The sequence below is a fragment of the Camelus bactrianus genome, chromosome 3, assembly GCF_048773025.1.
Source record: "Camelus bactrianus isolate YW-2024 breed Bactrian camel chromosome 3, ASM4877302v1, whole genome shotgun sequence".
NCBI classification, from domain to species: Eukaryota; Metazoa; Chordata; class Mammalia; order Artiodactyla; family Camelidae; genus Camelus; species Camelus bactrianus.
In genome coordinates this window covers 141,653,443-141,714,390 of record NC_133541.1, presented here as the reverse complement: position 1 = coordinate 141,714,390, position 60,948 = coordinate 141,653,443, and the positions used below count along the sequence as shown (strand labels likewise).

The 60,948-nt window shown below is 39.1% G+C and overlaps 1 long non-coding RNA gene across 1 annotated transcript; it reads right to left on the bottom strand.

Annotated features, from left to right (window-relative positions):
- Window positions 1-730: 730 nt before the first annotated feature.
- LOC141577179 (uncharacterized) lies at window positions 731-29,008 on the bottom strand. The gene is made up of 5 exons (XR_012505879.1): window positions 28,500-29,008; window positions 19,453-19,548; window positions 14,423-14,563; window positions 11,329-11,502; window positions 731-4,528 (listed from the first exon to the last, which is right to left on the bottom strand). It is a non-coding gene; the product is annotated as an uncharacterized LOC141577179 (long non-coding RNA).
- Window positions 29,009-60,948: the final 31,940 nt, after the last annotated feature.

Below are 60,948 nucleotides of genomic sequence, written 5' to 3'. Positions count from 1 at the left end.
TTTTCTATGAACAGAATAATAAATATATATAGGAAATTTATAAAATATAGATGGGAAATAAAATACAGCAGCATCTTTCAGAGACACAGCTTCTCTTTCCTTTCTCTTTCCAGATCCATGCAGGTGACAGATATTTCTCTGTCCACCTCTGATGGAGACTACATTCTTTACTGTCCAGTAGCATATTCCCTTTGATTGTCTCTTAGGTATGCAGAATTGCGAGCATATTCGAACTTTCCTTCTTTCCTTCTGTCAAATTCTTGTCAGCAGTTTTACACACACACACACTCTTACCCCACCACCAATCTTTTGCAGATTATAAGCAGGAGTTCTTCAGGCGTCTGCCTAAGAGTGTGGATTTTGCAGACTGGTGGGCCTGGGTTTGAACTTTACATGATCACTTTGGATAAGTTTCTGGATTAGTTAAAATTAGCTGCCAGTTACAGAGACTGCAAAGAACAGTGTCATAAACAAAGTGATGTTTGTTTCTCTTTCACATTAAAAAAATTTCTAGAGAGACAATCCAGAACTGGTATTATGATTTCACAAATCTCCTGAGGCTTAGGCTGGTTCCACCTTTTAGGTTTGCTAAACATCAGATGAGGCCCTCAATCTCATGGCCCTAGATGGAGCTTTATCCATCACATGCAATGTAGAAAGGAGGAAGGAATGAAAGGAAGGAGACAGAGGAAGGCAAGCATCTATGGTCTCTTAAGGAAATTTCCCAGAGGCTGTCATACACTTCCTGTTACATTTCATTGACCAGAATTTAGTATTGTGACCTCACTAACCTGGAATAGAGACTGGGGAATGTTGTCCTTATTCCAGACAATACTCAGCTGAAATGTGGGCGGTTCACATCCTTAGAAAGAAAGGGGGAAAGGAGCATCGGAGTAGCCAAATACCAGTTATTCTATACCACTTTTTTCTTGACTGTTATTACCCATCTCACAGGAGTCTTAGGATTAAAATAAATGTTACTATGAAAGCATCTAATACAGTATATAGCATAAAACAAGCTTTCGGTTAATGTTAGTTAATATCCCTCCTTATTCCTTTTTTGTGAATTTTCTCATTTCCCTTATACCCCATCATTGGCATCCAAATTCTATTTTAAATACTTGCCCCAGTTGATGGTACTAAGCTGTAGTCTTGTACCTTTTCATAAGAGGGAGCAACAAATACATTATTATTCAATGTCAGCATTTATTTTTTAGCTTAAAGTTTGGCTTAGATTTAAGACATAGCTCTTGGAATCAAATAGACCTAGATGTGAATCCTGGCTCTGCCTCTTAGTCAGTGTCTAACCCCAGCCTCTTGCTCCCTCCATTTCTTCATCTGTGACCTGGGGTAAGATTCAGATATGAGGATTAAATGAAAATAATAGAGAGAGAGCGCCTGACAAAGTAAGTGGTAGTTTTTCTTATCTTTTTAAATTTGGCCTAATCTGGGTGAACTTTCTTGAAAATGAACTCTTATTCCATTAAAAAAAAAAGTTTTAAAATTGGTCATCGCCATACATATCCAAATGAGTGTTGTTAAATTGTTAGTCAAACCTTTTGATAATTGTCTCCAAAATCAGTTTAAACCCAAATAGCAGCAAAGTCTTTCTTGTATTTTTTTAAAGAAAAAAAACAGCATAGCTGAGCCTTAACCTTATTTAGCTTTGATTTGAATGATTTTTGGCAGATCCACTCTTAGAAGCAGAAACATTTCCACCAATGAGTATATTCCATAGCATCTTTCCCCCAGTGGCTAGTTGTTAAGCCCCTACTGTGTCCCAGAAGCTATGCTAGTTTCTGGGGACATATTGGTAAGCAGAAATGCACATGGTCCCTGCTGCTGTGGAAGTCGCAGTTACTGAGGGAGACAGGTGAATCAATCACTGAAAATAAATGAAAAATTGCCATTATTAAAGTTGTTAGGAAGGAGACATACCGGTGCTGTGAAAGTATGTGCGAACATCTTATGATCCAAGGTTGAATGGTGATTTTAGGAACAAAAAATTGACCAGTCAGTTGAAGTAAAGAGATGTTAAGAGCATATGGTTTGAAATGAGCTCAGACACAAGGTGAGCCTGCCCTTGGCATGGACCAAAACATGCCACAGTCTCCAGCACCACTCCAAAGAATGCATTTCATGGTTTGGGGCTGTCTTTAAAATAAGTGCCCGTGATATATAACTTCTCAATGTGATACTCTGAAAGGGGCTACATAACTTAGGAATAATCTAATTATTTCATAATTTATTCATGCTATATTGATAAATATTAAATTCACATATTTTTTTTTGATACACCAAGCAGAGATATCTGAGAAAATTGGCTGTAAAGTAGGATCTTTTCAGAGAGGGTCAGAGTGTTGATCTGCATTACCTGTAGTGAGAATTTGAATTTGAAGCCATTTGGCTGAATGGGGTGGCATAAGAAACACTGTTGGCAGAAGGATAGGTAGCCCACAAAGTAGCAGTGGAGGATGACCACAGGATGAGAGGTGTGAGCAGTGTGTTCCAGAGAGCAGGCAGGACTGTGCTTGGGATGGCCCATCTCAGAGCCAGCAGGCAGCCCCAATGTCCCATCTCTCCAAGGCATTCCAGGTTCACATAGACAAGAACCCAGCTTGGCACCTTGGCAGTGGGGGACCATTTCTCCTTGTCCTGTCCAGCTGAGCTAACGGGGCATCCTTTGGGGAAAATGTTGCCTCTCTGGTCTCTTTTAGGGGTTTGGAAGTTGGCTGGGAGGCTCTGTTCCCATGTAACATGTTAGGGCATGACTGAGCCTCGGGGGAAGAGCTGCCTGCCATTGGACTGTAGGTGGTTTCTTGTTCTGAGCTGATAAATTTAAGATGAATTCCATTCATCTAAAGATTTTTAAGTTCATCTCTGTAGGCAAACCTAAATGAGTTTTAGTTAAATGAGGTACCAAAATAGGCAACTGAGCAAGGGCTTGTCTTCCAAAAGCATTTGTGAGTCATGATGCAGTTTCTAGAGGCATAGTGTTGTGCACGGTGGGCAGGTTCCCAGCCCTCCCCAAGAGTATTTGTACTAGGTATTTACCCTAAGGCGTCACAAGCCTTTCACTTTCACCTTCCCAGGAATGCCATTGGAACTAGGAATTTCCCCAGCTCTTCAATTGCTCTGTAATTGGAATTCCTCCCTCAGGGTGCAGCAAACTTGTTTCGACCTCAGGGACTTCTCAATTGCTGTTCTCTGCCTAGAACATTCTTCCCCTAAGAATCTGAATGACTGCTTCCTTCTCAATGGAAGGTCAGCTCCAGTGTGACCTCAGGGATACTTTCCCTAATATCTAGATAAAGTACCACTGCCTGCTACCATCATAGTCCTTCAGACCTGGGTTCATTGCTTGCTGACTTGTTCATATTCTGTTCCCCCCAACACAAACACAAGAATATAAGTTCTGTGAAAGCATGGTTCTTGTCTCCCTTGTTTACCTGTTCTTAAGCCTGGTAGAGAGTAAACTTCCCAACCTGCTGCATGTGATAGTAGGCAAAAAGTTTACCCCTTTGGACATAAAATAGGGATAACATCACCTGTGCTTCCTGCCTCATAGAAAAACTGAGGACCTGGAGTTAGGGTGCCGAAGATAATTTTTCTCCCAGAAACTTGTGACTAAATTTTTGATTCCATATATATATATGGATATATTGCAAATATCAATACCATTTACCCAATTACATAACCCCAAAAGACTTAGAACACATTTTGTGCTTGTCTTTGCTTTGCTCCCCACTAAATTATTCCTTAAACAATAGTAATCAGTTTGTCCAGAGGCCATATCCTTAAGGTCCCTCCCTTCAGCACCCTTCCTTCACAGCTTCTTGATTGCCTTGAGTCTTTCCAGGACCACTGATAATTGTCTTCCAACCAGCAGTTCAGTTTGTATTCTTTCCCCTCTTCCACCTCCCAAATTTGTCATCCACACTGCAGGAAAATAATTGTTGTGGAAGGCAAATTCCACACCAATACTGCTTAGTTTAATAATCATGTAATGACTTGCTTTGCCACAGGATCATGTCCAAATACCTTGAAGAACCATGTAAGGCAGTCTTCCTCTGTGTGCTTCTGCAACTCTCCAGCTTCACCACTTGCCCTTCTGTCATTTCTAAATCATCAGTGCACACAACATGGACAGAATGTGCACAGTCACGTGCCATATGCACCAACCATCCCAAACTGTTTGCAGTGCAGAGAGGAAGGATTCCAGGTGGCTTCACTCCCCTCTATCTGTGGTGTTCACATTGCCTTGTCAAACACCTGCCCATCTTTTAAGAGTCAGTTCAAGTGTACCTATTCTTAAAGAACATTCCAAACACTTGCCCTCTCCCCACCACTTCCAAGAGCTCCTCATTTCTTCCTCTGCACTGCCTCTGAGCCTTGTAGTACGCCTATTATAATACCCATGCCAGAGATCATCTCTGCCTCCTCCTCAATGCTCCTTCATGGTCAAGTTATTTGATTCATCTCCTGAGCTTCCTGGGCCAGGCATTATGCTTGGCATGTTAATCAGTATCTGGAAAAGAACAAAACAACCAAATTCAGTGTACTTATTATCTAGTAGAGGGCTTCATTCAATAACATACTTTTGACTGATATTTGAAAAATTGAAAGATCTCCTTGAAGGTTAGTGTTAGGAAGAAGGGATATTGTATTTATGCTGTTAATAGATATCAGTTGAATGGCCAAAATATTTTGTCAATGAGCTAGTGTTAACTGAACATTTACTGTGTTCAGAGTTCTGGATGTGGCCAATTGCAGGGGATGCTTGAAATAGCTTTTGGACATTTCTGAAATGACTCTGGCTTTATCATTTCACTGGGTCAAAATGTTAAATGGTCAGCACAGGTTCTCAGCTTCCAGGCAGTTTAGAACATAGTGCCTGAATGTTTTTTCACCCACTACCCTCTTAAAGGATTTTGAAACACTGTGTCCTTTCCTCATCCATTTAAAAAGATAATATGTAAATATTTTATCTTGACTTTAAATCATTATAAAAGATGGTGCTTCTTACATTATAAATATTGATTTACAAAAACCACTCTTTTTAATGTACAGAATGGAAGCTAAATTAAATACCAAAGTGATTTTGTATCTACCGTGTCATCCATATAAAAAAAAAAAACACATTATAAACAAACTCTTCTAGAAAAGCCAGGAATTTTACATAGTTGTTTCCCTTGCAGAACTCATTTCATTCCTCTTCTCCTATAAAACTTAATCCCCATATAACATTCTTGTGTTTGATATATTTTCTTGATTACAAGTGCATTCTTAGCTCACTCTCATCCATGTACATCCACCTCTTGGCTCAGGACACCTGCTGGACATTGGTTGAACATCAATTTCACCTTTTCTGTCTCTTACTTCAAGAGACAGAAAAGGTCCTCACAAAATTGGGAAGGAGGAAAAAGAAAAGTAGAAAAGGAAATCAGTGCAGGACCTGAGTTTTGGTGAGGGAGCTAAAAAGGGGAAAACACTGTTTTACTGGGACACACACAGGGAGATCAGTTGGGATTGAAGGAGATCCAATGAGGGTGAGAGGAGTGCACAGCAGATGCCTGGCTGACAGAACTGAAAGAAACCAGCACAAAATCTCCCTGTAATCAATCCCCAGACCTTGACTTGAGCTGCTGATGCTGAGCTAGGAATGTCTGCTGAAGCTGAGGGAGAGGGCTGAGGCTGATGGCACAGACTGAGTCTCATGGGGTTGGAGTGTGTTGTTTTCTGTGATTGGTAGTGTCTACAGAACAGAGCTGCCTGGGACCTGAATTCAAAAAGCAACATTGCTGATGCACATGGTGTGGATTATCTAGGTATCTCATGGACATATTCACTATCTCTGCAGGTCCAGGACCAAATTTGGCATTTTTGCAATAGAAGAGAAGCACGGCTCTATCAGAACCATCATAATTTTGGTCTGAGGGACCCAGGGGAAGTTCGGGTTGAAATCAGAATCCATGGCCAAAGAACCTGCATATTTCATAGGCACAACTGTGATTTTTATTGGGTCCAAGGCAGAGGGTGTGGATATGCTCTGTGGTTGTCTTGGCGGTCCCATGCCACAAGGAAGAGAGAGCCAAGAGCAGAGATCTGGGTGCACAGAAGTGGAAGTTGAAGCCTTTCCATCAGCCTTGTCTACCACATGCAAATGTAACAATAGGGATGGCACTGACCTGGTACTTCACTGAGGACCCAGCTGGGGGACTGAAGGATCATTACAGCAGGCCCTAGTGCATGACATCTTTAGATTTGTTTCCACTGGTGTTTCTGTGTAGAATTTGGACATTCCCATGGCAATAGAAAGGACAAAGGAACTGTTATGAGTGTGTATTGGAAACATTCCAACACCACATACCACAGCCTGCACCCCAGAAATGGTTTGGAAGTCTCAATTCCTATAAAAGGAGAAGCCCTAGCCACTCTCCAATCTGTGATAAACACCTAATCAAAATGAGGCTCTGTTAAACAACAAAAGTAGATTGTGTTCACCACAACAAAAACCACATTGGCAATCATAGAAATAACAGGCAATGCACTCACAAGAATGACATGGCACCACACCATACCAAAAACAGATCTCACAGCAATATCATGGAAATGTGCGCAGCCAACATAGGAAATCTTCCACTTAAAAAAAGCCCTTCAAGTCTACAACAGATAACTGACAATCTTTAACCCATAAAGATAGAGAGCTATAATAAAATGAAAAAGAAGAACCATTCCCAGACCCAACCTCCAACACACTTGGAAACTGAACAAAAAATAAATTAAAAAAAGGAAGCATGTGAACACCCTTATCTACAGAACAGACTGAAATAAAAATTAGATTATGACTACTTCTTAAAAAAAAAGTTTTAGTTTTCTAAAATGTCTGAATTTTCAAAGCCACATTTTATATTCTCCACCACCTTTTTCTTGTCAATGAGCCTGAGTAAGGTGTTCACTCAGTGACCAAGAAGATCTCAGGTGTTGTCAGTAGGACCTAAAGCAAGCCTCCTCCTACTTGCTTCATCAAAAGAAAATCGACCTATAGTTCCTGCCACTGAGCCAAGAAAACAGGCAGTGAAAAGACATTCAGTGTTGTTAATCATCAGAGAAATGCAAATTAAAACCACAGTGAGATATTACCTCGTGTCTACCAGGATGGCTATCATCAAAAAGACCACAAAACCACAAACATTCAGCAACAATGTGGAGAAAATTGAACCCATATATACTGTTGGTGTATAGTTTATACAGAGACTAGTGTGTGAGAGCTGAGTCCTGGAGGCCTGTGATTTATCCAGGAGGTCAAGTCATTGCAGGCAGCATGTGCTGCTTGAAGCCAGTTTTCAGCCCTGGCTGTCCATGCGCATCAGTCTCCTCAGGAGCTGAGTCCCCCAAAATCACACACCCCCACCCAGAGATTCTGATATAATTGGCCCAGGCATCCAGATTTGAAAAGCTTCCCACTTGATTCAATGTGTAGTCACATTGAGAGACACTGTGAGCAACTAGTTCACTCTGGGCTTAGTCAGTATAGTTTATACACCCAAACTAGGAAAAGAAGGAACAATAGAAATGCAAACTATTACAACCACTATGGAAAACAGGACGGTGGCTTCTCAAAAAACTAAAAATAGAACTAATATATGATCTAGCAATTCCACTTCTGGGTATTCATCCAAAGAAAATGAAAACATTAACCTAAAAATATATATGAACCCCAATGTTCATGGTAACCTTATTTACAATTGCCAAGATACGGAAGCAAACTAAGTGTCCATCAACAGATGACTGGATAAAGAAGTTGTGGTATATGTAAAATGGAATATTACTGAGCCATAAAAAAGAATGAAATGTTGCCATCTGCAACAATATAGAGGACTTGGGGAGTATTATGCTGAGTGAAATAAGTCAGACAGAAAAAACAAATACTGTAGAATATCACTTATATATGAACTCTGAAAAAGAAAACTAGTGAACATAACAAAAACAACAACAACAACAACAACAAACAGACTCACAGGTATGGAGAACAAACTAATGGGTTTCCATGGAGACAGGGAAGAGGGGAGGGCAAGACTGGGATAGGGAATTAAGAGGTACAAACTACTACTTATACAATAAATAAGCTACAAGGATATGTTATACAGCACAGGGAATATAGCTGATATCTTATAATAACTATAAATGGAGTATAACCTTTAAAAACTGCAACCTGGAACTTATATAATATTGTACATCAACCCTACCTCAATTAGAAAAACGTCGAAGACCAGTTTGCCCCATGTGACCCAGGTCCCTCCAGTTTTGCCTCCTTTTCCTATCTGTAGGGCTCAGTGTCATCATCTGTTAAATAAGATACTCAGGCTAGAAGGCCAGCTCTACTTCAAGAATCCTGTAAATCTATTGAAAGCAAACTAAATGATCAAATGAGAAAACTCAACTCCAGCATGAGCAATCCTTACTGCTGGCAGAAGTTCCATCTCCACCATGATGAAATGAGGACTAGATAGTGCACACTTGTTCCTTGCTTTCATGGACAGGAAGACACAGCTGATGTTATGTGAGATTTAAGAAGTAGGGAGAACAAGCCACATACTGCACTAAACTTAATACTCTCATCTGCCTTTGCTTTCCCTTCCTTGCACATTTATTGGAAGTGAGATGTGTTTAATTAAGGTTATATACCAATAAAAACCAAATTATTATTTGCTTTTACCCATCAAATTTGTCTATATAGAAAATGTTTTCCAATAATAAAAATAGCATTTATTAATCATAAAATTTCAAATAATTTTAAAACACAAAGAGTAGAAAGTAAGAGTTATCCATCTCTTGCCCAGATATATTTTATTTCCTTTAAGGAGTTTAACACATATCATACAATACCTTTTCTTATATATATATACATAAAGTATATTTTAAATAAAATGAAATAATACAATGTGTAAACTTTACAACTTGCTTTTTCATTTGACAATTTATACTGTAGACATCTTTTCATTTGAATTTACATTGCTTTACCTCATTCTTTTTAAAGGCTGAATAGTATTCTACTGTCCAGATGAAATAAGCTGTATTAAGCCCTCCCTACTGAGCCTGGTCCTCTCCTCCCTACGGTGCAGGCCCCTGCATCTGTGAAGGGGAGATGTGGTCTTGGGGGAAGAGCAGGATGTGCAGACAGAGGTGAGCAGGCAGGGAAGCAGGGCCAGCTGACTGCCACTTTCTGCCCCTCCCCTCTGGCTTTCAGCAACACTTCCTTCATCCTACAGTTACATGAACTGCCTTTTTCTCCTTTCAAGTTTCAAAATTCCCTGCACTCAAAGAATTTTGGAGAAACATTACATGAGCATTTTCTGATTGTTCATTTCAGATTCCTCCTTCTCTCTGACAACAACACATCTGTCACTAATCTAAATACTCATGAAGCAAGACCAGTGAACTCACAGAAAGCAAGAGGGGAAGGACCCCCTTGATCTTTCAGTCAACATGGAGGGTTAAAATTGTCCAACTTAAAAATACAGCTGGGCAGATAAGAATAAGAGATACTAGAATATTTAAATCAAATACTTCTGGCTAACTGAGTTATATTGCCAAGCATTTAAGTCACCCTCACTCCAAGAAAAATATTTTACAGGAATCTGGCCCTTAACAAATCCTATAAAACAGAAGTCAAATAGGACTATCTGCAGACTGGTGGTAAGGGTCTATTATTCTCAGAATGCTGGGCCTTTAATTTCAGAATGAAATCCAAGCATGTTACCCAAGCAGCTTATACCTTATATAGCAGATGGTGGACATCAATGGGACAGTTCTGTGTTACTTTGTCAACAACATCTGAGATGGATTGCATAAAATCCGGGTTGGTGAACAGAATTTTGTACAGATATAAAAGAAACAATACACATTTCTCTCAACAACTTTTTTAAAATGTAACTTTAACAAATACAGAATTCACTATGCCTTTTAAACCATCACATTGGAATGAATGTGTCAAATTAATCCAAGTGACTCTGTGCATGGAGTGATGGTGACATGTCCCTTCAAGAGATGAAATGTGTGGGTTTAGAGAGGGAAAATAAATCAAACAGTAACAAAGACAGACCAGCCCTGCCTTAGAATACACAGTGACTCAAACTTTATATGAGATTGTAAAAAGCAAGTGCTCAGTGTATGTGACATGTAATGAAAAATATTGTAGATAATGAGCATGTGATGTATAGACACTAATGTCATGAAAAAGTTAGCCAGGTTATAAGAAAAAACCTAGTCAGTGACTCACACTGTAAATCTGAACTAGAAGACTGGGAATGGGGAATGGTGGTGGCTTCTAGGTGAAACAATCAATATGGTAATAACCATGTTATTAACTAAAAAATCTTACATTCAATTCCATAAGTGAAATAAGCTAAAGTATAAGTAATTCAATTACAAAATTCTTAAAAATGCTTTAAAAATCATGAAAAGTGTCAATGTGCTCTAGGGAAGAAGAAGGCGCCATGCAGCTGTTCACTGGACTTTGCTGGTTTATGTGTATTTTAACTGAAGACTATCACGAGCGAATGAGTGCCGTGATATCAGGTACTGTCAGACATACATTGTGTGCCATTTCCCTGAACAGTCATACACATCGAAGAACAGGCAGTGGTTTGTATTTACCTATTAAATGTAAACTGAATGAGGCAGAAAAATATACCAAAATACAAATAAAGTCCATTTTACTTAAACCTTAAAATATTGCCTCTTAGTTACTGCTTTTACAAACGCAGTAATAATTCTTTGTGACTACTTGCTAAACTGATGATATCTTTAATTCTTCTTTCCAAGGCTGTCCTCAGACAGAAGTTTTATCTAACTTGCAGCAGGGAACACAGCAGGACCAGCTGTACTGGGTTAAATGTTGGACTGAGGACGGATCGTCATGTGTGATGGGAAGGTTATATGTACGCTATCGTACTCTTATACAGAGGCAAATTCCAATCAGTCCTCGAGATAAACTAGTTTTCATATCAGTAGGAGATGAATTTCAAATCCATTCTCTTCTATTGCTCTTAAAGCTTCTTCCTAACTGCTCTTGGTTTAACCAACCATTAACTGTTTAACAGATAGCCAGACACAAAGAGAAGCACGATGAAACACCCAGTCAAGTGCGTGGACCATGCAGGAGCCAGAGCAGCCACTGAAGCTGTAGCCTACACTCCCAAGGTCCTCCCTGAAAGGTGGCCACCTCACTCGGGAGCCCCACGGGTAGCCACTCTTGCACACACGAGGTGACAGCATTGCTCCACACACGTCATTCTCTGCACACTCAGAAAACAAATGTCTTACCGCTGGGTGAAAGAAAATTTCAGGGCCTGGGAAACTTTCCTAGCCAACATCGATAATGATTTTCTTCTGGCTTATGGCATTGTTCCCTGTTTGCTGTTTGATCCACTTCCGCTGATCCACGTCATACTTGGCAAACTTCTTGACTATATTGGGACAAATGTGACAGTACTTCTCCTGCAGATGCACACACAGAGATGTCACCAGGCATTAGCGACCACCCAGTCTGCCCTCCAGCAAACACCCAGTAACTCCAGCACCACAAACCCCCGACATCAGTCCTGCCCAAGGCCACAACTCCAAGGGATACTTACTGGGCTCAGTGATGTCTAACAGCTATGCTCTGGCCATGTACTCTGCTTTCTTTCCAGCTCTGCTATTAGTCCCAGCCTCACTGTGTCACATGTTGCTGCCTACTATCTGAGATGATGTCTGACGGTGCCTATCAAGTCCCTAGTCTCCATCTCCTCTCTTCTTACTCCTTGTATGCCCCCACGTGGCACCTGCCCAGGCACTCGCTGCCACCCACTGGGACAAGCAGACCCGCATCGCAGCCCAACCCAGATCTGAAGGCAGCAGATCTGGCCCTGTGGTCACCACATCCGATTGGCAGGTGGTTAACCTGCTCTGCGGTCTGACACAGCACACTCAGTGGCTCCATGACAGAGAGTTAGTGAGTGCCTAGGCACGTGGGATGCACAAGTGAATAAAACACACACAGACCCCTGCCCACTGGCCCATACACTAGCTGAGAGTCAGAGTAACAAGTGACAGTGATAAATAAGTAAATGGCACAGCACTTTATAAGGTGCTGGGACCATGAACCAAAGGAAAGCCCGACTTTGACAGGATGGATCTGCCACACATTGGGGCATGAGAACCCACTCAGTGCCAGCCCCAGCCTGTGCTGTGCAAAGTGTTTCCTCAGCTGGTGATGCCTGACTGGGGGTCTCTGGGTTGATCATCTGTCCTTAGAGCTAACCTCACAAGAACAGCAGTTGGCCCCTGGGTACCGGATTCTGAAAGTCAGCTTCCTGTGGGCCAGGTGGGCTTTGTTCAATGCCTGCACTTTGTCAGGCCCAAAGCTGGTGCTCAGGAGGACCTCTGAAGGCATTTTCATGATACTAAGTTCAAAATTTCTTAGAATCCCTGAAATGAAACCTAATACCATCCTTGGTATACTCTGCACAACTGTAAGACTGATGGGCCAGTCTTGCTACACACCCCTGTGCTCACTGATAACTGAGTGAGTGGGTCAGTCCATACAACTTCAAATCTACCAGGCTGAGGGCAGAAACAGTAAGTTGTCCTAAGACACCAGGTCAATGTCTCGCAGCAACTCAGAGGCTTAACTGAAGGCAGGAAGTGCCTCCACAGAGTTGATGGTGTGCAGTGTGTCAGCCCCAAGACCTGGACCACCACTGCCCCCACCAACAGAATCCACACATCCACAGGCCCACTCCTGCCCACAGGGGCAACAAGACACAGGGTAACTCTGACCCACTCCCACAGAGGGAAGTGGGGCAAGAACTAACTGACAGCAGGGTTGGGGTGGCTGACCTGCAGGGAACACAAGGAGCTCTTCCACTGCCTACCTTCATGGCTGAGTGATACATTGTCACTGCCCAAATGGGCCAAACCTGGTTCAGGGTCAGAGATGGACCCCAGAGAGCCAGTGAGGAAGGTAAAGCCCACCATGAGGACTAGGAGAGCAGCCTCTGTCACAGTCAGCATACTCAGGGCCCTGCTCACCTGCATGGCCACCCCGACAGTCAGGAGCCAGAGGCTGTGAGATATATTGGTAACAGGAATGGGGAGGTGAGGGAACTTGGGTCAACTATCCAAATTTATTTCCTTGAAGAAACACAAGGAAAGGACTAGGGGAAGTTCTAGGAAATATTTTAACATAAAAAGAAAGTCTTATGCTACTTCTGTAAACCTTCCCCCAGGGGGAAAGTATTGACTCCCATGGGCTGCCCAGGACCACACACCCAAGCTGTGAAGTGACCCATCCCTGGAAACTCTAGTCCTGGGCACCCCCGGGCACCCAGCCACCCTACTCACAGGGGCCCTGACTCGCACCTGTGCACCCTGTCCTAAAAATACCTCTCCATCCACCAAGAGTGTCATGCAAAATGTGGGACTCCCCCCAGGCACTAGCTTTCCTTCAACCATCTTGTTACTGGGTGCAAAAGTGGGAGGGAAGGGGGGAGGCTAACCTCCCTTAAACTCCCCTGCAGCTCAGAAACTATGTGTTCAAGGTCACATGTCACTTCCATGCTTAAATTTTTCTCCAAAAACAAAATCTTTGATCTTTATATAATAATTATCCTTGTATTACTAAGAATCTCTTCATTTTGACTAAAACAAAACAAAAACAAAACAGTAATTTGTCCTGATTTTGCAACCTGAAGAGAAAATTGCTTTGAAAGGGGTCTGTCAACTGCTACCTTCATAGTGACACAAAGACCAAACCGATGGATCAGTCAAGTGGGCATTTTAAATAAGGACCAATGAGCCATTTTCCTCCAAATCTTACTGATTTAATTTTAGAGCTTCCTGTAACTCCTCCAGCATGGTAACAGAGTCTAGAAAACACAGGTGGACTCTGTTCAATGATTCACCCTAGAACAGCATCACTCTGAATGGTAATTCTCAGGGTACAGAACCACACACAGCAAGAGCTGGAAATGAGTTTGAATTCTGGCTGACTGCACAGGATTCCTCACAGTCACTGCTGCTGCTGTCTGCTCCTTACTCGGGAAATGAAGCCTGGAGGGAGAGGTGCAAGACACATTGGCTAATTGAAGGTTCTGTCTAATCAGGCTCCAATTAAATGACATCGTACTAGGCAGGATGCTCAATACCAGTTATCAAGCTGCTCTCATTTACAGCTGGAGAACTCCACAAGCATCCATGTTCAGAGAAGAGGCTAAGCTTTCAGCCCCTTATTTCAAGTGGTAAACAGATGGAGACCCACATTCATGGGGAGGGGAGGGAAGGCACAGTGGGAGCAGGGGTGGTGGCCACAAGGGGAAGTGTGCAAACACTATTTCTCTCTCACCACCAAACTGGCCCATTTCCCATCTGTTTTTACCTTAATGGCCTTTGCGGTCTCCAGTGGTTGCTCAGGAGGGATTCCCACCTCCCTCTCCCTTGGCAGCTGTTGAATTAAATTCATATCTCTACCTGCAATAGGGATGTGTTTGATGCAGCTTCCAATTACCTAACCTTCCACCTGGGGAGACAGAGAGGCAAAACACCATGTGAGTAACTCCAGGAGGAAAGCCCTCCCTGGACTCTAAGTTAGATTCCTGCCCCCACCTGCCCTGGCAATGCAAGCATTTACTGAATCTCCGCTCTGTGCAAAGCTCAGGACTGGGGGAGGGGGAATAAAATGACCATGCATGCAATTCCATTAGGAGAACCTGAGATGCTCTGTAAGCAAACAAAGTGGCCTTTCCATTAGGAATGTGAAGAGAAAACCACAGAAGGCAGTTAATTTCCAAAATGCTGCTGTCTGTCCGAATAATGGGTCATTTTATTGTTCCTCTAACAAAAAGGAAAAAGTTTTAACTATTAATTTTATAAACATTTTTATTGAGTTATAGGCATTTTACAATGTTTTGTCAAATTCCAGTGTAGAGCACAATTTTTCAGTTATACATGAACATATATATATTCATTGTCACTTTTTTTTTGCTGTTTAACTATTAATTTTTAAACCAACTACAAATTGGCTTGCATTTAAAAATCAACCACCTGGTTAGCATGCAGGACTTAGGGTGTGACAACCTGGACTCAGATCCTGGTTCCACATCTGTGGGCAGAGTAACCATGGCCACATCTGTTAACACATATGTTTCAACCTTGGCACCTTCACCCATCATATGCGGTGAGTGGGTGCATAGAAGAGACCCAGTGACAGGCAGCAGGTCAAGTACACAGCATGGTTTAGGCATGCATTAAAGACTCAATAACCGATCTGCTCACTCTAGTAAGAGCTGCACTTGGTAGGAAGGAACAGTCTGGCAGGTTCCCCTCAACCCTATGCTATGTGAGATCCATGCTGGGGGGAGTTTGGATCCGCTCACCCAGCTGCCCTCCCGGACCAGTGACCAGGCTGTCAGCCGTCACCAGCAGGAGAAGGCCAGGAGCTGTTGTGTGGTCCCAGGTCCTCACCAGCCCCCTGGGGTGCCACTCAACATGCAGGCCACAGGCTGGGAAGGTCCAGCTCATGCTGGTGGGAGTAGCTGTGCAGAGTGGACAATGTCCCCACCTGCACCAGGTAGAGGAGGCACTCTGAGCTCCCTGATGGCACTGGTTGCTTGTCACACACTCATGGAGACAGAAGGCTGGAGCAAATCCTCATCCATCTGACAGATGGATCAGTTCCACTATGTACAAGCACAGTTACCACTGAAGTTACAAGAACAGGTGACTGAATTCCTCTTATGTCTTCTGAGGTGCCCAACTTCTAGAAGTGAGAGAGTGTGTAGCCTTTCTCAGGAGCCCAAGCCAATTGTAAAATATTTAAGATCAAGATAAAAGATATGTACACATTATTAAAATAAAAAGTCATAAGAACAGTAGCTCTCGCAAACAGAAACTATTCACAATTTCTATACTCAATACATTACATATAACATTTTCTCAAATTAATTCAACCCATGTTGAGTATCAGCTTCATCACAGATTAAATATATTAAAACAACCCACAGCCAATGGTAGGAAAACAAGTAAGTGAGTTGTGCTACACCCACATGATGGGCTGTCAGGTAGTTACTAAATATCTTTCCACAGAGTATTTAACCATAAAGATACATCAGGGATAAGTCAATATGCAAAATACAACCTCAGGAGCACATTGTACAATTAGAACATGAAATCAGATGGAGGGTATCCCAACTGTGCTTAAAATGTGTATCGTGTGTCTAAGAAAAAGAGCTCAGTAGACTATACCAAAAAAGTGTGGCACAGTCCTCTGGGCAGGTTTGTGGGTCATTCTATTTTCTTCTTTACATTTCTCCATTTTACCTAAATTTTGTACAGTAAATGAAATTTTTATAAATAGGGGGAAAAAACTGCATTAAGAAACAGAGAAAAATTTGAACAACAACTTTCTCTGTGGGCCTGCACGTAGTGTGAAACTTGTTTCAGATGCACAGGGGAGGCCAGGAAGCAGACCCACAGGCACAGACCCTGACCTTGGCCTGCACTGACCTCTGAGGACGTGACCTCAGAGAGGAGCCAGGCAGGACCACACAGCAAGTGGCACCTAAACACCTCACACCCAGGAGGGGGCAGCGTTCCGAGACTGGATGAAGGGGCTGCGAGCACAGAGCATGCTCTGCAGGCCTCCTGCCTCTCCTCACCCCCGGGCAAAGGGGACACTGGCAGGGTGCAATGACAGAGGGGAAAGATTTGGCTTTTTCCTCCTGACTGTAGACACATCAGCCTCCCCCTGCAGTGATTTCTGAACTTTGAGGTATTAAAGCACCAGCATTAGTACATCATCTCTGCAACGTCCTGAAATAAAACAGTGACTATTTTTTAAATGAAATAAATGAATTGTTTTTTTTTAAAAAAAACTAGTTTGCATTTTTTAAATTTGTCTTAGTTGATTTACAAAATTCTGTTAGTTTCCAGTGTATAGCATAGTGATTCATTTATTGCATTTTTAAAAGGAGCTTAGCACATACACACACAAACCTATATTTGCACAAAAGATTCTTGTAATACACAAAATAACAAACATTAGTATCAGGGGTTGCCTCCAAGAAGGGACGTGGAGGAGGAAAGGCAGGTCTGAATTCCCAATGTAACCCCCTCCAGATAGCTTCAATTAATTAAAAAAAAATCTTTAAATAATTCATTTAACTAGTCCATTGTACCAAATATATATGTATATGTATATGTATATATATATATATATATATATATATATATATATAGTCTCTTGAAGCCTGAATTAGAAATCACTTCTGTAATATTTTGAAAATTTAAACCAAAAAGTGACATTGCAGAGCATCCTGCAAGTCAAGGGGAACAATCTCTCCTTCTTGGCTCTTAAAAAATTTTTAAAAAGCAAGAAACAAATCCTCTCCAGAGGATTGTCACAGAACACATAATCATCCTCCAAATGTTCATGTGCTGCACCCACTGATATCCAGATTACAGTTCAGAATGAAAGTCAGGAAAACCCTCCTGGCAAAGTGACACCGGGGCCAAGCAGAGCCAGGGACATCAGACGACTGCTGACACCAGACTGCACAAATCTGCTACTGCAAATTTCCAACTGCCAGTGCCACAGACACTAGGCATCTTCCACTTTCTCACACAACTGTGTTTAAAGGCTCTTGTTACCTTTGCTAAGTACAGGTATGTCTTCAAAAGTGGTGCTTTAATTAACAGAAGGTTTTTTTTTTCTTTCACTGCTTCCTTCACCTCAAATCAGGTTAGGCCCACAGACAGAGCAGAACTCGCTGCCCTGCTGACCATTGGGATAGCGTGAGTGACCCCATCCTTGCTGTCAATGATGATTCCTGTTAATGTGTGTTCACCAACTTGTCATGATGTCCAGTACACAGCTAAGACCAGCACTGCCTTCACAAATACCACAGAGACCATCAGCATGGGGACTTTCTCAAGTGTTCCACAAGCATATCTTCAGGTTGGAGCAATAGGCCCTTTCTTTCTTACTGAGTCTGAATGACCTTTCCCTTCCCTACCTTCCATCTTCCTCCCAAATCCAAATTCCAAAGTGGACAACTAACATGTAAATTCTGTGCACTTAATCTGGAGGAGTCAACTTCTCAGTAAGATAAATCAAAGCTTTGCAAAGAAAAGCCAGAGAGAAAGGAATTTTATTGTGGAATCAGGAGGTTTTAATTTCTAATCCACTGGTTCCCAGTGTGGGTCCACAGATGGATTGCAATAAGACTACTTGTGGGGACTTTAGAAAGACAAAATACTGGGCCTGGCACCCAGAAATTCTCATCTGGCAGAACCAGGATAGTGGTTCTCAACCAGGTGCAATTTTGCCCCCAAGGAGCACCTGGCAATATCTGGTGACATTTCTCGCTGTCACACTTGAGGGAGGGGAGGCTGGTGGTGGTGCTTCCCCTGGTGGGTCAAGACCAGAGATGCTGCTAGACATCCCACAACACACAGCTCAGTACCCTCCACTCCCCTGAGGACTGCCCGATCTAAAATTTTGAGGCTGGAAACCCGTGGTCTGATATAAATTCTGAGAATGTGTATTTTGGAAAAAACACTTTTGAGGAGACCTTGCTGCATAGATCACTTTGAGAACCAATGGGCCAGTGTTTCCTGAAGTGTCTCCTAGTCCATGGAACAGAAACAGCTTAGGGGTTGGGGAATATTTCTGGTTAAATTTGGAAGTGGTGGAATAAACAGAGTTTTCTAATGTAGGCATTTTCAGAGTCTTTAAGACATCACTGTCTACTGAGAATCACCACACAGAGGACACAGCATGTGGAATCTTCCAAGTTAATCATCTATGCAACTCCTCCTCTTTTTTCCTACAAGGGAATAGAATATGCAGGAAGCATTTTGGAAAACAATTTTAACATTTATTCCCCCAAATTTCAGTCAATTCCCTTATATAGAGGCAGATACATTACACCTAAAAACAACAAAACCCCCCATGAAGAACAAGCAGCTTCAGGGGAAGTTCTGCAAACTCATGGAACCACAGGAGCTCAGATCCACAAAGGGAAACCCTTGAAAGACATTTATTTTGTTTCATTTTGTTTTGTTTTAACAGATTCTATAGTGTATTTTCTTTTTTATGATCAGAAGTAAAAATAAGCCAAAGAACCACACCTACATCTTGATCTTGTCTTTCTGAAGATACTTTAGATTTTAATGAATGTAAACAGACAAAAGCTGGACAAACTCTACACCAGCAGTAAAAACATAAATCACAGAAATTGCTCTGTACAGTGTTTGAGCTCGGACCTGAATGGGATGAGTTCATGTGCACTTGAGTGCATGGGAAAGGAAACCACAACACACAATCTTACAGAGGCCTCTAGAATCACCATTTCTTCCACATTAGACAACTAAGGTCACTTGGGAATCATGAAAGTCACTTGTCCTTACCTGAACTGCAAAGTAGAGTCCTGGTACATTAAATAATTTGAACATAATTTCTGCAAGATATTCTCTATTTTCTGGTGTATTCAGAGGAGGTTCTGTCTGTAAGGAAATATTCACTATATTTAGTGTTCACCCAAATTTCATGTAATTACATCAGAACGGCAATAAGTTAATCTAAAAGCATGTTCATTAAAATGCTGTACAACTCCTTAATTTGACAGACAGAGTACACCCAGAGTGATTGATTAAACACATTTTGGCTGTGAGGTTTAAAATCTTTGAGAGAGCAAAGCCTCTCTAAACACTTCTGCTCTTACTAATCCACCCCAAAACAAGAACAAGCTACAGAAAAAGAAACTCCACCTCGGATAACAGAACACCCAAACACCGTGAATCTCAAGAGACGTGCACTGAGCTGCCAAGGGCAATAACAGCCCCACTGAGACCAGATGAGTGAGGACATGGAAAGAGAACACCAGTGACTTCAGATACCAGGCAATATCCAGTTCTCCAGAGAAGAGCAAAAGCAGAGAGCCCTTGCTTGGATTCAGAGTAGTCTGAGCAGCACAGCTGCAGGAGCCTCGCTCCCCAGGCCCCTCCCCTCAGAGCACAGGCGGCAAGGTGAGAAGTTACACCTCCACCATCTGCTGTGAGAAAGACAAGCCTGGGACAGAAGCTGCTTCAGCCAGACACTGCCCACCACCCAGCCTAAACCCAACACACAGCCAGTTCAGAAAGATCTCCCCTCACTCAAAGATGAGGAAAGAACACAAGAAGACTAGCCAAACATCAAATAAAAACACTCATAGAAAAAGAGAGGCTAGAGAGAAAAATAGGAAAAAACAAATGGCAGATAAAAAACATGTACCCAGAAAAATATAAAAATAAAGCAGATGAAAATCATGACATAGATATCCGAGTTTTTTGAAATGTCTATTTAAAATAATAACTATTATCTAATAGGAGGAAATTAACAGGATTACATAAAGATAAAAATAAATAAACCTCCTTTTTGTCATTCAGCAATATGTTGAACATTTTTCCATGTTAATAAATATGGATTTACATCACATATTTAAGCTAGGGAAAAAAAGAGTGAGAAAAGGAGAAAATAAAAAACAAAGAAAGGAAAAAAAATCTAGGCCTTTTGGCAAAAAAATAAATAAAAATCCACATTACCCTTTGTTATATACTGAGCTGTGTGTCCCAAAACTCTTATGCTGAAGCTGCAACACTCAGGTGACTGTGTTTGGAGATGAAGCCCCTAGAGGGGTAATCCAGGATCAGTGAGGTCACAGGACAGCACTAACATCTCTGCAGGATAAGGCAGAGGGATCAGGGAGCTCTCTCTCACTCACACACAGAGGAAGAGCCACACAAGGACCTGGTGAGAAGGAGGCCATCTACAAGCCAGGAAGAGAGATCTCACCATAAACCAACAATGATGGCACCTTGATCTCAGACCTAAAGCCCCCAGAGCTGTGAGAAAACAACTGTCTGTTGTTGAAGCCACTCAGCCTATGGTGTTTTGTTAGGCTTATTGAGTAGAGCAACATACTCTTAAAGCAGGAAAAGGGCAGCCTGTCTTGGCCATTGGCACAGCTGCATGCAGGACACTGGGACACACAGGGCCACATTTACAGAGTTTTCTGGCAGGAAAATATGACCCCAGAATTCTATATCTGGCCACACTGCCAATCAAGTCTGTTGCAAAAACAAAATATCTTTAAACATACAACAACTTGAGAGAATTTGGTTTCTATGAACCCTTCATGAATTAACCATCAGACAATAAGCTTTAGCCAAATAATAAGAATGCATAAAGTACAGCCAAAGACTTACAGTGAGCAAGTAGTCCATTTAAGATATAGGGATAAATGCTTTTCTTTTCTGGGAGAATCTATAGCTATAGAACAGAATGTAAATATTATAAATTAAAACAACAGGAGTAGTATCAAGTTGACAGGCACAGATGGAAAGGAGGAAAATATAAAGACCCTGATGCCCTTGTGTCATGGAATCAAAAGATATTGTTTTCTTGGTAGAGCAACAGAGACACCACTAAACATAAATTCACAAACATAAATATCAGAGTAAGTACACTAACATAAACAATCAAAAGCAGGTGATAGAAGAAAGGAGGAGGAGGTAAGAAATGTGGCCATGTACCAACGTGGTCACTAAGCACAGTTGGAAGTAATCATCCCTAAACAAATACAGGTAAATATCTTATACAAAAGTACAGTTATGTTAAAATATGTTTTACCAATTATCAGAACGAATATGCACCCAATAGAAACCAAAGAGAAAGCCAAGCCTGAGTTTTAAAATATCCATACATAAATAAAACACACTAAAACCAGAAAGCACAGCACCAGAAAAGCAGCTGTGACCACACACACCTGCCACACAGCCCAGGCCATTTCAGCACGGGCAACGGGAGAGCTCCAACTCCAATCAGCCCAGCTACACCCCACCTTCGATTTTACCAAGTTTGGAAAGTGATTTCCTCTCTCCATGCATAATTAGCACTGACTTCACAGGAGTCTAAACAAAGTGCTCATGGCAGCACCTGGCATGGGGAATGTACTCAGTGAAAGTGCATTATTATCACTAAAATCATCAGCATGTACCAGTGAGAAACTCACCTACTGAAGAGAAAGTCTCTGAACAAAGACTATGAGACAAAATCAAATTCCATTGTCAAGCCAAGGGACATCTAAAACAAGGTGCCTCAGAGAGGTGCACAGTTGTCAGCTTCCAAGATCAGAAACTACATAACTGCACATAACAAGGAACTGATTACACAGATTAGGTCACATCCATAAAATGTAACACTTTGCAGCAATTAAAAAGGATGGGCAGTGTGTCTGCAGATATGAAACAATATCTACTATAAATTTGCTACATGAAAAGAGGCCTCTCCATACATACACATTCTTAAATATACTTCTGTATCTACAACATTTTTTTTAAAAAGCAAGGTGTATGAGGGAGAGAAATGAGGAGCTGTTTATGGGCACAAAGTTTTATCTTGCAAGATGGAAAATTTCTAGGGTTCTGTTACACCACAATATCAATGTAGGTAACGTTACCAAATGATATATTTAAAACTGTGTTTAGTGGGTAAATTTCATATATTTCAAATTATAATTTCTAAAATTTTTAAAGTAAAAATCAAAATGTACCATAGTATGTCAATTTTGTTACCATTTTATGAAGCAAGTTTATGTATAATCCATGTGCCTGCACATAATTATTGCTGGTTAAGCACCAGTAAAGTTGGTTTCCTCCAGGAAGGGGATCTGGAAGGCAACACAGAAGTGGGAAGGAGACACTCTTGCACTGGAAATCCTACTGCACCTTTTGAATCCTGTGCTGCGTGTATGCTAACTCTTCAAGCAAATAATCAAATCTGGCTATCAACTAGCTGGGGGCTTTAGTTTATACTCCTGTCTGATACAAAGCTCAAACATCATGCCCCAATTAAGTTTTAATTACTCTGATTAGAATCAATACACTCCCTGAATGGGAGAGAGAAAGCAATCTTAAGACATAGACAAGAAATAATAAAGTCATCAAAAGCAGATTGTAAGTAAGTGATCTAAACATTATTCAACAACACATTACTTATTTTAATGTGCCTACCTCAAGGGGCTGAGATCAAATTAGTTAATACCTTAATGTTCCCAGTACACATTTAGCACTGTGTTAGTGATTACTATATCAGATTTTTTTTTTTAGTTTTCTTTCATTTAAAGCACATGAAGAATAGCTGTGGATTCCAATATTTAGGTTACAATATATCTCCTTATGGCACCTCCTATCAACCTGAAAAACAGGCGTAATAACTACCTACCCCACAATTGTCTGTGGGATTAAATAAGTGAGTTAATTCATGCAAATGCTTGGTGGGGAGAGGGCTGGGCCTTTAGCAAGTGCTGAATATATCAACAATCAACTGTAATATCAAGAATATATCTCAGGCCAGAAGAAATTGAATGAATTAACTCCAGAGACCTAGAATCTTCTCTTACCTTGAAGAGGAATCCAAGCACCTTAATAAGTTAATTTTATAAACATAACATTTAAACTGATTAGAGGGGGGAATAGGATGAAGAGAGGAAGGCTAGAAAGGTATGCAAAGTGGGAGCATAGTCATGCAATGTTTCCTTCCTGCCTGGTTTAAAAAAAAATGTGAGCCTATAGAAGGCATTCCAACAAGAAGTAGATTAACCCTGGCTCTGGATTCTTCCTGGGTTTAATTTCAGTGTCAAGTGATGTTCCAAATAAATCCCAGATGAATGAAAAATATATATAAACATCAAAGGAAAGTAGGTTTACTTACATAAAAATTTACAATTATAGATGTTCAAAAACATAACCTACAAAAAATCAAGTGAGAAAAAGTATCTGCTTATGACAAAAAATTCTTATCTGTTATATGAAAGAGTTCACACCATAAACAGATTGTGGCCATACATACAACAGAATATTATTCAGCCCTAAAAAAGGAAGGAAATTCTGACACATGCTACAAGGTGGCTGAACCCTGAAGACCTTATACCAAGTGAAATAAGCCAGTCATGAAAGGACTAATACTGGATGTTTCCACTTATATGAGGACCCAGAATAGTTACAGTCATAGAGACAGAGGGGGGATGGTGGGGGCTAGGGCTGGGAGAAGGGGAAAGAGAGTTATTCTTTAATGTGGACAGAGTTTCAGTTTGGAAGATGAAGAAGTTCCTGAGATGGATGTTGGTGATGGTTGCACAACAATGTCAATGTACACAACTCACCAAACTGTACATTCAGAAATGGTTAAAATGATAAATTTTATGGTATGTGCATTTTATCACAAAAGAAAAATTTAAGTAGAATAAAGTTCAAAGAAATCATAGCAACAATAAAAGCAATAAAACACTGATATATACAAAACCCAGGACATGAATAGGCAATTCACAAAGGAGAAAATACAACTAATAAATACATGAAAAACTGCTTAAGATCAAAGGTATTCAAACTGCAAATTAAAAAGTCAAATAATCAAAAATGATATTAATCAATCCTAAGAGTTCAAATAATGTGGCTTCTTGTACATTGAAGATTTCAGTGTGAAATTGTATACCAGAGATTCAAAATTATTAACACATCTGTACCTCCAAATTATATATATATATAACTTTTATATTCTTAATAAAAAATTCTCTAAATATAGAAAAAATGTGCAAAGATTACTTTATGTTATGTCTTACAAAACCAAGAAACTGGAAACAAAAGTAAACATCTAAAAATAGTGGGGCTGCTAAACAGACAGGAAACAACCACTGGATACATGATTGCATGACCATTAAAGCGAGGATTATGAAAACCGTGCAAGAAAATGGGGGAGAGGGATGGAGGACACAATATTGAATGCAAATCATATAAAAACATGAGTGAAAAGATTAAGTATATCTATACTAAATGTTAATATTTATGATAATGGGATAGGAGTGTGAAAAGCCCCACAAGCATCTTCCAAATTTTCTAAATCGCACTTATAGTTCTATAATAAGAAAAAAAAATTCATTACAAGAGTTGTGAAACCCTGAGTTACAGCCTGTGTGCGAAGGCCACAGAAACTCCCAATACAACTTCCTGGTTTATTTCTCCACAGGCGGAGAAGCTAACAGAAGAAAGACTTCACCCCAGGGCAGAAGCCACAGCACATCCTGGTGTGGCTTTTCCCTAGCCTTTTGTCTCTGTAACGTGGAAAACACTTTCCATATCCAACCACAGTTGTGAAGACAGCTGAATTCTTGATCTGCCACTGTCTTCATACCTGTAGTCACATCATTATGGCAGGCACTGCAATTTCCCTACCCAGTATCTATTCTGCCTTCTGCCTTAATGACAGACCACTGATCAATCACAGGCCCAGAAAACAGCATTTCCCAGACTTCCTGGTGTACAGGGATGGCTAAGTAAGTTCTGGCCAATAAGAAGCAAAAGTTATTGGATGTGTCTTCTGGGAAAGCTCCTTACAAGGTTGAAGGTAGACTCATGTAGTAGGCCCACTTCTGCTCTTAACCCCTTCTTTCCTGGAATATGGAGGTGATGACTGGAGCTGCAGCAGCTAACTTGTGATCTAAGGCAATCTTAGAATGGAAGCCATATGCTAAATATACTAGAGCACACAGATCCCTAATGACACCAGAAACCTGACCTACCAGCTCTGCCCTCCCTGCTACAAATGACTTTAAGAAAAATAAAACCTTTAACTTGCTTAAATCACTGATTTTTACACTTTAGTACTTGCTGCCAAACAATTCACCATCTGTGAAGAACTAACATTAAAATCTATACACTTCCATTAAGAGAAAGTTTACAATAAAATTAGGTTCTCCTGGTTCCTGAATCAAATTCAGCATTATTAAAGACACATTCTTCTGGGTTCTCAGAACCATAATCATAAATCTATGTTTTCCTCAATCCTCCTTTTCTCCTATGTTTACCACCAGTAATTGTTCCTTTAGAGGACTAATTTAAATAAAACCTTCCAAAAACCATTATTTATACATAACGAGATCTAAATTGGAGATATCAAGTTTTTCTTATTTTTTAAATACTGAAGTATATGATTAAAACTTCACATGAATGTAAGTTACATAAGCATTTTATTCATAATAATGATAAAATATCATCAAATATTAATTCATAAATGAATAATTAGTCAGTAATATAAAAATCAATCCATATTTCTGGATAAAGAAAGCAAGCTGAACACATGCAACTAATATTGCTCCAGTCCCAAACCTCTCCATAACTGCAGTAAAGAAATATTTTTAAAAACATAAATCCTCAAGGAAGGGCAAGTAGGAGTGGAGATGACAATATACTGAAAATGGGAAGAACACGGGCCAGCAGTAACAGACTCAGCAGTGCCAAGGATGTCCAGCTCCACACCGGCCAGTGCTAGTGTACAGGACAGAGCAGGTCTGAGCCACCCTCATGAACCAGGAAGGGAGTTACTGCGGTAAGCCAGGACAAGCCACATGTCATGGTGAATATTATGTGTCAGCTTGACTGGGCTAAGGGGTACCCCGAGAGCTGGTAAACCATTCTTTCTGGGGTGTGTCTGAGAGGGTGTCTCTGGAAGAGCTTAGCATGCAGCAGACTGAGTTTGGAGACCTGCCCTTGCCAATGTGGGTGGGCAGCACACAGGCTACTGAGGACTTGATTGGAACAAAAGGATAAAGGAAGGGTGACCCTCCATCCCTGAGCTGGGACACACATCTTTCCTGCTCTCAAGTGGATGGCAGAGCTCCTGGTTCCCAGCATCCTTGGGCAGCACTGCTGCTTGCTCTTCCTCCCCTGATTCATATTCAAAAAGGTTTGCAAATCTCCTCTACAGTTACAATTCAATTTCCCTTCAAGAGCACTGCAGTTCTTTAGAATATATGATTCTGTCTTGAACTCTGGGAAATTCAGTATTAGAGAAAAGAGAGTGGTTCCCATTTGCTATCTGTTTAGTCCACGTGACCAACATGAGTTGAGTCTCTGAAACTTCTTGAAAAACATGAGCCGTACTGAGCTCATTCCCACCATGGATGTGCAGATGTCTGTCATGGCAGTCAGAAGGGACAATTTCATAGGCTACTGAGGGAACTTTAATTTAAAACTTTTAGACTCTTTTACACCAAGAAGCCATTAGCTGATGTAGTGGTTCAGTAAATGTCTTCAATGAATTTCTGGACATGGCCACAAATCCCTGTACCTGCTTCACTCCCCTTCAATTATCCCATTAACTGATGAGGAAGGACATAAGCCTGAGATAAAACCACCCTTCTCATAACTTCCTCTGTCACATCATGCAGCAAACACACCTGCTAACTTCAAAGTACAATAAATGTAACACAATATTTTCCTATGTTTAATGTAATAAACAATTATTTTTGAACATTCACTTCAGATACTCATTTTTGGCAAAGGATTTAAGCTTTTCCATATTCATACCAAACACCTCCAGTTCGTTCCCAGCAATTGGTTTTATTGTACTGCGGTGTATATGCCAGCTAGAGCAGAAAAATTCCTGGTAGGAAAAATTTCCTGTGGGCTGTGTTCTGGTGATTGCATTTGCTCCACAGGCCTAAGACTCAGACTCCCTCTGAGCAGAGCAGGATGGGGCAGGCAGGGAGAGGAAGCTGGGCCCCAGGCCCATGCCTGGTGTCCTACCAACAGGTAGTTATGTGACGTACGAGAGAAGGGAACATGCCAAGCATGGCAGGTGGGAGTCTGTAATTTGTTTTGGCTGTAAAGACAAAGCCACTCAGACATACTGTCAGTTTCCTGGCTCCATGTATTTTACATAAACCATCGTAGATACACAGGAGAGAAAATACACAGTGGCCTGTAAAACACAGTACTTGGATGTGGCAATTCCTAGTTGTGAAGATACAGCCAGGAAAAAGCTTAGAGCACTTTCAAGGACTTGATTTAATAGACACAAAATATATAGATTCCACTAACTACCATAACAGCCTTGTACTTAACATATTTTAAGCCAGATAATTCTAAAGAATATTCCATATTTAACATTAGGAAGAATTATATAATTGGATCAGGGACCATTTGACAATGCACTAGCATGGAAAAAATGCAAAGCTAAATTATGTAGGTTTTAATGTGCAGCTTATGTTACATGCAATTGCTCTCCTTAAAGTAAGTGTTTTATACATGTAATTAATTTTAACTTAAAAAGAACATAAAACAATGAAAACAGGCTCCACAACCAAGAGACACTTCTCTTCATTTCTCTGTATTGTTTTATTTCATCTGAACAAGATCAATTACATCCACAATATCAGGGCCCGTAACTCAGCTCAGTGTTAGAGTGAGATTTAACCTTGGCAAAACAGCACCTTGACTCAGCTCCCTCTGCTGTAAGAAGCAAAGGTCAGAGCCATCCAGTTATTTCAGGAGGACACCTAACTACACAGGTGGTTTCCTACTCAAACCCATTCCTCCCTCCTCATTCCTTGCTGCTGGAGGCCGGTTTAGGTACTTACCTCTTGGGGCCAGGTGATGAGATGTGGTCCCCTCACCAGCAACAGGAGAGAATCTTGACTCATCAAAATGTACCAAAGTAATTTTGTTCCCCTCTAGGGCCCACACTGGGCACGGACAGACAGGGCAAATCTGCTAGGAAGGTTTCTGAGGAAGAGAGTCTTAATTCTAAAACTCTGAAAGTAAATACACCAAGAGTCAGTACAGGAACTCGGGCAGCCACCCTGGGGCCTGAGGGGAACCAGCACAAGAGGCCAAACAAGTGAATTAGGCTGGGTTCTCACCTCCATCTCTCAGCTGCTCAAGTAACCAGCCCTGAGTGGCCTGACCCTGGCATCCTGTTTTGTGGGATAGTAAGCCCTCTTTGGTTTTGGACATTTTGGTTGAACCTTCTGTTATTTGCCCAAAAAGCACTCCAACTCATACAAAGAGCTTTAGCGGGAATTAAAAACTCCCCAGAGAAGAATATCCTGGGTTTAAAATCTAAGCAACCCAGAATCCACAGGGCTCTTCTCTCAGTCCCAGTTACTCACCATCAAAAAGTGATGGCCCTCAGGTTCAGCTCAGGGAAAATTAAAAATAACTTGTTCCATGAACCTCTCCATTAGATCTCAGTCTTCAATTATTCCATGTCTTATTGGCCACTAAAGGAAGAGAAAACAAACTATGTCAAGCTTCAGTCCATGTCAGTAAAAGCAACAGTTTTAAAAGCACTGGCCCAGAAGAGACTGAGTTATTAGAGAAAACAGGTCCTTTGCACTGGGTGAATGTTAATTTATGTAAAGAAATAACAGACACTTTACCAGAAATATTAAGTTATATTATCATTTATATTCTACTTCACATCTCTAAGTACAAAGTATCATCTTAACAGTGGAGTAACAGATGGAAAAGTACAGCTAATCTGCCATACCATTCCATTTGGAGTTTGGAGGTTTTTAGAACAAATACCTAGTTAAACAATTTTAGTGCTTCTTTTTAATTAATCAATCTACAGCTCTTCTACATCTGACAGGTTAGTGAGTCAACCTGCAATTTTCCACAGAAGCAGGTCTTGCTCTCACATGAAGCCCAGCATTCCCAGAGTCAATCCTGCATTCCGGGGTTTTGTAAATTCACTTGATTCCCCACATGAAAAATACCTTGTTCAACTAACACAACACTGTAAATCAACTATACTTCAATTTTGAAAAATACCCCATACAAAACCAACAACAACAAAACCTCTTTTCCAACACAAGAATAAAATACACAGCTCACAAGTACAATTGCTATGAAATCTACCATTTTCCATGATTCATCCTACTGCTCTGTTCTTGGTGATACACTTACAGAAGCAAATCCCGGTGGGGAGTTTACCTTTGTGGCATACGTGGGTTTATCTATGGCTTCATCCCCTATGAAAAAGTCCAGGTCATCAACTCCCCTCAGCACCCTCCTTTGGGCTTGGTCAACCACCTTTGCTGACTCTCTGATGGCAATACCTTTGGGAGAACAGCACAAAGATTTCTGTCAGAATCCATACTCATTTCAAGGATCAAGGAAGCATAATATAACCCTGTGTATGTACAAGTAAATTTTCAATGCCAGGGTCTTATTAGGAGTTGAGTGTGTTCACAGAAAAGACGCTATCACAGAGCACATAAAGTAATACAGAAACCTTTCTTATGTTCTGGTATTATTTTTAGTGCGGCACAAAGGAGCCTAGCTGGTCTGCTTTTAATACTGACAAAAGATGAATTACTAAATTTTTCAGTTTCATCTGAAAAAACATCCCTCATGATAGTGAAGTGAAAAGCACATATCAATCGGTTCCAAATTTTAGAATACAATGTAGAAGGACACAAAATTAAAAATATAATGTGAAAGAAGAAAATAAACTGAAAAATGCTCATACACTCTCAAGTCATTTTAATAAAACTGTGTCAAAAAAAAATAAAAATATATTTTTATTCTTGTTACAAAATCACTAAAAGAAAAAACTGAGGTTGCTGACTAATATCTGACAAGAAAAATTCAATAATCAAACAACTGTATTACGTAAAAATATTAATGGCTTTATGATATATTATTTTAATAACAGTTTAACCACGATATTTAGGAATATACTTATAGTTAATAATCATATGAAACTTCACTGTAGAATTTAACATCTAATGAAATGTGGAAAGCTTCATGAAGATTCAATTTTCCAGTTAAATTCCTAACCCCTGGTCACACTTTGCTTTCCCATAAACTCATCTTCATCAAATTTATTCCAAAACAAATGAGTAAACATATACAACCATTTTTAAAAGTAGAGTATTTGTAGTTCCCAATTTATTAGAAATGAAGAATAACAGCAAAGCTAAGGGAGTGAATTTTAACCCTTGCCCTCAGAAAGGCATCTTGAAATAATAGCTTGAAAAGGTAGGAAAAAAAAAAGAGGTACAGGACAGAAATCACTTTGCTCACCTCCTCTTCTGACTCCATCTCACTGCCGCACTTGGTCCAGAAGCTTTCAACTTACAGAAGGTGACACAAATCCAAAGCGCAGGATTTCTGCAGGACTAAGGCAGCAGGCGTGACGTGGACGTGCTGGGGCGGAGCCCAGAGGAAGCATCCGGGGCAGAAGCAGCGGTCGTGCCAGGACCACGAGGCCGAGAGTGGGGCTGGGGAGGTCTGGAGGGCCGGGATGAACTGCGGCAACTGCAGCCACAAACACACCGGTCCCCGAACACAGACCCCGCCACGGACGGCGCACTGACGGGCACCGCGCAGCCACCTGTGCAAACGCAGCACGTCAGAGGGCCCTGGCGGGACGGCCCGCAGCCGACACCAAACGCCTCGCGCGGCCGCGGCGCTGCTGCCGGGCCGGCGGGAGCCCCTGCAGCCGTCTCCCCGCACCTCGCGCCCCGCTCCGCCCTGGGCGGCGGCGGCAGCGGCGGGAACCGGGGCGAGCTGGCGGCGGGCTCCTGGGAGAGCCGCAGACGCCCGGGCGGAGGCCGCGCTCCCTCCAGGGCGCCCTGGCTGCAGGGACCGGCTCTCGCTCCTCGCCCCGCGTCGGAGCGGCCGCCGGCTCTGGGACTGACCGGCCACGTCTCCCTGGGCCCCGACTTGCCCTCGCCCCCGCGCCCCGGCGGGGTGGCGGCCTCCGCAGGGGCCGCGGCAGCGAGAGCCCGCCTCTGGGATGAGGTCCAAGCCCCCCTAGGCCGCGGACCTAGGACCGCGAGGGCTTCAAGAAGCGGGCGGCGTCCCTGTGCTTCCGGAGCGAGCAGGAGGACGAGGTGCTGCAGGTGGGCAGGCGTCGGTCCCGGACCAGTGGACTGGCCCAGGAGGAGGACTGGAGCCCCAGGAGGAGCCTGCCGGTGCTGCCGTGAGGGAGGCTTACCAAGAGGCTGGAGTCAAAGGAAAGTCAGGCAGACTCCTGGGCATATATGAGAACCAAGACAGAAAGCACAGGACATATGTCTATGTCCTTACTGTCACTGAAATATTAGAAGACTGGGAAGATTCTGTTAATACAGGAAGGGAGATAGAGTGGTTCAAAGTAAAGGATGCCATCAAGTTCTCCAGTGTCATAAGCCTGTACATGCAGAGTATCTGGAAAAATTAAAGCTGGGTTGCTCGCCAACCAGTGGAAATTCCACAGTCCCTTCCCTTCCAGAGAGTAACACCTTGTTTGTAGCTGCTGCACAGCGAACTTCTGGGCTGCCATCCAGCATAAGATAGACAGGGTTGGAAGGACCTCTTCCACCATGTGCAATCTCATGGGCAGAGGCTTCTTTATTTTCCTTGACAAATATCTGAAGGACGCTTACAAACTGAATTTGCCATGCGGGATTTTTTTTAACAATCTGCTTGATTTTTATGTGCTTTCAAATCTTCTTTAAAAAGAAAAAAGATAGTGTAAAATATTTTAATAAGCCAAAGCCATGTGGATTTTTTTTTTTTAGATGCCTTAAATGTGCTCTTCCACCCAGCCCACCCACCTTGTTATTTTGGTTGGCATTTTCACTTTTTCCCCAGTATTTTTTTATCCATTTGATGTCAGTCTGTGGTTTTTGTCAGATCAACATACTTGTGGGTATATTATCCCGGTGAATTGTCTTCTCATTCACAATATTAACATATTCAATGAATCCATTTGTCAACTCGTTTATCTCAATTTTCACAACTGGTACTATGTCACTAGCTACCTGATATGGCCAATTCCCCTGTAACTCAATAGTCCTTTAATACAGAGTTTAACTCTATGTAGCTGGTGAGTTTTAGGCAGTTACTGTAAGCAAAATGCATGTAGTAGATATCTTATCATGGAACCTGTATTCATGGAATTGAATTAGGGTACTCAGTTGCCAATTCCCTTTATTCATAATCTCTCTTTACACAGAACACACAAGAACCATATTTCCCTCAATGTAAATTGCTGCTTTTAAATATATATTTTCAGTTTAAATTTAGTGACATCTCTTCAGTTAAACTTGCTGGTTACCAGTAAACACCTTAAATAGCAGTCAGTGGTGACTGCATCAGAATTGAGTAAAATGGCCTTCTTGTTCACCTGTTACAGACCTAGGTTTTTAGGGTGCCTCAGAATGTCTCATCTTTTATCGGTTGTCAGCAGGTAGGTACTATTTATCATGTAACTAATTACTGGGACACTGGAATGTACCTAATAATTATTTTGTCTTATTTTTATATTCACATAAATCCAAGAATCCCATCTAAAACACATAAATACCTAATCTGAAATGCCTGTACTTCCTCAACCAAGTCAGAGATGAGATGGGGCATGTAAAAGATGGTTCTCTATGTAGATATTAGCTTTTTGTAAAGATCATAACTGTTGAGTATAAAGTAGGAATAAGCATAGTTAGACATTTTTTGTACAAATTGTTAACCTTTAAAAATATAATTGCTGCTGAAAATAGTGCTGTTATAAGGAAAATCAGTGCCACCATTTTAAAACTGGGCTCTTGTGCCATAAAAGCAGCTGAGCTAAATATGAGTATTAGTTCACAAATTAAGGCTGCCAAAGGAATAAGACAGAAAAACTTTAATCCACTGACATTTCATTCTAAGTTATGTAGTGTGATCAGACATGATCTTCCAGAATTTTTATATTTTTCTTTGTACAGAGGTTATGTTTTCTGGGTGTTTTTTTTTTTAAAGGAAATACTTAAAAATCCCACAGATTGACACTTGTTATCAATCTTCAGTGGACTAAGTTTTTCCTCAGTAATCTCTGAAGTTTCTTTAAATTATATACTTAACACAGAAGATAAATTGATTGTTTTTGTACATAACACTGTGTCCACCTGAAATGTCACAAGTACTGGGGGGCCTGGGTATGTTGTACATTGATATTCTTAAAGGTAATAATGCATGAATTTCTTTTATAAACTCTTGGACTATGTATTTGATGTGTAAAATATGTACAGTATTAATGTCAACCATTTCTTAAAGGTGAGCCTATAAATATTGTTGTATCATTTTCTTTGGTCAGTAACATTTGGACCAAGTAGTGCCACTTGGGTCAGGATTTTCTTCAGTGCCATTTAGCAAAACATCTGTCTTTGGTCTATGCAACTAGGAAAATTTTGTATAATGCATCAGAATACTTCAGAGTTGTCACACTTTAAATTTCACATGAGGGGTTCTTCACTATTCTTGAACTCAGCCCACTGAAGCTAGAGGAAAGGCCCTGAGGATATTTATTTCTGTTAAGAGAAAAAAGCCTACATTTGCAGGCTCAACAATTGAATCTACTACAGATAAAAAATAGTGTCTACTCTCTCAGTCCCTCAAAGTTTATAGAGTGTTGGGACTTTCATTTGTGCTGCTTTCTGTTGGGTAGTTGGATAAAACTGGGCAGCTAAAATTTTCAGTCCCATGTGCCTACTAAATTAAAAAAAAGTTTGTAAATTGACTTGCAGACACAAAGTAGCAAGTATCCTACATGTTTGATTTTGAGTTTTCTTAATTTCTTCCTTTTTTTTGGTAAACAGGTGAAATTTTCCAACTAGGCACTTGCCATTCAATTTTCTGTCGATCCCATAGTTGTATAAAGTAGCAAAACTGAAGGGGGGAATGATTGTTGTATACACTTTAAAATTGCTTTGTATGGTCTCATTTGAGATAACTGGTGTAAGAATCTTGATGTTTTATATATTTGGAAATATCAAATTAAAAAATTGAAATTAAAAAAAAAATCCTCCCACAGTCTGTCAGTGCAAGTTCCAGTCTATCAGTGCAAGTTCCAGACTCCATCCTCTGCGCAAGATCAAACTTAATTATGCATGGATTTAGCATTAAACTGCCAACAGAACATGAAAGACTATCAAGAGACAAAGGCAAAAAGGTTCTTCAATTCATGACTTTACTCAAGTTCACCAAGAATTTGAGGGCAATATTTCTACTCAAAAGAAAAAAATCACCACCCTAAAGAAAAAGTGCTAATTTAGTGAGAATGAAACTACCATGCTCAAAAATTTAAATGATAACAAAGTAAATCTCATCTTTCCCAAAAGGTAGATACAAGTACTCTGACCCCAAATCATAGTAGACCTGTGTTTTCATGCCCCTTAGAAATAACAACAACAAAGCACATACATTCTGTTAACTGTTATGTGGAAGCACCTAAACTCATGAAAGTGAATAAGGGTATATAGAGCTTATACCCAAAATCTTTTGTTGACACCTATGAAATGCAAGCTGTGGACCAAAGAGCCCTTGTGAACATGATGGAGAACCAAGTCTAGGAAAGCAGCTGTAATGAGTATCTCCAAATACTTATGGAGTATACATATGACTTATCATAAAATGAAGACTTCAGTCACCAGCAGCTGTCTCCAACACACTTCAGCTTACACAGGACCCTGACTCAGGTGTACACAGAAAACACAAGAAATGTGCAGAAGACACTAAGATGGAAGGGAAAATAAATATATCAGGTAACAGGACCAACACCTAAAAAGTGCAAGTGGTTACATACACATGGCATCTCCATGCACTGCAACAGCATGAGGCCATGAAAAATGGTAAAGAAGTTCTTCTTATGAATCCAGAAGGTTCACTAAAATGCAGTGTTATGAGAAAAAAAACAGGATATGGTGTATGCAGTATGCCACCACCTGGGTAACAACGCATCTGTGTATGTCTTGCTGGTATCTGTAAAGTTACCTCAGAAGGAAGCACAGTAACCAGAAGCACTGTTGCCATCTAAGAGGGGAAGTGGGTGGGAGAAAGTTAATTTCACTGTAACTTCTTTTTATATCACTCAATTTGTATGTCACATGAATGTATTACCTATTCAAAGTTAATTAAATTTGGACTTCTGCTTCTGGAAAGATGGATAAACATACTTTTCCCTGTTCTTCCCACTAAGCATGGCTAGACTCCCTAGGCTTTATATTTGAAAGAAACAAAAACATGCTGAGAGGTGAAGAGAATGTGGCAGACTGGCCAGGGATCAGGACCTGAGGAACTACACAGTGGTGACTTCCTGAGTTTTCTTTTTGTCTCATGCATCCCACACTAGGTGCCAGGGAAGCCAACAACCCAGAAACGCCAATGGGAGCAAATAAAAAATGTCCCCAGAAAGCCTGCTCTCTCTAGCCAAAGGAGATGAAGGGACAGTGGAAACACAGAAAACTTACACAGTTACTGCCTGACTCCAGCCAAACATTACAGGAAAACAAGCCCCCACCTGCAATGTAGACACCACATGCGGAACGAGGACCTCCATCCCCCTCACTGCCTCCATGTTGGGGTTATGACAGGAGGCCCAGTGGAACATCAGGAATTCCACCAATGACAGTAGGGCACCCCTTGCCATCCCAGCCAGAAGGTACCTGCAGTGGCCTTGGGGGAAGCCCCAACTCTGGTCCACAATCAGCAGTAACATGGAGCCCCTCCCCAGATGAGTGTCAGCAAAGGCCAAGATTAAAATCTGAGCTTCAAATCCTAACTGGCATTATCCCCTTCTCCCTGCTGGAGCATTAACAGAAATGACTTACTAAAACATAATATTTAAATAAGATCTGGAACCTCATAATATAATAACCAAAATGTCCAGCACTGAATAACAAAAATTCTCTCAACATAGAAAGAACCAGGAACATCTCAAGTGAAAGGAGAAAAGATAATCAATAGATAAGAACACTGGCATGACACAGGTAACAGTTACCAAACAAGACTTTAAAAGCCATCACAGAATGCTTCAGTGAGCAACTACAAACACACCTGAAACAAATGAAAGACAAACAAACAAACAAAAAAGTCAGCAAAGAAACACAAAATCACAGCAAATGTAAAAGGCCACATGGAAATTTTAGAACCAAATAACCTAATACCTGAAATAAAAATCTCAATACATGGACTCAACAGCAGAAAAGAACAGATGAATCACTGAACTTGAAGACACGACAATAGAAATTACCCAAACTGAAAAACAAAGAGAAAATAGACTGAAAAATGAACAGGGCCTCAGGGACAGATGGGCGCAATATCAATGAATATGACATTTATGCATTCTGAGTCCCAGAGAGGATAAAGCAGTAGGGCTAGAAAAGTATTCAAAGAAATAATGACTAAAATTTTGCCAAATTTGTCATGAATGAATGAATGAATAAATAAATAAATAAATATAAATAAATAATCAAACCTAAATATTTAAGACTGAACAAATTCCAAACAGGATCTTAACCCAAAGAAATCCACTCTGACATATTATAGTTAAACACTTAAAAACTAAAGACCAAAGAAAAAATTCTGAATGCCTCCAGCAAATTTCTCATCAGAAATCAGGGAGCCGAAAAGGAAGTTACATTTTTCAAGTGTTGAGAGAACTGCCCACTCAGAATTCTATATTCAGCAAAAATATCCTTCAAAAATGAAGAGCAAATCAACTAAATATTATCTATAAAATAGATAAACAACAAGGTCCTCCTGTACAGCATGGGAATTCAGTACCTCATAATGGCCTATATATATAAAGTTGAATCACTCTGTGGTACACCAGAAAGTAACAACATTGTAGATGGACTGTACTTCAATAAAAGAAAATGTTTTTACTTTAAGTATGTATTTTTAACTGAAGTATAGTCAGCTTACAATGTTGTGTTAATAAAAAAAACTTTTTAAATAGCAAAATAAGGCATTCTCAGATGAACAAAACTAACAGAATTTGTCAACCAACATATCTACTCTAAAAGAATGGACAAAACAAAGAGAAAATGATAAAAGAAGGAATCCTGGAACATCAGGAAGGAAGAAAGAACAATAAAAATAGTACAAATATGGACAATTACACTTTCTTACTCCTTTGTGTTTGCTAAATTTTGTTTGGTAGTTGAAGCAATAATTATAGTGCTGATGCACTTCTCAGTGTGTGAAGAGGAAACATACAAGACTATCATAACAAACTGGTAAGTGTTGACACCAGCAGACTAAGAAAAGTTATGTGTATATGATGTAATGGTTACAGTAACCACTTAAAAAGATACACAAATAGCTGTAGCACAGGGAACTATATTCAAAATCTTGTAGTAGCCTATAATGAAAAAGATATGAAAATGAATAAATCTGTATGACTGAACTACTATGCTGTTCACCAGAAACTGATACAACATTGTAAACTGACTCAACTTCAATTTAAAAAAAAAATGATACACAAAGAGAAGCACTCAAAAACACCACAGATAAGTCAAAATTAAGTTCTAAAACATTTTCAGGGAATCCACAAGAAGTCACGTAAAGCAAAACAGAGAAGTGAAAAGCAGAACAAACAGAAAAAGGACCAATCAATAACCACAATAAATCTAAGTGGTCTAAACACACCAGTTAAATAACAGTCAATTTAAAAAAAAAATGACTGAGCTCTATGTTGTCTATAAGAAACACTTCAATTTAACAGTATACAAACATACTTGTTTTACTACACTTCAGTTTATTGAGTTTTACAAATTGAAGGTTAGTGGCAATTCAGAATCAAGCAAGTCTATCAGCATCACTTTTCCAACAGCATTTGCTCACTTTGTGTCTCTGGGTCACAATTTGGTAATTCTCACACCACTTCAAACTGCTTTATTATTATTAATTTGTTTATGGAGATCTGTGATCAGAGATCTTTGATGTAACTACCATGACTCACTGAAGGCTCAGGTGATGGTTAGCATTTTTTAGCAATAAAATATTTTTAAATTAAGGTATATACATTGTTGTTTTAGACATAATGCTATTGCACACTTAACAGACTACAGCACAGTATACACATAACTTTCAAATGGACTGGGAAACCAAAATTTCATATGACTGGCTTTTTTTTGTGATATTTGCTTTATTACAGTGGTCTGGAACCAAAACCACCACATCTCCAAGGTATGCCTATATGTAGGTTAAAACTAGACAGATGAAAAAAGATATTCCACATAAACATTAATCAAAGAAAGTATGAGTGGACACATTGCTATCAGAAAAAGTAAAATTTATAGCAAAGAAAATTACCACTAACAGAGAGGGATACTAAATAATGATCAAAAGTCAATCCATCAAGAAGACATAGCAATTCTAAATGTGCATGTACCAAAGAAGTGTGCTGCACGATACATGAAGCAAAAACCGAAAGGAGAAGTAGAAGAGTGCACAGTTACAGCTGCAGACTTCAATCCCTTCTCTCAGCAACTGATGGCACAAGTAGAGGGGAACTCAGCAAGGATACAGGACTCAACAATACTATCAACCTGCAGGGTCTAACCAACACGAAGAGAGTACTCCGCCCAGCAGGAGCAGAACGCACATTGTTTTCAAGTGCACAGGGGACCAAAGTAAACTTAATACTGATCATAATACAAACCTCAAAAATTTAAAAGAACTGAAACCATACAGACAATGCTTTCTGACTACAATGGAATTAAACCAGAAATCAGCAAGAGATGGGTAACGAGAAAATACCCCCAAACACTTGGAAACTAAACAACATGGTTCTAAATAATCTATGGATCAAAGAGGAAGGCTCAGGGAAACTAAAAACTATATGAACAGGATGAAAATAGAAAATACAAAATATTAAAATGTGTGGAACATAACTAAAGCAGTGCCAAAAGGAAAAATTTTAGAAAAGAGAAAAAGTCTCAAATCAATAATCTATGTTCTCACCTTAATAACCTAGAAGAAGATAAAAGTAAACCCAAAGCAAGCAAATGAAAGGAAATAAAAAGAGGAAATTAATGAAATGCAAAACAAAAAATAGAGAAAAATCAATGAATCAAGAAGACAATTCATCAAAAGTTAAAACTTTTGCTCAGCAAATGACCCTGGGAAGAAGGTGAAAAGGCAAGCTATGTGATAGGAGAAATTACACACATCTGACAAAGGACTCATATCTAGTATATACCAAGAATCCTCAAAATAACAAAATTATAGAGATGGAAACAGATGAGTGGTTGTCAGAGGTCAGGAATGGTGGAGGGGAGGGGGAGTGTGTAATTATAAAGAAATAGCGTAGGAAAGATCTTTGCGATTATGAGACAGTTCTGTATCTTGACTGTAGTGGTGATTACAGAAATCCACACATGGGATGAAATAACGGAGAACTGCACTTACATTGTACCAATGTCAAACCTTTGGTTATGATGTTGTACTATAGTTGTGTAAGATGTAACCTTTGGAGGAAACAGAAAGAAGAGTAAATAGAACTTTCTAAACTCTCTTTACAACTCCCTGTGGCTCTAAAGTTGTTTCAAAATAAAATATTTTAAAGACAAAAAATAATTTTAAATGATTTAAACAAATTAAAAATTAAAACACCTCAGTTAGCTGTAATGATGAATCAAAACTAATGAGATTAAACTCAATAAAGAACAATGTAAACATTTTGAAGATTTTTTTTTTTAAAATAGAATGTGTGTAACCAGAAAAGACATGCTATTCTCCAAGTGCTAAAAAGTCATCTGAGGGCAATCTAAGGAAGATTATTAGGGACCATGTATCTAAGGAAGATTTCATCTAAAGATTTAGATATAAATTCTGGATCTTAAGAACACCTGCTACAGCAGTTGACAATAGTAATTTTTAAAATAAAAATATCCAATATGTTTCCCAAAATAATGTCATATATTTTACTAAACCTTTACAGAATAAATAATTCCTATCTTATATAAACTGTTTCAAAGAATAGAAAAAGAAAGCTAAAAAATTAATTTTACAAAGCCAGTAAAATTCTGATATACAAACTGGATTAAACTAGTACAAGAAAGGAAAATTATCTCACTTTTGAATATTGATACAAAAATGCCAAATATATGCAAATACAATTTAGCATGTACTTGATATTTCATAACCAATTAGGGTTTACCTCAAGAATGAAATAAAAGACTGTTCAATATTTGAAAATGTATCAATGTAACTCACCGTGTTAGGAGCTTAATTATAAAAGCTATATAATCATCTTTGCTGATATACAAAAAGCCTTAAATGTCAACATCTATTGATAATAAATTTTTTTTAAAAAAAACCTCTTGGTAAACTAGGAATGCAAAGGCACTGTATTAACCTGAAAAAGCATTTCTACAAAAACCTATAGTAATCACCAGTGAAACACTAAAATCATTATTTTTTAAGTCAGAAATACAAAAGTGCCTGCTACTCCCAAGTTCTAGCAAGTGCCGCCAGGCAAAAAAAAAAAAAAAAAAAGTATTGGCATGAAAAGAGACACGATAACCATTATCTGCAGTACATCTTGGATGATTTTAATAGATATTGTTCAAAAAAAATTTACAGAGAGCACATAAAAAATAAGTACAGTAAAAAATGTCCAGCCTCATTAGTCATTAGGGAAATGAAAATAAAAATCACTATGAGATACAACTTCACACCTGCTAGGATGGCTAAAATGAAAAAAAAAGGGCAATAACAACTTTTGGAAGGATGTGGAAAAGTTGGAACCTTCAGCTTTGCTGGTGTGAATATTAAATGGTGTACCCACTCTAAATAACAGCTTGACAGTTCCTCAAAATGTAAACAAAGAGTTATTCTGTGTGTAACAATTGCATTCCTAGGCATATATCCAAAAGAATAAATACATATGTCTACACACACACTATACACGAATGTTTATAGTAACCAAAAGTGAAAACAACTCAAAAAGCTATCAGTTGATGAATGGGCAAAAGCAAAATTGAATACATATATACAATAGAATTTTTTTTTTACCAATTAAAAGGAATAGAGTACTGATATATACTACAATATAAATGAACCTTGAAAACATTATGATAATGAAAACAGCCTCCAATTGTAGGGGTCAGTTTATATGAAAACGACCAGAATGGCCTAATCTATTGAGACAGAAAATATGTTAGTCTTACCAGGAGCTGAGGGGGTGGGGTGCTAGAAATAACCACTAATAGCTATGGAATCCTATTATTCTAAAGTTTAATAGCTTTCATGACTGAATAATGTTGGGAATATACTAGGAACCACTAAATTGCACATTTATGGGGGTTAATTTTATCATATGAGAATTATATTTCAATAAAGTTGTTATTAAAAATAAGTTATGTATGGAGTACATAAAAATGAAAAATTAAGTTTATTAAAATAAAGCCATGTATCACTTTGGCTAATGGAATCTTTATGAATTTTAAAAAATTAGAAATCTAGAAAGAATGATCAATATGTTTCTCTAAAGAAGAAACACTGAATTACATAACACTGTAAGCTTGAAATATAATAACCCAAACTATGTATGCAAAATGAAAAAACAGATCATCAGTGAATTTGAATCCTACTTACATAGCAGCTATTATATGCCAGATACTTAATCTAAGTAATCCATACATATTGACATATTTGATCTTATAACAAACCAATGACAAGAGACTACTACAATCCTCCCATTTTAGAGCGGGGGATACTGAGAAGTCAAGTCATCTTCTTAGATTCACTTGGCCCCTAGTTAGCAGAGCTTGGCTCAGACACCAGTAGGTTTCCTCCAGAGGCCGGGCTTTTAAGCCCCTACACACACTGCTGACCTTGTCAATCATGAACTGAAATAGGAATAAAGACAGGAAAGGAGAACAAAGAAGCAAGCAGAGAGAAAAATGCCCAAATCAAAGGAGGTCAAATATCCTGATAGGGCTGAAGACGAGAGGCTAGAAATACAGTGGAAATGAATGGGTAAAGGGGAGAAAAGTTGACAGATCTCCTGAGGTCAGGAAACAACAGCCTGTAAACTAGAGTCAAAAGTGGTGTCTTCACTGTCTCAGCAGCAGAGAATGAGGATGACCAGGAGGGGATGGTGCACCTGTCTTCTTAAGCTGTGATTTGCACATTTTCAGTATCTCTTACTATAGGTGTTATTTAAAGGTTTTTGTTCATATATTTGGTAATGATTAGGATGTACCCTCTAAGAATTGTTTATTATCTTTTCCAGTTTTTAAGTATTGAATTTACTATTTTTCATGTTTGTTCTTCAATTTTACTTTTAATGTATTCCTCATCTTTTAATTTTTGTGTAGAACATTTTTGATTGGGATTTTTTTCATTCTTTATGTCAACTTTATGATTAGAAAACCCTTTTTCATTCTAATTTAATACATTTCCCAATACATTTCACTCATTCCCTTATTGTTGTAACAATTCCATCAAACCTTTTAACATTTCCTTTCAAATTTATTTTAAGGAAGTAAGTATCCATCTTTACTTCTTTTTCTAAACTGTAACTAATTGTGTCAGCATCATTTGTTTAAGAAAACTTTCCCTCATCTGTTATTTTTATCCCTGTATCTTTAAAATATTGTAGTATTCAGGGACTTAGCAATATCCACAAAGCATGGCTCCAAAAATCTTCTCTATTGTGTTTCTGAATTTACCTGTATTCACAACATGTGCATTTCTGTTAAAAATGGCTTCCCTCCAACTGATAGACACAGATTGATGGCAATCAAGGAAAAAAATTATTATGGGGCTGTTGAATCTGGGTCTCGAATGATGAAAATATTCTCTCCATCAAGAAAGTCATAGAGAGGGTGAAGAGGAGGAGGGGCTGAAGAGAAAGGGAAACATCCTGTGTGTTCTGGCTTCCGTATTATTTAGCTCAAGAAGAATACATTCTTAATAACTATCAAACAAAATAAAATTTCTCAATGTCATATTATAGAAGATTATGCATATCATGTTTCTGCAGCTCCCAGGGGGAGCTTTTGTAGACTTACAGGAAAAGCCTCATGACCTGGACAATGGGAGAAGATCTGGGGCTTAGACCCTAACAAAGACATAACCGTGTAACACTACTGTGTGATAACACCCCCAACACCACCGTAGGCTATCATGAAAAACAGGGTTCCTGGGCGAGCACTTAGGCAGTAGAACAGAGATTCCAAACAGAAAGGCCAGAGCCATCCCTCCAGTTAACACCAAGACAGGTAGTGGACACATGGCCGGGTATCATAAGGAAGAGGTCAAACTTCTGCAGATACCAATTCAGGATGATTCAAGTTAAAAATATTTTGAAAAATCTCACAAGCCAAAAAGAATTCTCGATGACCTGAAGTGTAACAGTAAGATAACCAGTGTGTGTAAGATAGACAAGCACACAGGGATGCAAGTATGAGAAAGCTTTTTCACAAGCAGAACAGCTTAGGGGACCACATCAGAACAAAGATGAGCCCCTTTGCTGGATGAGAATAAATGGAAACGATCATCCAAACACAAAGTATATCTGATATTTGTAATTACATTTATATATTCTTTTATCCCAAACTGCATACATGTTTTTAAAGTCTATTTTCAAATAATCTTTTAAAAATAACCCTTAAAACCTGAAATAAACAAGTTTTCCACCGTTTTCCTATATGGCTATCTAGAAAGCACAGCCCTTCGCTATCTGCTATAATCAAGATCCCTTCACCCAGTGAAGTGAAAATTATCCAAGAATATAACCTTGAGAATGTTTATTAAAGTATCTTAATTTGCTATCTGTGTCATTCTGCAACAGGAAATCACTTTAATTTAGATATTGTCTCAATCAGAATATTGTGTGATCACTTCTAACTTATATATCTTTCCATGTTTTTTTCTCTTTCTTCTAAGTGGAAGCAGAATCTTCCAGACTCAACTTTACAATCACCGTTCCAGACAGCATTTCTGAATAAGTCATATTTTAATATTGCCTCCCCACTTTGAATAAAGCATGGATCTTTTCACTACATTTAAAGTAAAACTCGATAAATATTTATTGATCACTTAAATATGTCAGGCACTGTGATTAAGAATTTAAATAAATAATTAAACTTCATCCTTTAAACTATCTTTTTAAAATGCACTACTATTAGCCCCATGTTATATACAAGAAAACTGAAATATACTGATGTTAAATTAAGTTTGGGGGTCATCGACCGCTATCGGCTGAATGTGTGCCCCACCCCACAGTTCATCTGTTGAAATCCTGGTGCCTGTGGGAGGTGATTAGGTTGTGAGGGTGAAGCCCCCAGGAATGGGTCAGTGCCCTTAGAAAAGAGACCCCACAGAGATCTCTCACCCATTCCATCATTTGAGAACACAGGAGAATACTGGCTATGAGCCATAAGGTGAGGCCCTCACCCAGGACATTAACGTGCTCATACCTTGATCTTGGACTTAGCCTCAGATCTGTGAGAAAGACATTTTTGTTGTTTATGTCACTAATGTGGTAGGATTTTGTCACAGCAGCCCAGCAGAATAAGACATACGTCAAAGCAATGGTCTAAGATTGGCATCCAACCAGTCAGACTCTAGAACTGACCTGCTCTTGTGATATTACAATTACTAACCCATCTTCCTCTTTCCCAATTCTCCACTACTTTAGCGAAACATCAAAATCATCTGTTGAGTTTTTCTTTAACACAGATACATCAGTTCTACTCTTTACCTCCATCCTGATTCAGCATTTCTGATCTTTTACTCTTTGATTTTCTCAGCATTCTCCCAATCTTAAACAGATGAAGTCAAATGTGTGATTGTGATGTTTAGTCACCAGGGAGAGCTATGGCCTTAGAACCGACACTTCTTATATTCAGGGACAAAATCTTGACTTATTCAGAACCCTTATTACGTCTCTATAGTCTTGCTGCTAATAGACACTCCATAAATATTTTCTCAGTGATTAAATCTTTATAGGCCTCAACACTATTAAACAGTTGCCTCAGGGTGCTAATATCTGGAAATTCAATAGGAAATACCTAAAATAATGTATTATACTGAGTTGATTGCTAATTTTATTTTCAAGACAGCACAGAAGGGAACTGGTGGGGGGGAAAGAAAATTTGTAGTACATTTCTAAAATTTTGAAAATTATATGGCTAGTGCTAATTGACTGTAATATATTGTGTGAGAATAATAATCACAAGGTTTGACAACCTGTAGGTGATGAGCACTTTTCAGTCAGAATGTACAAGGCAGTGAACATCAGGTGTGTTTACACCGGACTCCAGCAGCTGAATTTCAGACCTGTATTTAACCATAGGCGTTTGTTACGATGTAAAAGATAAATTCTGTCTGTTACAATGTGGTCAATTGTAAATTTAAGTTTATTTTCCCATTTCATATTAGGTTTGTACTCACGGTTCTAAATTACATGGTCTCCACATATTAGTACACTTTAAATGCAGTTTTCTATGTAACATGCATTGCTTTCATATACAGTGACATTAAAGTCGTTTCCTTTCTAAGTTTGATTATGTCAGTATGATTTTTACTTTGTAATATTGTGAAAACTATTTTCCTAGCTTTTAATGTGCGCAAAATATATGTTTATAAAATAGCAATAAAAGTAATTTAGGCAAGCTTCTAATTATTGAAGCTCACAGAAATACTATTATCTAAAAATTTATGTGATTTTCTAAAAATTATGGCAATTTCTTACTGGCCTATTTACTTAGATACTTAATCTTTCATCAATAAATAGCACAGTGAAATATAAATTAAATATATAAATTGAATTTGATAGATACATTACTCTTAACAACTTTCTTTCCTAAAGTAAAAAAATTTCATGTATCAATTCAAAGAAACACAGCAGAAAACGAAATGTACAGGAATTAAAATTCTTATTTCAAATTGGTAGCAAACAAAAAGTGAAGCAAATGCGTTATCTGGTAGAAAAGCTATCACCAGGCGGCGCAGCTGAGCCCCCAGCCAGGAGTGGCTGCGCGCTCCCGCTCGCGCGCGCCGCGCTGGGTGACTGGGAGCCGGACCGCCGCCCTTCGCGCCTGGGCTGGCCGCCGTGGGGCGCCAGCTACCGGCTGGGGTGGGGGCTGGTTTTCTCGCAGGCCATCGGGGAAGGCCGCTGGAGAAAGGGGAGGGAGGACAGGGGGTGGGAGCTGCCGGAGGGCAGCCGGAGAGCAGGGCGAGGCGGCGGTAAGGGGAGGGGAGGGGCCGCGCGGAGCTGGGTCCAGGCCGGGGGGTGCTGGCAGGGTTGGGACCGAGAGAGAAAGTAACTCCAGGACGAGACCGGAGCGCCCCGCGCCGCGGGCACAGGCGGCGTGGCTGCGCCCGAGCCTGTGCCGCCGCTCCCGATCCAACGTAAGCCCGGCGCGGGCGCCACCGTTCAGCGATGCGCACCCCTGTCCCTAACGTGGCTGCGACGCCCAGAAAGTCGCCCAGCCGGGATTCGGACCTGGGTAGGGGCGGCGGGACACGCGGTGCGGGGACATCCAGCATCAAGGCCTGGCGTGGAAGAGGGGACTGCCCGCGTGGCCAGCCCTGGCCCCGGGTAGAACCTCTCCAGGTAGGTTGGGGGTCAGGTCCTGGCACGCAGGCCTCAGTGCAGGGCCGGCGAGTGTCCGGGGTCAGAGCCTGGCTCCCGGAGCTGGGACTTTGGGCTGACTGGGCCCAGCTTGGTGTCCAAGTCAGAGAGAGAAAAGGTCTCCAGCGGGACAGATGTGCGTCCTCTGCCGCCCAACCGCGAGTCCGAATTGGAGCGGGAGGTGCTGGAGCGCTGCTGGTCGTGCCAAGCGCGCGGGATCTAGAGCCCCAGGGGGGCACCTGGGAGACGTGATCGCCCCTCGGGAACCCCGCTGCCCGCGGGCATCCCCGGATCTGGACCGCGCACCGCATACACTCGCAAACAGCCCCCTCCCCCGGAGCTGGAGCGTGCTTCCCTCCCTCGTCCCCAACCCCTGACTGCAGAAAGATAAGCTTCAAATTTTCACTCCGTGTCTCATATGTGCCTGAAGGTATTTAACTGCACGAGTGAATAACAGCATTAGTTTCAATTTCTTTTTAATCCCTGCAACAATAAACTTTGAGAACAACAACAAAAGAAAACTAAAACCAAAAGTATGAAAATTCTATGTGACAATATTATTTGATGGTACATGTAATTAGTTAGATTAATTTTATTTCACTTAAGGAAACAATACTGTAAAAAATTTCTATTAACATGCATAATGAAAATACATAAAAATATCAGTCACTTTTACAGAACTATTATTCAAAGTGTTTTACATATGCGGAGTCAGACTTGCCATGAAGCTGATGGAATTTGTTTCCGAGCACCTCATTTGTACAAACCGTTCCAGGGACCTGAAAACAGTCCTAGAATGTGTTTATATGGTCAGTTATTTTTGTTACATTTAGAAATATATTTATAATTGTGATTTTTTTCTTATTGTAATTAATATTTTATTTTGTGACTGATAGTTATTTATAATTTGTCTTCTATTTCTTAAATAGAGCCGCTTCAAAATGGAGGGGCTTTAAAAGTTAAAGGGTCATATAGCCTTGAGCTGTATTAGTTAGCTATATGAATCGACTGCATTAATTTGTTTAATTAATATGACAATATGCTTTACACACAAAGAAACAGGACAGGAAAATTAAGGAACTTCTATCTGAAGGCTGTTAAGTTAATGATATAATATTCAAAACAAGGCCTTCTGGCTCTTGAGTCCCTGTTCTGAAAGTCCACACTTATAGACATAGATATTAACACAGATGGAACTCCAGACTCTGTCATACATGTATGAGGTATGGCTTAATTTATGTAAAATTCCAAACAGGCAAAAATAAATGGCATGTTTTACAGATACATACATTTACAGTAAAAATACAAAGACTAGCAAAGAACTGGTTAACATAGGACTCATGGTAGGAGTTACCTCTTGAGAAAAAGGAGAATTTAGTGGGGAGGAGCCTCCAAGGGCTTCAAGTGTCTTTGCCATTGTATATTTTTAAATGATTATTTATTCTACATTTATCAGAGTATTATTTTACTTTAAGTCGTATGTAGCTTATAGATACCCTCATGTGTGCAATACGTATAAAAAATTCAATAAAAATTGTCACATATTTCAAAGTACATAGGTTCCCCTAAGTATACATAGAAAATCCCACATCTCTTTCTTATTGCTTTAAATAGACAGGAACTGTATTTTTTAATTTAATGGAATAAAAATAAAACATTTAGATTTTAAGCTATATTTTGGCATATTTCAAAGGAGAACACAACTTTATTTTGGTTTCATCATGAAATATTAATAACATAATAACCAAAAATACCTGGAATCTTGGTAACCATGAATAATTAGTGATTTAATCACATGTATTACAGTGACCTGATTCCATCTAAGGATAGACACATGGAAAGAGTGTCATACTTATCAAACCATAAGAAGAAGCTGGGAAATCTGCAAAATCACACTGCTGCTGAACCCATCAGAGTGCTGATTTTGAACGGCTACCATTAGGGTAAAATTTGAGGAACGCTGGCATAAGCCTCCAGATAGACAAGACACTGGCAATCCCTCACCTGTCCCAGAGCACTGAATGTGTTAGGTAGTTAGATAAGTGGGGGTACCAGGCAGACAGGTGGAGGAGAGAGAGGATGGTCTGGATGATGGTGGCATGCCTGCCTCCAGCATAAAGGGGCTTTACTTCTTTTAAGTGAGTGCCAGCAAGAAACCAGTTAGAACTAAAAGGCTGGAACTTCATGGTAGTGACAAGGACCTAACCGGACATGACCCAGTTCTCATTGTAATATAATTAGCATTGAGGTTCTGGCCCCTCCATGGGTTTTTCTGTGTTTATCATGGATAAGGGCATTCACAAAAGGGGACAAACATGACTGAGCACTCCAGGGGCAAGAGCCATCAATCAATCAAAAGACCACCTCTAAGTGAGGGTACAAGAGGAAGGAGCAAAGACCATTGCTGTCTGCACTTGGATCAGCCTGCCTCCTGTTCTTGGAGGGGTACTTCACCTTTCCTAATAAAATCTTTCACTGCACAATGCTTTCATCTCCCTTGTGAATTCTTATCTTTTGAGTAAGTCAAGAACTGGGGCCTTTTCCTTCCCCCTTTTAGGGTAACAGAAGGAGACAAGGTGGCTATGCAAACAGATACAAAAGTATCAACTAACTCCTTAATGAACTGCTCAAAGCTGAGCACTCCCAGTTGGGAGAGTATGGAGTCCTGGGAGCACAGATGGTCACAGCCCCTTCTCCATGGACCTCACTGTTTGCTTGTGAAAAAGCCTGGGGGCAGGAAAGAGTGGAGAAAGCCTCCCACATTTGGTGTGTTCCTGTTGCCCTGGGATGGCACTGCTGAGGGAGAAAACAATTCTTACCTGGATGCTTTCCCCAGTGGAATAATGTCTTAAGATGCTGAAAATAAAGGGCAGTAAATCCTGTCACTTTCAGGGGGTTGAAAACTCAGAGTTTGGTTAATGGAGACAGGCAGACATCCTCCTAGTTTCAGAAAATTAAAGATTTCTTTTTACCATGGAGGGCAGGGCAGGATCACCAAGGAAACTTGGCTCAGAGACACGTGAGCTACCTAAGACTGATGCTAAATGAGGAAAATGTGGAAAGCCTCTTTGTTCCTCACCACCTGGAGTAACCAGGACCAAGAAACAAGCAACAGCAGACCAACCCCCAGCAGAGGGATAAGAGCACACAGGGACCAAGATGCAGGGTCACAGGGAACATCTACAACTGAAGGTGGACCAAGCACATTCCAGAATAAAACTCAGATAGTCTATCAGTCTAGCTCCCGCCCTAACCACAAGGTGACACTGAAGGAACCTGAGGTTGGCCATGCATGGCAGGTAATTGAAACTACCAGCAAAACAGAAACACAGCTCAGCTCCTCAATGAAAGCCTAGCAGGAAAAGAGGCATGCCTATTTCCAGCCTTAAACATTATTTACTTAGGCTTCTGACCCCCTACATGGAATATGTAGATTTCAACTAAAAGTTATGAGACCTATGAAATGGAAAGAAAAAAGAATCCACTGTTGAAAGATAAAACAAATAATAGAAGTGAAAATCAGACAGAGAATATAAAATCACTATGATTAATACATCACACGCTCCAGTGAAAAGACTTGAAGACATTCATGAATAGATGGGTCATTTCAGCAGAGAAATGGAAACAATAAGAAAATGTCAAAGAGCAGGCTAGGAATAAATTTAAACACATGCCCAGCAAAGGGAATGAAGAATGTCTTTGACAGGCTCATCAATAGGCCTGACACATTCAAGGAAAGCCTTGGTGGACTTGAATATAGGTCAACAGACATTACTCAAATGAAAACAAAAGAGGAAATTCTTGGAAAATTTTAATAATTTAAATTTAAAAGAACAGAGTATCCAAGAGATGTAGGCCAATCAGTCTGAAATATATTTAATTGAAGTCCCAGAAGGAAAAAGAAAGTAAAAGAATGAGGGAAAAAAATTGCAAAATGAATGGTCAAGAATTTTCAACAAATAATGAATTAAAAAACAACCTAGAAGTAAATTCATACTGCTAAAGGCCAAAGATGAAGGGAAGCATTAAACTCTGTCAGAGAAAATTACATGATCATCTTTAGGAAATGGGGTGTCTCCTAGGTGTTTGAGACCAGGTGGAACCAGAATAAAGTTATCAACGTGCCTAAAAAATGATGTATAATTTAGAGGAGTGAATGATCCGCCAAAGGGGTTAAGAGAAATCAGAGAAGGGAGGTAACAAGGTCAGTTATCCCGTGTAAAGTATGCTTTTCCTGGCTAGAAGTTGGATCACCCAGTCATATATAGTGTACAAATCAATGAATCAATTAATTAACTGTATGAACATATATAAATAACTAATAAAGACAATTTAAAATTATATTCTGATGCTATTATATATTCAAATGATAAAACAAAATATGTCTCGGTATTTGTACTCAAATAATATACATTTCTGATTTTTTTTTAATGTAAGTATAGTCAGTTTACAATGTATCAATTTCTGGTGTACAGCATAATATTTCAATCAGACATATACATACATATATCCCTTTTCATATTCTTTATTACAGGTCACTGAAAATTATTGAACATAGTTCCCTGTGCTAAAGAGTATAAGCTTGTTGTTTATCTATCTTATACATAGTAGTGTCAGCAAATCTCAAACTCCCAATTTATTCCTTCCCACTCCCTTTTGATTTGCTTTTCAATAACATTTGCTTCTTTCTTTCAATGTAATTTCAATAATTACCTTTCCAATATCTCAGGTTGATTTTAATATTCTACTAAGTTGAGCTTAATATTCATTGACAGATATTTTAAATTTCATAGATTCAACTGACAAATAATACTATGCAAAATGCACCCAACTTTACTACTGTGAATCATGTCTTGAATCAGAAGAGCTCTGGGACCCTGAAGAAAGCAAGCACATCAGTCAAGCACTAATCCAGAGGCAGGAACCATGTGGTACCTTGAATGTGGACATTTTAATTAAAAGTATTAACTATAACAGGGAAACATCTACTAGAATGTAAAGGGTCCTATAGAAAATCTAGAAATAACAGATAAAATAACAACCAGATCTCCTAGAGATGAGATCATGAACCACAGGGAGAGACTCATTTCCTGAAGTGTGGAGAACACCCAGACCTCTTTTTAGAGGGTGTGTATATCTATGGCTCATGAGAGAGTGGAGAAGTTCACCGAGGCCACAAGCCTCCCAGGGAGTACAGGAAGAAATTTTTAATAGGAGGTACCCTGCTGGAAAATCCCCACTAAGAAGCCACTGTGGAGTTGGTGGAGAAATCTACCCCCCAGGAATATCCTGAGCTGCTTATAAGTCATGTACTTCTGGAGTCAAGGGACTGGAGGAGCTATGCCCTCTGCTGAGCTTGGAAGTTGACATGGTGCAGGAGCCTGCCTAGGAAAACACAGCAGACTTGGAAGAGAAACCCCTTTCTTACTCTAGTGTCTCTCTGGTACTCTCTACTAACAAAGCATGCCATCTGCCACAGGAGAAACATCTACAGGGTCCAAATATATTATTTCAGAGCAGTCATTTAAGGGTGGTTTGCAGCAGAGAGGCAATGCACTGATAACAAGTATATTACAGTTTAATGTCTCTCAATAAAAATGCATCTGGAAAAAAAAACATGGTCAGCTATCTGGTCTAGTTTGAGCCACAAATTTTGCACTACACGCACTTGCTATTCTAAGTATTTGCCAATAATAAGGGGAAAGAAAGAGACAACACAGAGAAAACATTCAAAAGCATCCCAGAGCTGGTTATGTCAGTGTTTTCAATTTGTGAAATCTCATCAAGCTTTAAAGTTAAGTTTTATGCACTTGTCTTATCATTTATATATTTCAATAAAGACTTTTAGAGTAAAGCATATATGTGGCAAAGTTTAGTTTTTGATTATGTAGCACTCCATAGAATTCATGTATTTAGCTCTATTGGCACATGGATTTCTTTATATTTCAATTGCCAATTCAACTGCAAGGACTCTGAATTGAACATAACGGTATTTCCAGGCTCTCAATAAAGGTTTTTTTTTTTTAAATTGAAGTATGAGTGTATTTTGGAAGGAAAGACTTGTCAATCATGCAAAATATGTGTTTTCTTTGACTTCTTAGAGGTTCCTAGTTTGCCTATAACTGAAAGTTATAGTCATTATAAATGCCATCAGGAAGCTAGTAATTATTGTATGGTAATTATTTTATAGTAAAAAACCAAATGACCCTCATTTCATTCACTAAGTTCTTTTATTTTAAACGGAAGTATTTTTGACTTACAATATATTAGTTCTGGTGTACAGCATGGAAATTTTATATTTTTATAGATTATACTGCATACAAAGCTATTATAAAATAGTGACTATTTTCCTTGTGCTATCCATTAGGTCTTTTTGTATCTTGTTTTATGCATAGTAGCTTGTATTCCATAATCCTCTATAATAGCTTTGCCCCACCCCACACCCCTCTCTCCTGACAACCAACAGTCCATTCTCTGTATCTGTGAGTCTGTTTCTGCTTTGCTATATCTGTTCTAATTATTATTTATTATTATTATTATTATTATTATTAATTATTATTATTATTATTAGTAGTAGTAGTAGTAGTAGTAGTAGTAGTAGTAGTAGTAGTAGTAGTACTACTACTACTACTGTCTTCACCCTTCAATGGAGAATCAGTCCCTGTCTTAGAAGACAGGTCTTCAACAGTGTTATTAACAAGTGAATCACCTTTTGTGGTAGGCTAATTTCATTCATGGTCTCATTAATTCTTTTCTAAATCCTGTTATTTACTTTGTAATTTTCTGCTCTTCCCTTTGACAATGGACTTTTCTACGTTGCAAGCTCTGGTCAAAGCAATGTTAACAATTGTGATATAAGCTGAAAATTAATTGAAGATAGAAGAGTGCACTTTTGATTGTCCTGTTCATGACATGACCTACTCTCTCTTGAATCCTCACCATCAACCTGAGAATGAGCTGAGACTAGCTTCCTGGCAGCTAAGAGACCCCATCAAGCTGGGTTAAGTCACCCCAGCTGAAGCCAGCCAAGTCTGGTCAGTTCACTACTGACTCATAAGTTTATTATACAGGAGAAAGAACCTTCAGCAATGTCAGTCCAACTCAATTCAGATTAGCAAGACCTCCAAACTGAGTCAAAACCTTGCAAAAAATAACAGGTAGATGTGATTTTAAGTCACTATATTTTGATATGTCATGGGAAAATATCTACATAGCAAAACTTTTCACTTCTGGCAGAAGTTTTCTCTCTCACTCAATGTTTTAAAATTTAAAAACAATGTTTTTTGTTCCTTAGGAAATATTATTCATAGCACTCCTCTCGAATTTTATGCATTGACAAGGAATTAAGAACCAGAAAAAGCACTGATATTCTTATATGAGATGGTCATGTGAATTTATTATAGTTCAAAAACATTTTTCTTCATCCCAGCAAGAGAAATTGTGAATCTAAATTTCACTATAACTAAGATACAAAATATTACATGCTATGAACTTGTAGGGTTCCTTGGGAAGAGTTAAAAGTTTAAAGTTAAAATCTACAAGTGTTGAGTCCACCAAATGAGAGAATTGATTAGAAACTAAGAATGGTTTTTATTAATTATTTTTGGATCTAGAGATTATCATATTATCTGAAGTCAGAGAAAATCAAATATCATATTACTTACATGCTGAATCTAAAAATGATACAAATGGACATATTTACAAAACTAAACCAGACTTACAGACATAGAAAACAAACTATGGTTACAAAAGGGGAAAAGGCAGTGGAGGGATAAATTAGGAGTCTGGGATCAACAGACGCACAAGGTATAGCACAGGGAACTATATTCAATTTCTTGTAATAACCAATAATGGGAAGGAGTCTGAAAAATAATATATATATACTAAATCACTATGCTGTACAGCTGAAATTAACACAACATTGTAAATCAACTATACTTTAATTTAAAAAAATAAAATAAAGCCAACAACCTCTTGGTGCTGGTCATTGGCAAAACAAAAACAAGCAAACAAAAATAAAACCAAAAAGACAATACTGGTGATCTGATTCCCTCATTAACAGATGTTGCAAGAGTTAAGTGAATTTCTTTTCAAAATTATTTAGAAATATTTTACAATAAAAAAGTGATAATTGAATAAGTGTAGGCTTAATCATTGTTACACCAAGTGTGTGTGAACCCATAGGTTATTAAAAAAACAGGGCAAATTTAATGACTGACAATCAGGCAATTATGAGAACAGCTGCCAAAACCAAACTGTCCTAAGTCCTGAATCATTGTGAAAACTCAGGGAAAGAACCTGTGACTTGACGAATAGCCAATAAATATAATTTATGTGAGAAATGTATTACTATATTTTATGAAAATTTGTATGTGTGTCACTTGATGATGCCATGTGTTGGGCTCAGCTGTGATTCATGAGTCAAGAGAGAATGGGGAGCCTTGCTCTGCTAATTGCACACACCACAGCTAAAACATACATTATATTCCAAAACAATGACTCTTTTTTTTTTTATTACTTTTAAACTGTCTGTCTGTTTTGGAGACAAGAATAAACAAGAATTTTAAAAATGAAGAGCACTAAAAACATTCTGTAAGACTATATTTTTGAGAAATGTTTATTGAACACCTCATCTTTACCAGCTGCTATGAGTCAAAGGCAAAGACTCCCTAACTCTCCTTTCAGAAGTTGAATGGGAAGAAATAGTTTCCTTTTAACTAATCACAAAGAAAAAGATATAATTGATGTTGAGGACCTGAAAAAAGCCATCTGATTCTTATTCTACTTCTAATCTTAAATAATTTCAACTCTCCAATTTTATGTTTGCTTATATAGCTAAGAAGATACTTACAGTATTCTTGGATGATGATTATTTATCATCTCTAAATGTTTTTTCTTTTGACCTATCCTTTCGCTTCTTTGAACTACATTGGATGATATTATCTACCCACATGTGTGCAATAATTTTCCCATGAAAATTAAGCTTCTTAGAGAAAATCTATTGTTGCTTGGGTTAACTTTACAGCCCTTCAGATCCAATTATTTATTTAGGCCATTAAGTGTTTGAAAAATGAAGACTTAGATTTGAAACCCAATTTGGTCACTGACTGTTTCAAGAAATTGGAGAAAATTATTTCCTTTCTCTCTGTTTTGATTTCCATATGTACAAAATTGGAATTAAAGCATTTGCTCACTTTATCTCACAGATAGGTGTAAGGAGAACATGAAATGCAGTTTCAGAAAGAACGTAGTAAATTACAATGAAACGTGAAGCATATTCTCTTAATGATAAGGAATTAAAAGTTCATAAATTGACATATTTGATTTCTCATGCACTGGAGATTTCTAAATGGGAGTAAACCTTTTAGGGTTGTAAGGATGAAAGTTTTATAATTACTTCTAGCCATTCATTCCAATATCACATCCCTGTATTCTTTGTGAGGTTGGTAAATTTAAGATGTTCTAGTTTCCCTTATAAGTGAAGCTGCATATTCTTGCTTTCTCAGGGAAGGACTACTTTTCTAAGGGTCTCTTTCATTTTGGCTGTGAGGGATCAGACAGCTTCATTGTTCAGATGATAGCTTCACATTCAGATAAAAATAGGAAGGAAAAGAATAACTGGAAATCAAGCTATTTTCACAATTTGGAAAATTTAGACACATTTCTAAAATCATGAAAAATCATACAGTAAAAAGTCATGACTATAAATCTTAAAAGAGCAATTCTAATGGGTTTCTAGACTGAATATATTATAATGCCTTTCTAGGAAATCATTAGTACATATCACTAAAAAATATTTCATATCTTAGGTTAACAGTTATAAGGGGGGAGACATATGGTACAATAAAAGAAAATGTCATGAGTGTTTTTTTTTTGAGAGTTTTAAATTTATATCAGAAAAGAATATCTTATTGCCTCTCCAATTTTATCTCCTGCCATCAGACTTGGCCCAGGGAGGCCTCATCCAGACCCTCCAGCAGCCCAGGATCCTTGGTATCTTGTGGTCCACATATTTGTCACCTGGGATACACTTTTCAGAATATCTCCTACATATCCTTGAGACATTAAGTCTCTTCTGGGATAACATAAATTAGGTCCCCTTTGTAAATCACTTGGATGTTAAATAATTTAAAAAAAAAAAGTCCTGTGTTTGTGGTGAACATGAGGTTGTAATATTCTGCTGAATACAATCCTCACTGGTATATTTTTATAGTTGTATAATGGGTATATTTTTGCTGAATATCTTTCAGGTTAAGAAATATTATGTTGCTTTAATTTCCTTAAATCAAACCACTTGTATATTAACACCTCTTCCTTATGTGGTGAGAAATATTTATTCTATTCAGCCAAGTTACTCAATCGGGACCTGTTTCCTCCTCACTGGAAGTTTTACATTTGACCCTTGGGGACTTTCACTGGCTGGTAAGTTAGACAATGCTCTCCCCTACACACAGACTCCCTCCCTGACATGATCTATTCAGCACATCAATCTTAGGTCTCTGCTCTTTTTGAAAGCATCCAAACTAGTTGGCTAATGTCCTATCACTACTATCATTCACATAGACAGAATTGAGTTTGTCAGGCTCCAGGCCAAAAGCCTATGTCTAATTTAAGTCCAACTATAGGCAATTGCAAAGGATTTACTTGAGGAAATTCACAGGGGAAAGCTGCTCAGCCCACCCAGACTCAGTGCCCAGCCAATGAATTGCAGTCTCAGAACCCAGGGACCCTAGTCATGCATGTCTTTATGCTTACCTCATTTCCTGGCCCAGGCCCTCCTCTTGGAGGCTTCATCATCAGTGTCTCACTGCAGAGGAGGCTCTCAGGCACCTCTGCCCTGATAACCTTATCAGGGACCCTTGAAAATATTTTTCTCTGTGGTATCCTAGCCCTTACCATTTGGCTTCCCACAGACCTCAGATCCAACATGACAGGAGCATTTCGTTTGGGGGATTCCTGGAAAGTAAGACAAATATTTTCATTGATCCACCTGACCACTGTCTTGGGCAATATCCTGGGGGAAAGTGAACCACCATGGGTGCTGGCACTTTCTCCTGTTTAACCTCTAACTGTGTCATCTCAACAAGTGATAGAAGGCTTGACTGTTACATTCATCTGGCCTTTTGTCTTGATCAACTACTTCAACATCTGACAGCTTATCTCTCTTTAGCTCAGCAAGAGACCTGGCAAGACCCAGAGATGGTGCACAGCAACAAATGCAGCATGTAGTAATAGAGCTAGAGCTTAGGAAAATACTCTATGAAAATCATCATTTGGGGCCATGCAGCTGTCTTTCAGTTACACTCTTTTTTCGTTTACACATTTTGGAATACTCTAATTCTAAAATTTGAATATTCAAATTAGATTCTCACCATTGTCCGTTTAAGTCTAGAATAGCCACAATTCCCAGGACACAATGCTTCTCTGACTTTGAGGAGGAGGGTTACCTTGGTCTCTCACTCTTTGTTGTGTGGGATACAGTTGTAAGAATAAAACAGGAATTAACATGTATTAAACAATCCTGTCAAATCTGTGACAGGAAAATCTTCTTTCTGTGTTATCTTTCCAAGGCTTAATTTCTCCTGTATCTTAAGTCAATTGCTCTCTTTCTGGGTCACACCTGCTACATTGCTTCTGTTTCCTGTGTGTTAAATATTTATGCTAGTGGATTTTTGACAGCATTCTCTCTTATGATCTTCCCCTCCCCTCTACTCCTCTTCTCTTTCCTTATTTTTTGGGGTTTGTGTTTTACAATTGTACTTTTTTGTTTGTTTGTTTGTTTGTTTGTTTATGCATGTATGCTTTCTGATGGAAAGGATAGTTCACCAACTTCTGGCCACTCTGCACTGTTACATAGTGTGAGAACTTAATGACAATACAATGGGGAAATGGAGAATGTGCACACAATCAGAAAATTGAATCTTGTATCACTCTTGTTGTCATGCTTTATTCCTCTTGACAGTATATTTTTTTATTCTGGAATTTGCCATGCATCAGTGTTTCATGCAGATTGATTGGGTGGGAGCGGTGCAGGGAAAAAGACACCATTTGTACCCTTGACTCATACAACATGGTTCCTTGACTCTGTTGAGAAATTCCAGATCCTTTTTTAAAATATAAAAATTTTTCCCTAAGGGAAAAACTAGATTTTGAAAGGAATAAATTCAGAAGAATATATGTCCTATGGAAAAACATGATTGGCAGCTTCAGGTTTAAAACAAGAAAGAAAAGAAAATAGTAGAACAAAATGTATGGTTATCCATATTTTTTTCTAAAACTGAGTTTCATACTTGTTTCTATTTATTTACAATCCCCAAGTTTGAAATGGAGAATATAACTAGTCTCTTAAAATATTAATTCTCAAACAGTATTTTAATATTTTAAAGAAGAAAATATTTTGAGTTTATTCCTTTAATAATCTTACAACAATTAATTTTTGAATGTCCTAAAAATAGCTTTAAATGCATCTGAAACTATATACATCAGGTATGTTATTAGGATCTGATAGACAGCATAATATCAATAGATGAGAAAGATCATCTGCAACCCTTCTTGTCTTCCTTTATGAGTATGGAAATGAGATACTGTCAAATATCTCTTTTCAATTATCTATTTTCAAATATCCATTGTCAATTGCTCAAAGTTTTGACATTGTCTGGGGTTTTTATGACTTGTAATAAATCACAATTGTAACAGATCCAAATTTTTTAAAAAGCAACTTCCTTATAAAAAAGTGTTCCCAAATTTGTATTATAACCATATAAACTGACTTTTTTATTTTCTTTGATGTAGGGCAGCTCTCAGAGGGTATTATGCCCCTTTGGAGAATTACTAAGGAACAACACTGATAGAAAGTGAATACTGTTTGGAAGAAATCTGTGAGAATCAGATTTGTAAGAGGACAATAAAACATGTTTTACTACTGCATTATTCAGTAACCATTTGGTTAAAAGTGACATTGATTCAAACTAGTTTAAGCCATAAAAAATTACTTATCAGTCCATACATTGAGAAGGTTAGATACTGTGATAAGGGAAATAAGAATTATCATGGTTCTTAGGGAACTGAAAAAAAATTAATGAGAGATAGAAAGTGTGATATAAGCAAGGTTTTTATTAGTAAAGTAAAAAGGTACTAAAAGAGAGTACACTCCTGAGAATCGGGAGCAGGCCAACCAAGGGGAAAAATGCTTATTTCAGGTGAGAATGGATTCCAGGCTTCAAATATGTAACTAGCAACCTGTATCATTTTCTGCATCTCATTTCTGACTTCTTTCTGAGACACCCTCTCTTCATCATTATGAATGCTGCTCAGAGTTCCAGTTTAACAAGGAACTTATTTTTCAGGACCTCACATGCAGAGATATCCTCCTTTCCAAATTCCACGTTGAAAACTCCATATATGTCTACTTCTACCACCCAGAAAAAAGAATCAATCAAGATAAATCAAATTAATCAAGCAATCAGGCAAGCAAGCAATCCCAATTCTGTCTTGCTTAGCTTAAACCACATAATCATCCTTAAACCAATTGCAATCTGTGGAAGATACATTCGAACTGAAATGTTGGTCTCTGTGTTTTGCAGTGACTGCTTCTTGACAAATTATCAAAACTTTTGTTGTGAAAATTCATTTTGCTGGTTGGTTCTGTGGGTCAGTGTTTCAGACAGGGAATGGAGGGGAAGCCA